The sequence below is a fragment of the Lynx canadensis genome, chromosome A1 (assembly GCF_007474595.2).
Source record: "Lynx canadensis isolate LIC74 chromosome A1, mLynCan4.pri.v2, whole genome shotgun sequence".
NCBI lineage: Eukaryota > Metazoa > Chordata > Mammalia > Carnivora > Felidae > Lynx > Lynx canadensis.
The window spans coordinates 93,750,247-93,822,335 of NC_044303.2; the positions used below are offsets into that span (position 1 = coordinate 93,750,247).

The 72,089-nt window shown below is 43.5% G+C and overlaps 1 protein-coding gene across 2 annotated transcripts; it reads right to left on the bottom strand.

Moving 5' to 3' along the window:
- Positions 1 to 9,509: 9,509 nt before the first annotated feature.
- Positions 9,510 to 55,055, bottom strand: TRIM36 (tripartite motif containing 36). 2 transcript variants are annotated; one of them, XM_030316761.1, is made up of 10 exons: positions 54,898 to 55,055; positions 41,532 to 41,766; positions 32,376 to 32,701; positions 27,834 to 27,980; positions 25,372 to 25,467; positions 21,320 to 21,573; positions 20,986 to 21,110; positions 16,581 to 16,871; positions 13,416 to 13,713; positions 9,510 to 11,664 (listed from the first exon to the last, which is right to left on the bottom strand). In XM_030316761.1, the coding sequence occupies exons 1-10, from the start codon at positions 54,958 to 54,960 to the stop codon at positions 11,313 to 11,315; spliced, it is 2,187 nt and encodes a 728-aa protein (XP_030172621.1). In that variant the 5' UTR covers positions 54,961 to 55,055; the 3' UTR covers positions 9,510 to 11,312. The 2 variants fall into 2 exon arrangements, with proteins under 2 accessions (XP_030172621.1, XP_030172624.1); XM_030316764.1 differs by lacking the exon at positions 54,898 to 55,055 and adding an exon at positions 43,832 to 44,060.
- Between the last annotated feature and the right edge of the window lie 17,034 nt (positions 55,056 to 72,089).

A 72,089-nucleotide genomic window follows, 5' to 3' on the forward strand; every position in this document is an offset into this window, starting at 1 on the left:
CTGATGCCAAGGACCCTCGTGTTTGGTCCGATGGGACCCTCCCCTGAGCTCACAGACCTGGCCTGCCTGCATCATATTCACACAGTGACATCTTTTTGAAAGGGGACTTGGACAACCTCCATTGTGACCTCAAAGCCAAAGTTGACCTCAAGTTCTTCTTCCCAGCTCATCTCTTAACTCAGACAGAAGACCCTAAGTGCAAAGCATCCCCTGATGGGAAGGAATCCACCTGCACAAGCAATGAGGGCTACCCTGAGCCACCAACTCCCCCTAGGGACTGACCCCAAGAGAATCATCGGGGTGACCTTCACTGCCCACTTGCATGTACTTGACCTTTGTCCCACATTTTCCTTATATAAACCTGGAAGTATTTTCAGTGCTATGGGGACAGTCTTTGAGATGCCAGTCCACTATCTTCCTGGTGTTGGCATCACTGAAATAAATTCCTTTCCTGTTTCACGTCCCTTCATCCCTCTGCCTTTAGGTTTTGTCAGCAGCAAGTGACTGAACCTAGTCTCTTTGGGACCCTGGAGCCAGGTGCCCTTGAACCCTGTGCTCTGGCTACATTTTCTTTTCTTTTTAGGGTAAGCTCTACACCCAACGTTGGGGCTCGAACTCACAACCCTGAGATCAAGAGTCACACACGCTATCCACTGAGCCAGCCAGGCACCACCCGCTCTAGTTTCTGAAGCAAGTTATATTTTAGGGTAAAGGAAAAACATGAAGGGTACTAGAGAGTATGGACCAAGACAGATCTGGGGGCACAGTCACCAAAGTACACACGTCTCTACTAATGACTGGACAAGACAGGAATGTAGATTATGGAATTTCCCCTAGGTAAAATCGAATACCCCATCCATTTTAGAAGCAATCATCTCTATCCGAAAATGGCCTATGAATATTTCTTACTGTTGCAGGATTTTACCACCTCAGTACCCAGGATTCATTGTCTTGCTGCTTCGAAGAATGAAGATGTGGACACAGAATGAGCAGTAGGCAAAAGTTTATTAGAATATAAGATCAGGAAGGAAGAGTAGTAGGAAAGCGCTCTTTACAGAGAGAGGACATTCCAAGGTGAATGCCCGAGGACTATAGGCAAGAGTCCTTGTTTTATAAGGTTCTTGATCAGCCCCCCTTCTTCCCTTCCCCCTCATTCCTTCTCAGGTTCTACTGTTAATGGCTTAATAGTTCTAGGTGCTGGGTTGTCCATTCCTGATTGGCTCATTTCCATTGTATGGGGAGTGGTCTGTGGCCATATCCTTTCTGGTAGGTCATACGCTTTATGGTCTACTACTTACTTTGACTGAAGACCTAATTCCTGAGGGGACCCTCGGGGGGAGTAGGTGGGGTCTGTTACATTCTTAAGAAGAACCTTAAGCCTGAGGGGGTTTGCCATGGTCAGACGCTCCCAGTACTGTTCCAAAATAGGTGTTTTTCCCCACCCAGGGACCTCAGGTCCTAACCTTTCCCCTCTCTGCCTAGTGAATCCTATCTTTTCCTATCATATTACCACCAAAATCCTCGACACATCATAGGCATTACCAACTTCACCAAGTTTCCTTGGAAGATACTTAGAGCAGAGTCTACTAAAGATAATGACAAGATTGACAATTTCACGTCTTCCCAATTCATGATACATCCCTTTCAAAACCACGAGCCTGGGTGGCTCAGTGGGTTGTGCTTGTGCAACCAACTTCGGCTCAGGTCATCATCTCACAGTCCATGAGTTCGAGCCCCGCTCGCCGCTGTCAGCACAGAGCCTACTTCAGATCCTCTGTCCCCCCTCTCTGCCCCTCCCCCACTCGTGTACTCCCAAAAATAAATAGTAAAAACAAACAAACGACGAGCCTTGGGGTGCCTGGCTGGCTCGGTAGGTAGAATATGTGACTCTTGACCTCAGGGCTGTGAGTTCAAACCCCACGTTAGGTATAGAGATTAAATAACAACAAAAAACAAAAAACAGAAAAACAAAAAAACCCACACTTGTGAACCTTGAAAACCTCAAAGGCTTTCGGGGGGAGGGAGGCGGCAAGTCACAATGGTGTGCAGTGACCCTGAAACGGAAGCCCACATGCCCTGCCCACCAGCAGAAAAGCATTCAAGCTTTTGGTTTTTTTGTTTTTTTTTTTTACAAGATTTATATGTTTCCCACCTACAGACAAGGACACAAAACATATAGACACATTCCTCCAAGAGTGGTCACTTTGAAACCACTGTACCAAGGACACTCTTTGAAACATTTCTCCTAAGAGCCAAGACTAAAAAATCCAACAAACACAAAACACAAAAATTTTTAAGACTTTATGAAAAAACAGTATTTTCAATTATTGTCATTCTCCGTGGCATACATGGCACGATAGTTAAATAGGTTTAAAACAAAGGGTGGATGATGGTTCGGCAGTTAGCCCTCGGAATCAGTTTGGAGTTTAAATCCCAACTCTGCCCTGAGCACGTTATTTCATTTTTTTTCCTAACGTTTATTTTTGAGAGACAGAGCATGAGTGGGGGAGGAGCAGAGAGAGAGAGGGAGACACAGAATCCGAGGCAGGCTCCAGGCTCTGAGCTGTCAGCACAGAGCCTGATGCAGGGCTCAAACCCACGAACCACGAGATCATGACCTGAGCCGAAATCGGACACTTACCCAACTGAGCCACCCAGCACCCCAGAATTAAAAAAAATTTTAATGTTTTAAATTTTTTTTGGAGACAGAGACACAGAGAAAGAGTGGGGGAGGGACAGAGAGAGGGAGAGAGATGGAATCTGAAGCAGGCTCCAGGCTCTGGGCTGTCAGCACAGAGCCCGATGTAGGACCCAACCCACAAACCGTGAGATCATGACCTGAGCCGAAGTCAGATGCTTAATCGACTAAGCCACCCAGGTGCCCCTTAACGTTTGATTCTATTTCCTCGCCTGTAAAATGGGTGAAATGTGCTTTAAAAAAAAAAAAAAAAAAAGTCACAGGTCCAAAACGGTGTCACTTAGACCTAGTTCTCAAGGGGCTTAATACCTAGTATAACTACAGTATCAGCCTCCCCTAGAAAGGTCTTACACCATCAGTCAGGAATCTTTTTTTTCTTTTTAAAAGAATTTTTTAAAAAATTTCTTTTAATGTTTATTTATTTTGAGAGAGAAAGACACAGAGTTCAAGCAGGGGAGGGGAAGAGAGAGAGGGAGACACAGAATCAGAAGCAGTCTCCAGGCCCTGAGCTGTCAGCACAGAACCCGACATGGGGCTCGAAATCAGGGACCGCGAGATCATAACCTGAGCCAGGGTCAGACGCTTAACTGACTGAGCCACCCAAGCGCCCCAGGAATTTTTCAATCAGTGCCTGTGAGTCTGATATTCAGGGGCCTCTCCATCTCCCCCCAAAAAGAAAGATGAGGTCATCTGCATGAGAAGACCCCTTGTTTTCCTTGATGGGAAAGCAGTCTTGCAGGGAAGAATCCTTTTCTTCTGCTAAAAACTTTCTTGTCCCGCCCTCCTCCTATAAAAGCCTTCTATTTTGTGTCTCTCCCTCTTCTTAATCCAAGAATTGTTTGATAAAGCCAATGATTCCCAAACGTCCTCGGCTGGATTTTGTTATTTTAACAAATGATGCACTCTCCTTAGCAATATTCTGAGAATTTAACATAAGGTCTACACTAAGCAATTAGCATAGTTTCTGGAACACAGCAGTCAACGCATGGCCAACTTTTGAAATAATAAATCCTTATCTAGGCAACTCTTGTGCAGGCAAACCGCCTGTGGGTATCTTGCGCAACTCACACATTCTAGTATCACCAAGGACCAAGGGTCAGGATCAGGCAAATTTTACTACGTTCTGAAAGATAACAGGCTGAGATCGGTTGGTTTGCTTTAAACGGCCGAAAACCCCCGCATTGTTTCGGAAGCCTCAACTCCTATACCATATGACACAGTAGCTGGGGAGTTTCAATTAAATGACTGCCCATATGGCCAAGCTGATTCAAAGCTGTATTGAAACAAAATTTGAGCCTTACCTGTAAATCTCAGGAGGTCTACCTCTCCGTCCAGTTGAGCCTGCTTTGTTTTCAGGGCAGACGAGTTCTGCTCTCATGCCTCCTCCCCCACACCCATTCGGGTTTTCTAAAGCCCAGCTAACGCCTACTGTGAGCCTACTGTGAGCCAGGGTCAGCAGCCTGGGCTTTTCCGGGAGCTGGTTAGAAACACGGACGCTTCAGTCCCCACTCAGACCTACTCAATTAAAATCACTTTAACAAGATCCCCAGGTGAACCACACGCATTTAACACCTGCTGCGGCTTGTTAATTAACAAGTCCATCCACAGACTCCTGGAGCAGGGAGAAATCTACCCCGAAGCTGGTAACTTGACACAAAGTCCTTTTCCTCTGCGTCTTCCAAGCCAGCGCTTGCTCATTGCTATATAATAGCAAAGAAACACACCTGGACCATATTGTCTTGGTCTTTCAAAAGCTAGATTTAATTCTTGTCTGTCTGAACCTCAAGTTATTCATGTTCACTTTTCCGTTTGGCTCTGGGTATTATAAGCAAATAATAGCACTTGAATACACTAGTACAATTTTGTACTCAAAAGACATTCTGATCATTCGTAAAAAGAGATCTATGGAGTTACATACTATGTTCAGAAATGCTATCGAAGGGGCGCCTGGGTGGCTCAGTCTGTAAGCGTCTGACTCTTGACCTCAGCTCAGGTCATGATCTTACAGTTCGTGAGCTTGAGCCCCACGTGGAGCCCTGCGCTGACAGGGCAGAGCCTGCTTGGGATTCTGTCTCTCCTTCTGTCTGCCCCTCCCCTGCTTGTGCTTGCTCTTTCTCTCAAACTAAATAAACTTAAAAAAAAAAAAAAAAAAACGCTATCGAAAAGCAGAATGTGTCTGTGAAGCCCCCATATAGTGGGTATTTGGTATACACCAGATGCTGTGTCAAACATTTTGTACACATGATCTGAATTACCTGGAGTATGTAGCCGTAGAGATATTTTACAGATGAGGCTCACCGTTAATCACTTGTCACAAATCCCACAGCTATAAATGACAAACCTCAGGAATCCAAAGCAAAAAACCCACACCAACCACTACTACTCCATCCACGTGTTCCAGAGAATCAAACAGGCAGTAAAAACTGAGAATCCCTGCAAATATAAGACAAGTATCTTTGCCCAACAGGGAAACACCCCAATTTAATATGCTCTCCTTTCCCCCAAACCTAGAAACGACTACTAGATCACTGTTCAGACATGTACTACAACGTACAACATTTTTAAAATGTTTTGGGGGGCGCCTGGGTGACTCAGTCGATAAAGTATCTCATGATCTCGTGGTTTATGAGTTCGAGCCCTGCGTCGGGCTCTGTGCTGACAGCTCGGAGCCTGGAGCCTGCTTCGGATTCTGTGTCTCCTTCTCTCTCTGCCCTTCCCCTGCTCACGCTCTGTCTCTGTCTGTCTCTCAAAAATAAATAAACGTTAAAAAAAAAAAGTGTTTTTTTTAATGTTTTGACATTTCCCTATCAACAATTTTAGGGCATGTCAGGTACACTTAAGAAGAAATCTAATGTCACATGTTAGGGGTGCCTTGCTGGCTCAGTAGGAACAGAGTCTTGATCTCAGGGTTGTGAGTTCGAACCCCACGTTGTGTGCAGGGATTACTAAAAAAATAAAAACTTTAAAAAAATAAGTCACATGTTAAAGTTATGAGCAGAACCGGCAACCCAAGAAGTTTTACCAGGAAAACCATTTCTGGGATTTTGCCCAGAATATTGCCATATAGTCAGATGAGCTTTGCTTAAAAATGGAGGGGCAAAAGAATCAAAAGGGGAGGGACCAGATTAAGGTATTACAAAGCCCCTTAAAACACTCATATTTTACCAAATATTGAATCCACTCACCATATATAATAAAAGTTCAATTCATAAGCGATTTTGCAAGAAAGTATCTTCTGCAAAGAATAAGGTACATCTACACCTTGTAACTCCATCATTAAAAAAAACAAAACCTTGCTTTGCTTAAGAGTCAAGGTGTTATAAAATGAACATCTGGAAAAGATACTAATTTTTATGGACATATCATTCCAAAAATAATACTTTTTCTAGTTTCAAGTTGGCAAAGTCCTATCTGCCTCTTTCTCTTGAAAAATCATCTCCCCCCACCAAAGAAAACACCCCAAAACAAAAATACATGGGAAGTGAGAAGCCAACTCCAATTTCAGTGCAACCAGGACACGTGTTAACTATTGTGGCGTATGAGCAAATAAAGAAATGGCAAGTAAATGACCCCATGGAGGAAGCTCAAATCTGAAAGCTTGCACAGGGAGAAGCCCATGACCTGCAAGCCAATTTGTCCACACAGATCCCCAGACAGGTTCTAGAACTGCAGAGACCGTGTGCATCAAGACGTAAGAGAATCACCAGGCTGGAAACCAGATTTTCAAGGTGCTGGGATCCAGCAGTGATAAAAACTGGATAGTTTCATGAGCTCGATCCAGGTTCATGAGTTCAAGCCCCGCATAGGGCTCTGTGCTGACAGCTCAGAGCCTGGAGCCTGCTTTGGATTCTGTGTCTCCCTCTCTCTTTGCCCCTCCCCGGCTCGCACTGTCTCTCTCCCCCTCAAAATAAATATGAAAAAAAATTTTTTTTAATTAAAAAAAAAAGCAACTGGATACAGGGGCACCTGTGTAGCTCAGTTGGTTAAACTTGTGACTACAGCTCAGGTCATGGTATCAAGGTTCCTGAGTTGGAGCCCTGCCATCGGGCTCTGTGCTGACAGCTCGGAGCCTGGAGCCTGCTTCTGATTCTGTATCTCCCTCTCTCTCTGCCTCTCTCCTGCTCAAGCCCAGTCTTTCTCAAAATAAAATAAACATTAAAAGAATTAAAATTAAAGAGCAGTTAGGGTGACATCTGAAGAAAAGACAAAGGTGAAGGACTGTGTGGATATCTGGAACAGCAGGAATTAGCAAAAAGCTCACGCTTATTTTGCAACGAGAAAAAGTAACAGCGGAAAGGCTTGAGATGGACATTATCAGTGCTTGCCCACATCTGCTGGTCTCCCCACCTGGGCACTTGGAGAAAACAATTTTCTCACCCCCATGACTGCCAGCACCACGCGATCCATTCTATCTAATGAAACATGAATGCAGCAAACGACGTGCTGGGGACATTAATGGCTTTAAGCTCTTTTTCTAGAAACTATGTAAACTAGCAATGTTAGAAATGATGTGCTAACAAGGTGGCATCATAAAGCATAGGGAGCCTGATCCCTGTATCGCTGGTGGATGGAAGCCATTGGTGACCTAGAAGAGATTTGGGGAGAGCAAAAAATGAATTTTGGTTAGCTCAGGGTTTATTAGAACTTAGCTATTCAACTCCTATGCGGCTGAAAGGGAGGTCTGACAGGCAGTTATTATAGTGATCAGGTGAGGTTGTGGGTGGTGGGGGAAGGTGGGAGAAAGTGGACTTTGGGTAAATTCTCAAAGTTGAGCCAAAGGGACTGCTTAAAGGTTAGTGTAGGGAATAGTTCACCCCCACCCCCACCCACTTCCAGACATAGGAGGCGGGGCTTCTAAAGAAAACTGAAGAAGTAACTCAGGGACAGGAAGTACGTGCAGGAGACCTCCCAGGTACATGGCTTTCTAAGCCTTCGTTTTTGTATGTTGTATTATTTCAGAACATTATAAACACCCTTATTTAAGCACTCAGCACAACAGCCAAATAGCCTTTTTCCCCTCAAATACATGCAGCTTCTTCCCATTTGTGCCAGCTGTTCTCCATTTAAGCCACCCCCAGAACTACCACCAGATGCCTGCTTTCCCTTCTCCGCCCCAGGAAGGTGATCCCCACTGCCTGCATCCCTAGAGAGCCCTTGCTGGGTGGCTTCCAGTAGGCTATTCTGGTGGTCAATAGGCAGTACCAACAGATCCAGTGAAGGAGATTTCTGACTCCCTCCCCGTCCTGGCGCCACGTCTCAGGGATCTGCTGCCTCCCATGGTGAGCCCAACTCCCACCAAGCAACCCTTCCTTAATGTCTCACTCTCCCTGACATCTAGGAACACACTTTCCCCTTGCCCTCCTTGCTCTGGAAGCACTAATGGCTTCTGGCTGTCGCTCGTCTTTCCAGGGTCTCACCATTGCTTGTTTCTTCAAGGTCACTCACATCTCAAAGTACCCCTTTCATTCACTTTCCAGCTGAACCATCCAGGGTTATTGCTGTTTCCTGCCAAAACTCTGAGCAGGTCACGATCCCAAAGCCTTCTTGTGCTCCTTGTCCTCTCTACCCAGCATGCACCTCACTCGGCTCTTTGTACGGCCAGCTCCTTAGCAGTCAGGGGTCCATCTTGTGCTGCCCCCTCAGAGGGGCCTCCCTCAGCACGGGGTCTAGCAGAGCCTCCTCCTCAAACACTCTCTAGCGCCTTCCATTTCTATCACCTCCCCCCTCCAGCAAACAGAGCTCCTAAGAGGAGGAACCTGGCTGGGTGGTCTGGTTCACCTGAAACCCAGTAAGCACACAGCACGATGTCTCAGAAAGCACAACTTAAAAACTTGTCCATCAGTGAAGTGGGTTCCAAATCAAACTTAACTAACTTCCGTCGGGTTTGTTAAAGCAGAAGAGTCCCAAGGAGAACTTCAATTCTCAGCGTGTTAATCCCCATAAACAAGCACGTGAAAATCCTCTAAAATGAATGCACATCTGTGGCACCTGGGTGGCTCAGTGGGTCAAGCGTCTGACTCTTGATTTCGGCTCAGGTCACGATCTCACGGTTCGGGAGTTCAAGCCCTGCGTCGGGCTGTGCGCTGGCAGCGGGGAGCCTGCTTGGGTTGCTCTCTCTCCCTCCCTCTCTCTGCCCCTACCCTGCCTGCTCTCTCACAAAATAAAAACATTGAAAAAAAAATAAAACGGATGCACATCTGATAGAAAATAATTTCTTACGAGTATTCTTGGCTAGAACACTTCTCCATTTTGTGTAGCAATAGCACGATTGATCATATTCCCACGTGGGACATGCTCCCGGGATCTAATCAGATGATGGACCATGGCAAAAATTTCACAGACCCAGACTGTGTTCAGTGCCCAGGAGATCGCTCCGACTCCTACTCCTTTCCCCAGAATGCAACTGTGAATATGAGGCTAAGTTATTATACACTATCATGGGACAACACGGAATTGACTTTTTTTTTAAATTAAAACCCATGAAGCATAAATAACAATTCATTGTGATGCACGACTATCAGAGCCCCAAGGCCTGAGAGTATGAATGTGAACTGAAAGAACACACATATAATCAATATCTGATCTATTATGGACCAGAAAAGCAACATCAGAGAATCTGATCAGTTAGCCCAAGAAAACCAGCTTCACGTCAAACTTTTCTAATGATCCCTTCGGCAAGAATCAGGCTAGTAAGGACATGCCCAGAATAACTTTATGTAAAACCTTTGCTCTTAAGCTAATATACTCGGCAAAACATCTCTTCGTGAAAGGTTTCCATTTTCCACAGAAACATAACTGAGAATTCCCAGAATGCAGTTCAATAATTACACTTATTTTAATTTTTATTCAAAATGAAAGAAAACACGGAGAACAATTTCTATACAACTATACAACGTTTTAAGTGGCTTCCCTATCCTATTAAAGCTTTATATTTAAAATGCTTACATTACATGATATGTGCTTACACAAGCTTGAGGCTCAAACTTGACCACACACGTGACTCTAGCAGTCTTACTGCACAATGATCCACATAATACTGCATATTTGTTTAGTTCAGCCTATGTCATAAAGTGCTTATTCATCGGTAGGAAGGTACAAACCTACTAAACACTCAACTTCTCCATGATATTTCCTACTCCGGGTAGGGGGGGAAAAGGCGAATTTGATGCTACCAGCCTGAATAACAGATTTCCACTTAAAATATATATATTAAAAACAAGCAAACAACAAGGAAACCAAATCAGGCCTAAGATTTTGGTGGGTCTATTAAGAGAGATCAAAAGCATTTCAAAATCATTAGCGCTACAATGTGTAACAGCTTAGTTTCTGAACATTCTGACTTCTAAAAAATAAGCAGTTTAAGTAAAAACCCTTTAGAGGACATCTTTCAAAAATGAATGTAAAATGTCAAAGTATTAATTCTTCAAATTAGAAGAACTTTTAAAAGGGTACACACAAAGTCAATATGATTTTCATTATTATTCCTAAACTAGACTTGTAGTTTTACTGACTTTTACAGATGCTTATTGCCAAACAACAGGCCATAGAAAATATCATCCAACTAACCAGTAAGTTACTCTACATTTTAGAACATATTTAATGACATTAAAAATATTTCATGAACTTTCCAAACATGTAAACATAAACCAGGGCAATGTGATATGTAATATTGGTGCCAAAAAATGAAAATCACAGGACACAATAAGAGGGCAAAGAACAAATATGTTAAATATCAGTGCAGCTTCTCTAATATTTGTGAAAAATAAATTATTTGATACAGATGCAGGTATTTTCAGAGTAAGAAAAACTGAAGACAAATTTTCTAAAAAAAAAAAAAAAATTACACCAAGTGAAAAGCTGCTTGTGCTAGCCAAGAACTTAGTGTTTCCTGCAAAAACAAGAAACAAAAAACAAAAATGTTTACACACGATCAGGTATGGGCATTACAGGTAAGCGAACTCTTAAAAATATCCTTAAAAATACAATTTGCCGTCTCAAAAGAAAAAAAAGCAGTATTCATTTTCTGGGGAATATACTCTGAATATTAGTTACACACTTCAAAATACATAATTTCCCATTTAAATATACTACCATTTCTCTGGCCTTTATACTAACTATACCTTTGTTTTCTTGTGAAAAACATACACAAGACACAATGCTAAGTACTAATTTCTATCCATGAGGCATCTAAAAAATAGCTTCTCTTAAGACATAAACATGATACCAAATGAAAAACCAAACACAAAAGAAACATAACAATAAATAGTTTTGTATCCCTTCCCCCTCAAAAAAGAAGTATCAGTATCAGCAACACTGACTGACATAAATACATTAGATTTCCTGTTCATAAGAAAAGAAAGACAATCCAGTTACAGTGTTTCACCATTTCAGGGTTAACCAGGAGAGAGCGTCTTTACTCCCGCAGTTTGTGAAAGGCAGGATGAAGACACGAAAGAGGCAAGACTGTTTAGGTTTTTCCGATTTAAGAAGAAACACACACAAAATACAAGTGTGGCCACAGACTACTTAGATGATGTGTAATTAGTTACGAAGGTTAACACAGAGCCGTCGTTTTGCTCCCCTTTTTCACCCTAAGTCACATCACGTGCTTCAACTACATGTCCTCTTGGTATTCTAGATATTTTGCTGTGATGGGTTCCTCAAGCTGAATTCCTCCACTGCCCATTAATGCAAATGCTGGGTACATCGTGTGCGAACAGTCCACCTGGCGCTCGTAAAGGGATTTCATGTGATCCATGTCATAGAAAGCCACTCTGCCTTTGTCATAGTCAAGGAAAATCCCTATACTTGTTGGCATCGGAAGAACTCTATTCTCAGGTTCATTGGCGGAAGTGGCTGACTTGGGTATGAAAAACTTCTTCATGCCTATGGTGACTAACGTGAAGGGCTGTGAATCAAAGCAGGCATCTTCACTTCCGCTGTCATGGCCGCTGTCTTGCTCGTATCTAGAACACAATACACGCACAAAGCAGTCTTAGCTGTGGCACCATCCACAGGCCATCAACTATCCTCAGAACATTTTCACAAGATAATATATGTTGCTTTATTTTTTTAAGCTTACATATTTTAAGAGAGAGAGAAAGCACAAGCAGCAGAGGGGCAGAGAGAGAGGGAGAAAGAGAATCCCAAGCAGGCTCTGTGCTCAGCATAGCGTGGAGCCTGACACAGGGCTCGAACTCATGAACCAAGAGATCATGACCTGAGCCGAAACCAAGTGTCAGACGCTTAACTGACTGAGCCACCCAAATGCCCCGACATATGTTGCTTTAAAATGAAGTTGTGGCTCAGTGGGTTAAGCGTCCGACTCTTGATTTCAGCTCTGGTCATGATGTCATGGTTCGTGGGACTGAGCCCCGTGTCAGGGGCTCTGTGCTGACAGTGAGGAGCTAGCATAAAACAGCAGCTTATAGAGATTTTTGATACAAACGTCCTTCCTTCATTTTCCGATGCATACTTCACTTTTTATGTATTTGTGATCATACTATATTGACGCTTTTAATCAGGTCTCACTGATATTTCTGATGTCACAAGCCTTTTAAACATTATTAATATCAATATTCTATCAAGTGGTCATGGCACCATGTTTAATTAACCATTTCCCGATTACCACAGTCACTGTTTTGTTAATTTCTCACCCTTGTGCACCCTTTCCTGTCACTCAGATTACCAATTTGGGGTTCTGTTCACACAAGAGGTCATAAATTATTTGTGTGGGCTAGTATACATAATACCACATAAAACGACAAAACCACACAATCCCCATTAAATAATCAATCTCTTTACAAACTGGAATTCTTTGATGTGGAAACCTGTTTACCGTGACCCAATTTTGTAAAGTACCTCCAGGGGAGTTTAAAGAAATTATGTCCCATTACAAAAGAACGATTTCATACCAATTATGAGGTATGGCAGTTGGAAGCATTTCACTATACGTGTGAGTAATTTTTATCACAGAATTAAGGAAATGGATATGAAAGATGTTCAAAATTTAAAACTGTGGGGAGCTTGGGTGGCTCAGTCAGTTGAACTTTCGACTCTTGATTTCGGATCGGTCATGATCTCACAGTCGTGAGACTGAGCCCCACATCAGGCTCTGTGCTGACACTGTGCAGCCTGCTTGGGATTCTCTCTCTTTTCTCTCTCTCTCTGCCTCATCTCCCCTCTCCCTCCCCCCACCCCCGCACTGCTCTCTCTCTAGGAGAAAAAAGGTTTAAGAAATTTTTAAATTAAAAAAACCTTTTTTCATGTTTATTTTTGAGAGAGAAACAGAGTGTGAGCAGGGGAGTGGCAGAGAGAGAGGGAATCACAGAATCTGAAGCAGGCTCCAGGCTGAGCTGTCAGCACAGAGCCTGAGTTGGGGCTCGAACCCACAAACCATGAGATTATAACCTGAGCCAAAGTTGGATACTTAACCAACTGAGCCACCCAGGTGCCCCTAAATTTTTTTTTTACTTGCAAAGCTACAGGATAGTCGAGAAGTACCCAAAACAGGCTTAGATACTTGAGATTTGTATCCCAAGACCTCCTGACTCCTTTCTGGAGCCAGCCACATCCGCACAGCCAGAACACCTGAATCTAAGGAATGTATTCCAGATGTAATAAGCAAACCCACATCAGTTTCCAGTCTTACCTGGGCAAACAACGATGTGTACCTTTAACAGAATCACCAAGTTCTAGATCAATAAAAAGAGCCTACCTTGGACTAACTGCATCCCGGGGAGAATGGAGCCATTCTTGTAGTTTATCACTGGAAGCGACTCCCACTTTTACCAGGTATGAATATGGTTCCACGCGGAAGGCCCAGAAGTGCTTCCCCTTGGTAATTCCAACGTCTCCAATGATGTAGTCTAAACTGGTGTAATAACCCACTTGGATACGCTCCGCAGCAAGCAGAAGATTAAACCCAGCTCTACTCTCAACACGGTCTCTCTTCAAGTTCAGCAAGAGGCGTTCATTATTATAGCCACATTTTTCATCAAAGAGGAAACTAAAAACTGTAAAGAGAGCTTAAGATTAGTCTCATCATTATCGGTGAGCACTTCTATAACTGACGGTTAAATAGGATCTGTTTTTGAACTAGAACTTAGTGAAAACTGACTTGAAGAGGAATGTGTCACATGACCCTAGACAAAGTATTACAAACCGAATCCCCAATTGGGAAATCACTTCCAGTAGAGTCTCTATGCCTGAAAATCTCTAGGAATGTCAAACAGCAGAAAAAGTATTTCAAGTGTACGAGAAAACTCAACAAACGTGGTTCCTGGGAAGAGACACAGCGGATCTCTTCTATTTTACACTACTGGATCTGTCCCTTTTCCCTTTAATATAAGGGGATGTACTTTCTCATAATTACCTGTACAGTTTTCTAAATATTTATTCTAAATATTAGCAATTTCAGTAGGGGCTTTTCCTTATCAATCCATAGGGCAGACATGAAAAACTGTACAGTAGTTTAAAAAAAAAAAAAAAAGGCACACGTTTTGGGTTTAGAGAGACCAGAGTTTTAATCCCTGGTGAGGCATTTTTGTTTGGTTTTGAGTGGGGTGGAGGGGCAGAGAGAGAGGAGGACAGAGGATCTGAAGCGGACTCTGTGTTGACAGTAGAGAGCCCAATGCGGGGTCTGGCTTGAACTCCCGAACTCACAAACTCAGGAACCAAACCATGAGATCATGACCCGACCCTTAACCAACTAAGCCACCCAGGCACCCTCCAGCTGAGGCATTTAAATGGAGTTTAACTTAACCTTTGATTTCCTGACTACAGAATGGACAGAATACCACTCTCTTAAGTCTCTATCAACTCAGATCCATTAAGCAGAACATTGGCTCAAAAGTGGAAATGACCCAAATGGTCATCAACAGATGTACAGATAAAGAAAACGTGGTCTATCCATACAGTGGCATATTATTCACCCTAAATAAGCAAGGAGATTCTGGTACATGCTACATCGAGGATGAAACCCCAAAGAAGCCAGGCACAGGATTATATCCATCCACTTATATGAGGTACAGGCAATTCATAGAAGCAGAACATAGAATCGAGGCTCCCAGGCTCTGTGGGGAGGGGGGATTTGTGTTTAATGGGCACAGAGTTTCAGTCTGGAAAAAATGAAAATGTTGTAGAAATATGAGTGGTAGTGGTGGTACAAAAATAGGAACGTACTTAATGCCACTGTCCACTGATGTGCACACTTAAACGTGGTTAAGACAGTAATTTTTGACTATACTATATACCATGATAAAGAAGAAATTGTGTACTAGTAAGCTAAAGCCGTTCTCCATATGTAGGCGGACCATCTTCTCTGGGAATGCCTATCGCCCTGGCCTGGTATCTTCCCATCAATCTCAAAAGTCTCCCCATTTGCAAAATAAAAATTGTAACGGTCACCCTGGTCACCTTATTCCTAGAGGAGAGAAAGCCAACTCTGGGGATGCGTGGCTGACTCAGCTGGTGGAGCACACAACTCTTTATCTCGGGGTTGTGAGTTCGAGCCCCCACTGGGTATAGAGATTACTTAAAAATAAAATCTTAAAAAAAAAAGAAAAGAAAGTAAGAACTTTGAATGTGTCCTTTCTTCCTTCCCCCTCCACCAAGTCACTGAAAACCCAGCAGCTACTTCCAGATTTCTTTTTAATTCCACTTTCAGTCAGACAAGAAAAGAAAGGGGAAACTGCCTTAAATGTACAAATATTTATTTCATACTTGCAAATCCACCCTAAAACTATCAGATTTTATTCAAATTGAAGATAACCAATTTTCGCCAACCCTACTTTATTTGTATTCTACTTTTTTTTTTTTTTTTTTAATTAGCCACAATGTGCATGAAAAACAAGTAGTGGCTAGTACACTTTGGACAAAAAGGGAAGGAAGGACAGACTGTACAAAATATGGACACACAAGCCACTAAAAACAGGCAGGGGCTGTGGGGTCTAAAAACCAACTGCAGGAACCTCAAAGGGAGGGAGCAACAGGGCACAATGTGTGCCCGCTATAACCAGAATGAACCCAGCACTGGTTCTCAGCGTCCCTGGTCTGTGGAGACACTGCAGGGAAACCGCTCACCTGCAGATGATTCTTTCTACAAAAATCTATGGGCACTCTGTAAGTAGCACCAGTGGTTTCAGACTTGGGAGGTGGGGGGTGCCTGGGCAAGATGAGCTTTTAATATTGAGGGGGGCAGGAATCACCAAGTTCGAGAGAACATCCAGACACATCAGAATGAGGTTAATCAAAATATTTCATATTATGCCAATATTTTTTTTTAAATCTCCCAAGATCTATGTTACAGGGAGTTCTATAAACCTATCAAAAATACAGAATTATACCATGTAAAAATTGTACGGTAGCATATTTATGCTATTTTTCATTTCAAATTAATAGCCCTCACTCAAATGTCTTCATGTTTTTCTCCATCTGATGTCAGTCCACATTCTAATCCTGTTCCCAGCCTACATGGTGAAATTCAAGTATTCGTCTACTTCCAAAACCTAGCTGGGGATGGAATGGGTTTTCCAGAAAACTTTTTTTCAAACCAATGAAAACTGGTTTCAATGTAGAGCTATATAAAAACAGTGCCTAATTCATTTATTATTTTTTAAAGTCTATTTTGAGAGAGACAGTATGTAAAAGAGCAGAGGAGGGGCAGAGAGAGAGAGAGGGCGAGAGAGAATCCCAAGCAGGCTCCGCATGGTCAGCACAGAGCCCGACTTGGGGCTCGAACTCCTGAACCGTGAGGTTATGACCTGAGCCGAAATCAAGAGCTGGATGCTTAACCGACTGAGCCACCCAGGCGCCCCTAGTTTATTTTTTATCAAGGTCTCTTCCAACTCTGTGGTTTTTTTATTCCCAGTCTTCCCAATACCTGGAGCTGGAGGGGTGTGAAGAATCAGCTCCCTGCTGCAAGGACTACAGATCGAGCCCTTGTAGGCTCTTACTCTGAAAGCATAGTTACAATTGCTTTCCAGATCGGAAACGACTTTACTCGTGCCACACACTTCTATCTCGTTCCAAGACAGCATCTCTTCATCTCTGTTAACCTTCCGATATTCAAGGACATAGCTGTCAGCTTTGTCCTTTTCTGGATGGTGCCAGTTGATCAGAGCATTGTTATACATCTTGCTCTGCTCCTCATTGATCTCTGGCACATCTACACCTGTAAGAAAGAAGAAACCAAACAGAGTTAAAATACTGTTATTTCAGAACCTTTATGTTCCTCGATAAAAATCATGTATTGAAAATACTTACATCATTTCTATTTTTTTTTTTAATGTTTATTCAGTTTTGAGAAAGAGACAGACCATGTGTGGGGGAGGAGCAGAGAGAGAGACACACACACACAGAATCCGAAGCAGGCTCCAAGCTCTGAGCCATCAGCACAGAGCCCGACATGGGGCCCGAACCCAAGAACCATGAGATCATGACCTGAGCCGAAGTCAGAAGCTTAACCAAATGAGCCACCCAGGTGCCCCTTAAATCATTTCTGTACTAAGAGTTTTCTAAATTTGTAACACTACGTATAAGAGAAAGAATAACTCCTGTAATGTACAACAACATGGGTGGACCTTGTGGACATGCAAACTGAAATAAACCAGACACAGAAAGGCAAATACTGACGCATGATTCCACTTATGTGAGGAATCTAGAAGAGTCGAATTCATAAAATCAAAGACTGAGATTCTGGCTCCAGGGGCGGGGGAGGGACAAATGGGCAGTTATTAATCAAGAGGCATAAAGTATCAGTTACCTCAAGTATCAGTTAAGCAAGACATATAAGCTCTAAAGATCTCAGTACAACACTGTACCCAGAGTCAGCAACACTGTATTTCCACACTTAGAATTTGTTAGAACAGATCTCAAGGTAAGTGCTCTCACCACAAAATTTAAAATGAGAAAGAGGAGCGCCTAGGGTTGAGCGTCCGACTTTGGCTCAGGTCATGATCTCACGGTTCACGAGTTCGAGCCCCGCGTCTAGCTCTGTGCTGACAGCTCAGAGCCTGGAGCCTGCTTCTGTGTCTCCCTCTCTCTGCCCCTAACCCACTCGCATTCTGTCTCTGTCTCTCTCAAAAATAAATAAACATTAAAAAAAATTTTTTTTAATGAGAAAGAGTAAGCAATGAAGACTTTCAAAGGTATATTTAGGTGTGTAACTAAAAGGGAGAAGAACAAAAAAATAAGACAGACCAAAAAAAGACTTTAGCTTTAAGCATTATATTAATTCTGAAACACCATAAAGTTTTTTAACAATATGCCTTTCAATTTCCACCTACTAAATAGTAATGCTGGGGCTCAAAATATTTAATGTGCCCTCCTGTAATTATATTTTAAAATCAGGGGTGCCTGGGTAGCTCAGTTGGTTGAGTGTCCAACTCTTGATTTTGGCCCAGGGTCGTGGGATCAAGCCCCACGATCTTAAGCATGCAGCCTGATTAAAAGTGTGTGTGTGTGTGTGTGTGTGTGTGTGTGTGTGTGTCTCCCTCCCTCCACCCCCCACCTTTGCCTCTCCCCAACTCACGCTCTCTCTCTCTAAACTAAAACAAAATAAAAATAAATAAATTTTATTAAAAAAAATTTTTTTTAACGTTTATTTTTGAGAGACAGAGGGACAGAGTGCAAGCTGGGGAGGAGCAGAGAGAGAGGGAGATACAGAAGCAGGCTCCAGGCTCTGAGCTGTCAGCATGGAGCCTGATGCAAGACTCGAACCCACAAACTGAGATCATGACCTGAGCCAAAGTCAGATGCTTAGCTGACTGAGTCACCTAGGCGCCCAAAATAAATAAATTTTAAAATCTAAGTTTGGTGACTATAACAAAATTCAATGAAACATCACACAATTTTCTTTCATATTTTCCTCCACAGAGTTGCAAGGCAATTTAAATGAATTTTTCTTGGTATAAACATGATACTAAAATTTCTTTTTTTTTAATTAAAAAGAATTTTTTTTTAATTTTTATCTATTTTTGAGAGAGAGAGAGACACAGAAGCGGAAGTGGGGCAGAGAGAGAGGGAGACACAGAATCCAAAGCAGGCTCCAGGCTCTGAGCCATCAGTACAGAGCCCGATGCGGGGCTGGAACTCACGAATGGTAAGATCAGACCTGAGCCTAAGTAAGACGCTTAACCGATTGAGCCACCCAGGTGCCCCAATACATAATATTTTCTGTAAGAACATCAGAAACTACACAAAACACACTTCAAGCAACTCCAAGATAAGCACTACAACAATTTTTTATAGATCCTGCCAGTATTTTTCTCCCACTGGCAATTCCACTGCATGGTCATGGCAACATTTAACTGTTTTCAGAAACTCAGAAACAGGTTTCTAGTTTTTCATGAAAAACACAACACAAAAGTATCTCAGCTAAATCTCTGTGCATATGCATAATCCTTTCCATACAAGGAACTCCCACAAGCTTAACTGCCCAGGGGTAAGCTATACAAGTCACACACACATACCACACATTCGTCAGAGAAGTATATGAATTGAAAATAAAAGTCTCCCTCTTGTCCTTCTCCCCACGTATATATAAGCAATGTGTAAGCATGTCTGTATAGAGTACATTTATGCAACTGTTATGTTCTACAGCCATGATGAGATCTGGAAAGTCATTCAAAATACATTTGGGGGAGAAAAAAAAAAGCTAGTTATAAAATAACATGACTAGTATACTCCACCCCCCCACACACACCCTTTTTTTTTTTTTTTAAAGCAAAACAGGTGCATGCAGAGGCGCCTGGGGGGCTCAGTCAGTCAAGCATCCAAATTTGGCTCAGGTCATGATCTCACGGTTTGTGGGTTCGAGCCCCGTGTTGGGCTCTGTGCTGACAACTCGGAGCCTGGAGCCTGCTTCAGATTCTGTGTCTCCCTCTCTTTCTGCCCCTGCCCTGTTCATGCTCTGTCTCTCTGTCTCAAAAATTGACATTAAAAATTTTAAAAAGAAGAAGAAGAAACCAACTCTGTCAACACCTTGATCTTAGACTTTTAGCCTCCAGAACTGTAAGAAAATACATTTCTGTTGTCTAAGGCATGCAGTCTATGGTATATTGTCTCAGCAGTCCTAACAAACTAACATAGCAAAGTAAAGATGAAAACATCTTAGAGTCAGTTGTAGCCTGGAGACATCATTTCTAGGTTTCTGCCCTAGAGAAACTCACACACATGTGCACAAAGAACACTGATGAAGATGTTCAATATGGCACTGTTTACAACAGAGAAAAAACAAAAACAAATTGTCTCTCAGTAGGGAAATGACTTATAAAATGAAATACTATAAGCAGTTAAAATAGCTTTTTTCAATGTTTACTTATTTTGAGAGACAGAATGAGCAGGGGAGTTCATTTATTTTGAGAGACAGAGAGTGAGCAGGGGAGAGGCAGAGAGAGAGAGAGGGAGATAGAGAATGTCAAGCAGCTTCTATACTACCAGTACAGAGCCCGACATGGGGCTTGAACTCACGAACCATGAGATCATGACCTGAACCCATATCAAGAGTCAGATGCTTAACCGACTGAGCCATCGAGGCAGCCCTAAAATATAGCTTTAAACCAGAACTTTGTGTGATAATATCTTAAACTTCACGTGTTTAAAAAAGCAATTTACAAAAAGGATACATATACAATGTAATGGCATTTATACAATGTTTAAATTTTTTTTAATGTTTCTTCATTTTTGAGTGAGAGAGAGAGAGAGAGAGAGAGAGAGAACACCTGAGCAGGGGAGAAGCAGAGAGAGAGGGAGACACAGAATTCCAAGCAGGCTCTAAGCTCTGAACTGTTAGCACAGAGCCCAATGTGGGGCTTGCACTCAGGAACGGTGAGATCATGACCTGAGTCAAAGTTGGATGCTTAACCAACTGAGCCACCCAGGCACCCCTATTTCTACAATGCTTAAAAAACACATGAACCAGAGCACCTGGGTGGCTTAGTCGGTTGAGCATCCAACTTTAGCTCAGGTCATGATCTCACGGTTGGTGGGTTTGAGCCCCACACAAGGCTCGCTGCTGTCAGGGTGGAGCCTGTTTCAGATCCTCTGTCCCCCTCTCTCTCTGCCCCTCTCCTGTTCACGCTCTCTCTCTCAAAAATGGATAAACTTTAAAAAAAAAATCTTTAAAAATAAATAAATAAAATAAAAAATAAAACACACAAACTAACAGAATATACTTTTTGTACATAAAAACCTAGTTTTCATAACGGCAAACCGAAGCATTTGTCGTTCCCATACCTTCTGAATTCCGACTACAAGAGTAAGGCTCTGTCATCAGTAAAACTTACCACTAGAGAAGAAGGACAATTCCCCAAGAAGTTCTGTTTGTTTAGATGTATTAACAACATAGTCTTCAAAAGAAGTCTGAGCCGCAGGTCTAAAGCTCTTCAAAGATTCCGTAGCCTTCTGTATTCTGCAGACAGAGATTATTTTATATAAAAACGATTTTTTAAAAGGCCAATCAGACTACATATCTGCCATGTGATTAAAAAAAAAAAAATACTTCCGTCAACTTTCAGGTGAGGAGTGTGGCCGTGCCTTGCACAAAACACAGCACCAGGAGCCACTCGGAGCTCAAGTTGAAAGATACTGCCAAGGAGATCTAAATTCAAAGCAACACACCTGAGGTGGAGTTGTTTCGCCGTCTGTACAAAACAAGACTGGTCCGTCTCCTTAAGCACTTCTTGGGCATATCCCACAAGCCCGTTGTTCTCTAGAAGCCCCTGATACTCTTCCACTTGGGTCTGAAATTTGTCTAATCGCAGTTTCTTAGAAGTGTCAATTGCTTTCAAAACAGATGATTTCCTCTCTTCTAGAATCTCATAGAGCTTTTCAAAATGTGTGATTGCTTCTTCTTTAGCTCTCTCTCCATTACACTATTATAAAACAAGCAACACGTTACCTCATCTGCTAAATCCAAATGTCTTTCCTCAAAATAACCAAAATTCAATTTTGAATGACTCTGACATTTTCAGAACAGTAATTTGGCACTGAATACACTTAGCAAGGAACGATGGCCAATTTTTATTTAGACGTACTTTGTAATTTTATAATACTGTGTTTTCCTTAAGCTTTAATCTCCAAAGCTCAGCAATAAATAATTAAATAGGGAAACAACCTTCAACTTATATACAAAGGAACTTGAGGAAGAAATTAACTGATTTAACTAAAGACACAGGATAATATAATCCTGGAGTTTTTTTTTTTTTTAATTTTTTTAACGTTGATTTATTTTTGAGAGAGAGAGAGAGACAGAGCATGAGTGGGGGAGGGTAAAAAGAGAGGGAGACACAGAATCCAAAGCAGGCTCCAGGCTCTGAGCTGTCAGCACAGAGCCCAACGCGGGGCTTGAACCCACACAAACCACAAGGTCATGCACTGAACCAAAGTCGGATGCTTACCAACTGAGCCACCCAGGCACCCCTTTTTTTTTTAATTTTTAATGTCTATTTATTTTTGAGAGAGAGAGAGAGAGACAGAGCATGGGGGGAAGGGGAATACAATCCCAGAGCTTTTAGTTCATTTCTAATTCAGGCAACTTTTGACCCCTTCTATCCTATTCCAATTTTTTACGAGATGTTAAAACAGTTAAAACTCAGGAAGATGACATCCTTTACTAAGGTATCAGAATGTAACTCTTCTCTTCAAATTTATGTACTTTAATTAGAATTAAATTTTACATGACTTTATGCAAATTATTTAACTTCCGAACCCCTGAGTTTTTCTCTTCTGAAAACTGGGGATAAGAGAAATAATTTGGGGTTTTTTTGAAGATGGGAAAAGATTATTTACATAAAATGCCCACCACAATGGTACATAGTCTGTACACACAGAGATTATATTCCCTGTACATGCAGCTCTTCCCCTACTTGGCTATAAAATGATCCTGTCTGCAGTACTGACTGAACATTTTGAATGTCTGTAACATCAGAGACCAACTAGATTCTGAAAACAAAACCAGCAGAGCCCACGTATGCAGCCATCATTATAGACCCATAAGCAGCAGCCATCAGAAAAAATGCTTCAAACACATTCTTAAAAGCTGACATGTGGAAGAACTACACTGTGCATTTCCCAGTGTCTTCTGGCCAACATTTCTAATGAAAGGAAATTTTTTTCCAGATTCCTTTCTCTGTTTCCTAAACCCAACAGGCAAAAAAAATTTTTAAAGGATAGGGCGCCTGGGTGGCTCAGTCGGTTGAGCGTCTGACTTTGGTCATGATCAGTCAGGTCACGATCTCACGGTCCATGAGTTCAAGCCCCGCGTCAGGCTCTGTGTCGACAGCTCACAGCGTGGAGCCTGCTTCAGATTCTGTGTCTCCCTCTCTCTGCCCCTCCCCAAATCATGCTCTGTCTCTCTCTCTCTCTGTCAAAAATAAACTGTAAAAAAAAAATTTTTTTTAATAAAAATTTTTAAATGATAGGCAGGAGGGAAGGAAGGAAGGGGGACAGAGGGTGGTGACATTTTGGTAGTAGTTCAATGAGAGATCACAACATTGAACTCAAAAGATCATTACGCATAGGTAAAAAGGGGGATTTTTTTTTTCCAGCTAAGTGTAATTATAGAAAAAAAGACCGTGTCACAGTCCTCACTGAGCAAAAGTCAAGAATGCAGACAAATTGTCCAATGGGAAAGATTCTTAACTGACGAGCTGACCAATGCAGCTTAGGTCAAAGGTATAAGAAGCTAGGTAATTTCTCCAGGATCCCAAGGAATGAGCATCTGCATGAACAGGTGACCTGAGAGTTCCTCCATTTTCAGCCTACTGAATCACAAACTCAGCAACGGGTCCTGGGTCTCCCTTATTTCAGAAATAAGGCCAGGGGCGCCTGGGTGGCTCAGTCAGGTAAGCGTCTGACTCTTGGTTTCAGCTCAGATCATAACCTCACGGTTCATGAGATGAGGCCCCATGTCAGTCTCTGCACTGACAACACAGAGCCTGCTTGGGATTCTCTCTCTCTCCGTATCTCTCTGCTCTTCCTTCCTACATGTGCTCGCTCTTTCTCTCTCTCTCTCAAAATAAATAAACATCAAAAAGTAACAAGAAGTAAGGGCAGCATGACTGAGGACCAGTAATAAAACAAACCTAAAATGACCAAAGATACAATCCCTGAAGCAACCTACCAGGTAGGTGATAATTTACCAAGGATTGGGGGATTATATGAAACACAGAGAGTTTTCAATCAGACAAAAATAGGAGACACAAAATCACACTTTTTTTTTTTTTTTTTTTTTTTTTTTTTTAAATTTTTTTTTTTCAACGTTTATTTATTTTTGGGACAGAGAGAGACAGAGCATGAATGGGGGAGGGGCAGAGAGAGAGGGACACACAGAATCGGAAACAGGCTCCAGGCTCTGAGCCATCAGCCCAGAGCCCGATGCGGGGCTCGAACTCCCGGACCGCGAGATCGTGACCTGGCTGAAGTCGGACGCTTAACCGACTGCGCCACCCAGGCGCCCCAAAATCACACTTTTCAAGTACATGGAAAAACAACTTACTTAGGGTGGGGAATGCAATCAGTGAATATCAGGGGAAAAAAATTAGAAACAAAGGCAGTGATGGCGATAATGCTGCTCATTTGCATAATTTCTCAATTTTCGAGCCCATTTTGGGAAATAAAATCTCAAGAAGTAACAGTCTCACACTAGCTAGGATATTGTTATATTGAATCACAGCTTCTACAGTGATCAGGAGTAATGGCCCTTCAGTTTATTTTAAATAGAGGAAAAGAAACACACATCAAGATCGGTGAACATTTGGAATTTTAAAAGAACCCAGTCCTATCTTTATTTTTTACATGCTACCAATTCTCTTCACTTGTTTTACTGAAGTGTAATATACAAGCAGAAAATGGTCTACGTAAGCGTGGAGATCGATGAACCTTTGTAAACACGTCCATGTAACCCGCATCCGGATTAAATGGAGGAATGCTACCGGATCCCAGACACCATCCCTATAACCTTTCCAGGCACCCATCCTTCCCCTCCCCACCCTTCAACCATGCCTATCCTGAATTCTAACCAGAGGATCCAGCTTCCCTTTTGTTGGTACTTTTTACAAAAGGAATGGGTTAGTTTGTACCCCTTTGTCTCTGGCATCTTCCTTTCAATACTATTGCAAGATTCAGCTACATTGTTGCATATAGTTGTAGATACTCACTCTACCTCTGCTTAACTTCCACTGTTGATGGATGTGTGGGTAGTTTCCACTTTGTGGCTGTTCCAAACAACACAGAGATGGAACATTCTGATACGTATGTTTTGGTGAACGTATGTCAGGTATATATACTTAGGGATAGCCGGCATTTTAAATCAACCTGGTCCCAAGCACACACAGTATGTATTTCAGATGCATTCTGTTCATTTTGTAAAATGCCGATAATTGGCAAAGCGATCATTTACCTCACGTGACTACTTCTGACACCGTAACTGCCACGTGAAGGGGGAGTCATCCTCTGCCCTGTGCTTCAATATAATTTAATCACCGCCCCTATCAGGAGCTGATCACACATTGTAACTTAGCTCTCATACGTGTTTTCCTAGTCCCAGAAAAGCAGGGGTGAAATCCAACACAATCCTGTAAGCCCAGCGCGTCCACTCCCCTCAGGGTTTTGTGAAGGAACACATTCTCTAGATGGATAAATAAAAACATGCAAACCAGGTTAGCACTTACCTCGGTTTCTTTCATTAACAAGTTGAGTTCAGAAATTTGACTCTTCACCTGGCTCTCCTTGCCAATAAGGTAATCAATATCCTTTGAAAGCTTTTCCTGTTAGAGCATATCAGAAACACAAATAAACAGAAGCAGGAGTTTAACAAAGGCCTCGCAGGTTTTTCCTGCTTTTATTTATTTATTTTTTTCACACAATACCCATCTTCTTCTTTAGCCTATGATGAGAACTGGAGACTGTCATTATATATATATTTTTTAATGTTTATCTATTCTCGAGAGAGAGAGAGAGAGAGTGAGAGAGAGGGTGAGTGAGGGGCAGGAAGAGAGGGAGACACAGAATCTGAGGCAGGCTCCAGGCTCAGCTGTCAGCACAGAGCCTGACACGGGGCTTGAACTCATGAACTGTGAGATCATGACCTGACCCAAAGTCAGATGCCTGACCGACTGAGCCACCCAGGCGCTCCTGGAGACTGTCATTATTTTTTTTTATTTTTTTTTTTCAACGTTTATTTATTTTTGGGACAGAGAGAGACAGAGCATGAAAGGGGGAGGGGCAGAGAGAGAGGGAGACACAGAATCGGAAACAGGCTCCAGGCTCTGAGCCATCAGCCCAGAGCCTGACGCGGGGCTCGAACTCACGGACCGCGAGATCGTGACCTGGCTGAAGTCGGACGCTTAACTGACTGCGCCACCCAGGCGCCCCGAGACTGTCATTATTAACTCGGGGTAAACAGTTACTGGCCTTGAACACTGAGGTCCAAGGACATAGGAGACATTAGAAGCAGGCTGGATAAGAGAACAAGGCAGTGATGCTCAGACTGGTATTCAAAAACCTGGAATATATATATATATATGTAATACATTTTTGTTGTCTCCTCATCGCTCCCAAAGGTCTTCCTCCTCAGGCTTCTGAGTAAATGGAAGAATAGCAAACGGGAGTGTGTCCTCCATCAGATTTTATAATTCATTCCCTCGCTCTCTCGTTCTCTCTCTCTCTCTCTCTCTCTCTCACACACACACACACACACACACACACACACACACGACCCAAACAGCAACAAAGACCCTTCTAAAATAAACTTCACAGCCTAGCCCAGGTGAGCTATTCATTATATAATTACACATACGCGAAAATGAAAATATAGATGTGTAAGAATAGAGCTCATTAGGGGCACCTGGGTGGCTCAGTCAGTAAGTGTCCAACTTCGGCTCAGGTCATGATCTCACAGTTCATGGGTTCGAGCCCTGTGTCAGGCTCTGTGCTGACAGCTTGGAGCCTGGAGCCTGCTTCAGATTCTGTGTCTCCCTCTCTCTCTGCCCCTCCCCCTCTCACACTCTAGGTCTCTCTCTCTCTCTCTCTCTCTCTCTCTCTCAGAAATAAACAGTAAAAAAAATTTTTTTTTAAATAGAGCTCATTAAGCTACCAGAGCTCATTAAAGAACTTCTTTATAAAGGAGTGATTCTGAAATTAGCATGCTTATTGCAGAGAGAATATAATAGGTGTTCGTGAGATCCCTCATTTAGCCCAGAAAAAATAACACGTAATATGACTGAAGTATATTAAAACACAAACAAAAAAGCCTTGAGGCACCATGGGGTTCAAAGTTATGAGAGACAAGTGTACTCAGAGTCTAAATATGCATAAGAATATCCTGAGCTGTCACCCTAACGAGAGGATCTGAGGATTTCTCAGTCACTGCTGCTGACCTGAGGGGCTCAACAAGGAACAATTCCAGGAGCTAACTCGAGGCTGGGAGAACCCTGTGCGTCACCAGCCAACTAAACAAACATAAAACAAATTTAAAAACCCTCAACATTCATGGGGCATCCAGAAGAGTAAACCACGTAAGGTTTTGCTTCAACGGTCTGGTAAAACTAGTCCCAGAACTAACTGCCGCTCTGTCCTGGCAACCGAAGCTTAAAAGCAAGTCAAAGAAGGAGCAAACTGTGTCGAAGTAACTTACTCACACGCTAGAAGAAAACTCAAGAACATCTGTAGGATACAGATACAGTGCTCAACAAGGTAAAATTTACAATACCATACAAATCACACTGAAAAGAAAAATCAGCCACAACTGAGCTTGTGAGGTGCCTGGGTGACCCAGTGGCTTAAGCGTCTGACTCTCGGTTTTGGCTCGGGTCCTAATCTCAAGGTTTGTGAGTTCGAGTCCCATATCGGGCTCTGCGCTGACAGTGCCTGCTTGGGATTCTCTCTCTCTCTCTCTCTCTCTCTCTCTCTCTCTCTGTGCCCCTCCCCATCAGTACCACAAAGAACTACCTGGTTAAAAACACTAACAACCTAATGTTAGTAGAACACTGAGTGACTCTTTACATTGTTAACTCATTTCAGTCAAACAAGACCACAAAGGAAGCTAGGATCTTATGAAGACAAAGCTAAAGGCACAAAGTAAAACAAAGTTATAAAGACCCAGAGTCGAGTTCCAAAACCACACAAATCCTACCTTTAAGGTCTTGTAGGCACTGCTCATAGTGGTTACTCGGTGATTGGAATGATTGCCGCCCAGCTTACAGAGGTGACAAACCGGTCTCCGACACAACTCACAGTACATGTTAATTCTCTCAGTTTCATGTTCTGGGCACATTAAAATCTACGGAATGAAGAACCAAAGTGCAATTAAGGGTCAGCAGAGTTTGCCGGATACTCACAAAGTCCCTAAGGTACAAAGACGCGCTTTACAAAATCACCAAATAAAGCCACTGAAATACATAAAAGTGTAAAAAGAAGAAGCGTAAAAGCATTTGGTATATCGTATGAAAATTTTCTGTATTACAATTACTATTTTTCAGTTTGAGAGTTCAAATGGTCAGTTAAATATATAGATGTTATCGCCCTTAAACTTGGTGGCAAGAAGATGAAAATTTCATTCCTATCAGACTTGCATGCTTAACCAGGCCAGAAAGGCCCTCTGGCCACACTGAGTAGGCAATTCTTAAGGACCATGACCCATATTTTTGTAAGGCCCAATAGCAAATGGCTGATGGGAACCCATGGCTTCACCATCCTCATAAGCAATCTGCACCTGGCTGACTCAGTCGGTGGAGCAGGTGACTCCTGATCTCAGGGTTGTGGGTTCAAGCCCCACGTTGGGTGTAGAGATTACTTAAAAATAAAAATTAAAAAAAAAAAAGGGACGGGGCACTTGGGTGGCTCAGTCACTTGGGTGTCCAACTTCAGCTCAGGTCATGATCTCACAGTTTGTGAGTTTAAGCCCCACGTCAGGCTCTGTGCTGACAGCTCAGAGCCTGGAGCCTGTTTCAGATTCTGTGTCTCCCTCTCTCTCTGCCCCGCCCCCACTCATACTCTGTCTCTCTCTCTCTCTCTCAAAAATAAACATTTAATTAATTAATTAAAAAAAGAAAGAAAGAAAAAGAAATCTGTTACTGAGGAGTCTTAGAACACTTTATGATACGAGCCTCCAGATATTGCTTTTACATATTAATCATGCACACAATTACCAAACTTAGAATTGTTTTTTTTGTTTTGTTTTTTTAAGATGTAAGTTTCTACCTTCTTTTTTACTCTGAAAACTATCATCACAGGTATGTCTGAAACTGTACATGAGATAACTGCGTTCATTTGCAAGAAAGCGGAGATTCCTTTAGACTAGTGTGTCAATGAAATTAAACAGTTATCGGGGGCTCTGACAGTTCAGATTTTGTGCCACTACAACTGGTTTGGTAACACTGAGACAAAAAGTAACATCCGATATGAAAAGTCTTAATACTAATGTGCAGGTCCAGGAGAAAAATAGAGGAAAAAATTTCAAATTCAAATGTAGGTCCGACTGCCTACATTCTCAAAGCCATTACATGTATTTATTTAATCATTATCTTAATTCCAGCATAGTTAGCATACAGCATTATATTACTTTTCAGAGCCATTACATTTATTATTTGTATCTTTTAAATGTTTCTTTTTTTTTTTTTTTAATATTTATTTATTTTTGGGACAGAGAGAGACCAAGCATGAACGGGGGAGGGTCAGAGAGAGAGGGAGACACAGAATCCGGAGCAGGCTCCAGGCTCTGAGCTGTCAGCACAGAGCCCGACGCGGGGCTCGAACCCACGAACCGTGAGATCATGACCTGAGCTGAAGTCAGATGCTTAACCGACTGAGCCACCCAGGCGCCCCTAAATATGTTTCTTAAGTAATCCCAATGTAGGGCTCGAACCTACAACCCCAAGATCAAGAGTCGCACGCTCTACTGTCTGAGCCAGCCAGGCCCCCCAAAAGCCATCACCTTTAAGATAAGTTATAAAATTTGGCTTTCTGCAAGGAATGATGACAAGAACTCAAAGTTACTGACAAATACTTTACCTTCGTAAAATTTTTGTAAAATCTGTAAAATTTTGCTATATTGAGGAACACTAATGACTTGAAGGGAAACAGTTCTTCCTCAATATAACTTACCCCTATATCTTCAGCTTCTTTCTTACCAACCTTTCATTATATTTGTAAACAGAATTAAGTCTGCAATACTCTGAAAATGTTACTCAAGATTTCATGAGTTTGTAAGTCATAAAAACCCAAACCTAATAGAATTCATTTAATAATCAGGTTCTTTCATAATGGAACAGTATTAATCAACTTAATTAATCTGTGTTTAATTAAAACACAAAGCTTATGGCCTGCATACGTATATATGTGTATATATACAATTTTTTAAGTAGGCTCCATGCCCACTGTAGGGCTTGAACTCATGACCCCAAGATCCAGAGTCGTGTGCTCTACCAATAGAGCCGCCAGGCATCCCTGAAGGCATGAATTTTTCTAAAAGTATACAACCTGGAGCACTTAAAATGAGATAAGGAACATAACAGGGGGTTAAAAATCATTTGATAAATCTGGGGCGCCTGGGTGGCTCAGTCGGTTAAAGCGTCCGACTTCAGCTCAGGTCACGATCTCGCATCTGTGAGTTTGAGCCCCGCGTCGGGCTCTGGGCTGATGGCTCAGAGCCTGGAGCCTGTTTCGGATTCTGTGTCTCCCTCTCTCTCTGCCCCTGCCCCGTTCATGCTCTGTCTCTCTCTGTCTCAAAAATAAAATAAAACGTTAAAAAAAAAAAAAATAAAAAAAAATCATTTGATAAATCTATTGCCACAACGACATAGTTTGAAAAACAAGCACATAAGTTTAAAAAGCATACAAGCACAGACTGTTTTTGTTTTAATCTACCAGCCCTGCACTTAATAGGATGTAAGAGGGGGCGCCCGGCTAGCTCAGTCAGTAGAGCACGTGACTTAGGATCTTGGGAGTCCTGAGTTCAAGCCCCACACTAGGTGTAGAACTTACTTTAAAAAAAAAAAAAAATGATGGGAGCACCTAGGTGGTTTGGTCAGTTAAGCATCGGACTTTGGCTAGGTCATGATCTCATGGTTCATGAGCTCGAGCCCTGCGTCTGGCATTGTGCTGACAGCTTGGAGCCTGGAGCCTGCTTTGGATTCTGTGCACCCCACCTTCCTCTCTCTCTGCCCCTCCCCCATTCCCTCCCTCCCTCCCTCCCTCTCTCTCTGCGCCCCCACTTCCTGTCTCTAAAACAAAACAAAACAAAACAAAACAAAACAAAACAAAACAAAACAATGATGGGGGCACCCGGCTGGCTCAGTCAGTTAAGCTAGTCTGACTTCAGCTCAGGTCATGATCTCCTGGTTCGTGGGTTCGAGCCCTGCATCAGGCTTTCTGCTGTCAGCAGAGCCCGCTTCGGATCCTCTGTTTCCTGCTCGTGCACACACACTCTCTCTCAAAAATAAATAAACATTTAAAAAAAAAAATGATACAACAAATACTCAGCTCATAGTTTCAAGATAACTTTGGGGATTTTTTTTCCCATTTTTTTATTACAAATTAAAGAGAAAAGTTTTGGGCTCAAGAATGCAAATAAATTTTCATACACAAGTTACTAAGTTGTAATGAATAAGAACTTTAACCAAAAGAATCAACTAGCTTTTCTAAATCTGCATAAATCAGAAAGCAGTATTAGTGAAGCTATCCAAACATTCTTCTTGTCAGTCACAAAGCAGGGCAAACAACAATGCATAAAGTTCTTTTGAGCATGACCATAGAAATTACCCAGAAAGGTTAAGAAATATGACTTCCACTTCAGATATTACATTAACATTATACCACAAGCTTCAAAATATTAGGCTGTACTTACTCTTACTTACTTAGAGCACAACTGTAGCTAACTAAAAATGTCAAAAAAAAATGTTTCCCAATCAAAATCTTTTACACAAGTGTGACCCTAACACATTAAAGCACAAAGCTTTTTAACTTGATAATCATTTCAATCTTGGAGAGAACTCAACCTTTCCCCTATTTGCAGAGCTTTCGTTAAGAACCTTCACCTTCGTGCATTGTGCTGCATTACACTGTTGTAACCCGGTGAACCAGAATATTGCCTTTAGGCTGCGGGGATGTTTAACAACAGACTAAATTAACTCCAAACACCAGGCCTTGGTTTCTGGTACAGGCTTTTTTTTTTTTATGTGCTCATTTTAACATACACGTTTCTATGTGCATGTACCATCCATTTTACCTACGGATTTATTTTTAAATAAGCTCTATGCCCAACGCGTCGCTTGAACTCTAGATCCCGAGATCAGGAGTCACACGCTCCACTGACTGAGCCAGCCAGGTGCCCTGCACCCACCCCCCCATACAGGCTTTTCAAGTTATTTCCATTCTTGCTGTCAAGTTCTTTTTTTTTTTTTTTTTAATGTTTATTTATTTTGACAGAGAGAAAGAGAGTGCACAAGCAGGGTAGGGGCGGAGAGAGAGAGAAAACCCCAAGCAGGCTCTGCACTGTCATTGCAGAGCCTGACCCGGGACTCGAACTCAAGAACCATGAGATCATGACCTGAGCCGAAATCAAGAGTTGGACACTGAATTGAATGAGCCACCCAGGCGTCCCTTCCTGTCAAGTTCTAGTCTTGTAATAATTCCTTTTGTAATACTGATATTCTAACTAAATCAGAACTTCTCTTACCTTGGGCCTGAAATTCGTGGTTGGGCCCACGTACTCATGCTGAGCTTTCACGGTACCCCACGGGTGGTAAATTTTGAAGCACTCATTGCAATAGCTCGCGCTACAGTCCATGCAACTTTTTGTGGACTCCTGCGGTGGGGGTTTGCAGAGGTCACACATGATGGCCGTGGCTGCCCTGGCTGCCTGCCGGTACCTCTCGACAATGGTCTCCAAAGTGAAATTGCGAAACAGACCATTGATTCCTCGTTCTCCAAGATCCACGTCATGCTCACAGCCAGGGCAAGGAAAAGTGGTGGTCCTAGGGGTCAGGGAGCTGCGCTTCCAGCCTGTGTAATTGGAAGTCCTTGTTTAGTTACGGCAGTAGGAAAACCAACAGAATGAAGACAAAAGAAGAGAGATTTTGGAAAGAGAAATCTACAAATATATACCCACTCCCAAACTAATACTCAAAGTGGCTCTGCTTGAATTGGTCTGTATTCTGAAAATGCTTCACGCTTGTTTTTCCTTGGTATGCAAAAGACAAGCCCAAATTGTTAAATAGGTATTAAATCAAAGCAGAAAGGAAAACCCTCTATAGTAAACCCCTCACAAAACCACATCAAATCAAACAGATATAAGGAAAAAACATGTAATACAATACTACACGGGGTCAGGATTTTTTTGAAATCATATAATTATAAATAATGACTTTTATATGTCACCTCCAAAGTAATTTCATTTTCATTTAAATGAAGACAGCCTTGGCTGATGACTAGGAAATGAATTCAGACATAAATGAACAAGAGTCCCTAACCAGTGCTCCATGGATAGGCTCCAGAAGGATCCAAATCGTTTGGCAAACTCTTCGAAATTGTACGCAAGATTTTGCATCAATATACCTATGCTTATTTTCTGGTTCAACAATCCATAGCTATGATCAGATTCTCAGACATACGTAACCACAAAATGGTTAAGGACCACTGCAAAAGAGAGTTTCCCACGGTAGTATTGTTTTATCTGGGTAGGCAAAATCATTAGTTAATGGAGTGCAATCTATAAAAGAGTGAAAAGCCCATCCATAGACCTAGAATCTAGTGACTTTAAGAGAGACCAACCATTTAGAATCTTCTTATGACCTGAAAAAAAGAATCATTAAAATTACTTAACTCGTTAAGTCAAAAGCTACCCAAAAAGTATTACAAATAACTTTCCAATCTATACATAATACACTGAATGACCTTAAATAGCATGCTTTGGTTCAATATTATCTGGATTTTAACAAATCAAGAAACCAAGACACGACCGTCCTTACCCACAGGTTCACGAGAATCCGGGGGGGGGGGGGGTTGTCTCTTTAACACAGGTGTATGCATGCCATTAATTCCCCGCTCTCATTTATAAATCTACCCTTAGAGTATGTAGTCTTGATTGCCCACAAAATCACCTAAATATAAACACAAACTCCTTAACCTACAGCCTTCCTTCACTCTGCCGTGTATCCAGTATGGAAAATGAATGGTGCAACTCATTTAGAAAAGGTCTTTCCACAGCTACATTAATAATGTCTTGGCATATTTAATTCTCCACTGGAAGTGACTTTACAACATGCTAAGAGTGCACTGGGTCCCAAAAACTACTTACTTAACAAACATGCAGAATACTTGTATTATCTTCTTTCAAGGATATTTTAACCTTTACATTTCTAAACATACAAAAAAACCACATACCAAAAAAAAAAAAAAAAGTTTCCCCATAACAGTTTGAAAAGTCTATTTAAAGTATATTCTAATAATTCTCAAAACATGCAACACAGTCCAAGCGAGATATTTCACAACACAGCAGGCACAGAACGAAATAAGCAGCAAAGCCACTTTTAAGACACATGCCAATGAAAAATCTCAGTCAGTGAAACAAAACAAGCCACATAATTTTGGAAGTGATCTAGTGCAGTGGTCAAGTTGAAAGTAATGGAAAGTCACATTTAACTGCATGCTTCCACATGTGAACCAGGTGACAGAAATTAAAATGGAGAATCCCAACAGACAATGTTTAACGAAAATGGGTTATTTATCACTGGTTTTATGAATTGAAGGTTGCTATCAGTTTAAGTGACAGGATCAAACCAAATTAAATCACGACAACAAAGTCATGCTTTAACCTGTATACTGGTGACACCCAGATTGTGGTCTTCAAGTTCAGAAATTTCAAAAAAGATGTTGTGTCCCTTTTCTGTAAACCTCTTTTAACTTTTAACAAAAATAAGGTATCAAGCATCACACTAATTTTCATAAATCAGGCAAAATATTAAATCAATAAATCTTAGCTGTTTTCCTAACAGATCTTTAAAAAATTCTCATATTTTTTGGCAAAAGCGAAGACATTTATCTTTTATTTCATCTGTCATGGACTTTTACCACTGTTTTCAAAAACAAACAATAGAACATATGTTCGGGGCAACAAAGAAACAGAACACATCTAAAGATATTCTGGGAAGTAAATCTAGTGGAAAAAAAAAAAACCAAGACAGGGGAACTAAGAATAAAATGTAATAGAGTCAACTTTTTCCTCTCTAGAACTGTGCTGTCTACCATAGTAATAATTTAGCCAAATAACACTATTTAAATTTAAATCAAAGATTCAGTTTCTAGGGCACCTGGGTGGCTCAGTCGGTTAAGTGTCTGCCTTCAGCTCCGGTCATGATCTTGCAGTTCGAGCCCCTATCAGGCTCTGTGCTGACAGCTAAGAGCCTGGAGCCTGCTTCAGATTCTGTGTCTCCCTCTCTCTCTGCCCTCCCCCACTCCCTCCCTCCCTCTCTCTCTCTCAAATAAACACTAAAAAAAAAAAAATTCAGTTCCTCGGCTGCACTAGCCACATTTCAAATTCTCAAGAGCCACATGTGACTGCTGGCTCCCATACTGTACAGAGCTGGGTCAAACAAACATTCCCTTGAACTTAGAATGTTCCATTGGATAATACTCCTCAACAGCATGACTTAATGAAAAAGAAAAAGTAATGATGGCTTTGAAAGGTAAGAAAGCAATGCAGGCCAAGCAATGCAATTATATATGTCGAACTGTATTTATGGGGCCAATCGTTCAGGATTATGTGAACATTGTCACTTTGCAGAATCCATTCTTTTCCCCGTATACCTTTATTTCAAAAACATATTAAATGAGTATGAATCATGACACAGTTTTAAAATGAAGACTCCAAAAAAACGTCTTCAAATTGATTTAGAGCAAATCTTCCCCCAAAATCAGCTTTTGGTCACTATGATTTCTCATTTAAACATCAAAGAGAAAATGAAGTATTTCAAAACCGAGTCGATTTCATGACAGGTTCAAAACCTCTGCGAGCTGCATCCTGTCCCATATTCTGGCTACAGACAACTTCCCCACTGTTACCTGCTAGCCAGGTAGTGGACAACCTCCCACTATCCCGCTGGACTTCTATGCTTGAAAATGGGCTGACGGATGGTACTGCCACCTTAATGTTTCTTGTAGCACATTGTAACCAATCTGACGGCCAGGCGTTACCATTACCCTTTGAGTATTATAGACACTTTCGACCTGCAGAATCTTTTTCTCAATGGCTGCCTGGGTAAAAAACAGGAAGTAAGCAGTGAACTTTTTTTAAACAAACTGCTCCTACCTTTCCTCCTATTTACTAAATCTCAAAATGCTTAAAATTCTCGGGGACTCACTAAAGCCTGTAAGAGAAAGGATTACATGTGGCTTTTAGAAGTAACGAGAAGGTCTGTAAATGGAGGCATGCAGACAGGAAGGTAAGGAAGACAGAAAAGGGATAACATTCCAGATGTTTATTTTCTCCAATAAGATATATGGTATCACCAGCATTCTATAAGAAAAGTAGCCAATTTTACTTTAAAGGTCAACTGGAATAAAAACACGTGTTTTTTAATAAGGTAGGTTGGCCTTTCATTCGGAGTCAGATACTTTGGAAAGCCTAAAAAAGCAGTTTATGTTATTTACCCACAAGTGGGTAAGACCTCAATGTTAAAACGCAAATACTTTGAAACATTAATAAAAGAAAGGCACCATGGGCATAAAACAAGCTAAGCCTATATAGGTACAAAAAAATTTAGGTACAAAAAAAATTACCGATACCTTTAAGCAAATTTTTAAATACAAAGGCACTGGCTGATTTAAGATCTTCACGGTAGCAACATGGCCGTGAATACAAGCTTTGTTCCACTAACCAAACTACACGTAAAGGATTTTTAAGGTGATCCACAAGAGTATGTCATTTTCTTCAAAAGTATCTTGTCACGCGGATTGACAAAACGGAAGCGCTAATCATCAGTGCTCCCTTTAAAAACACCAGACCTCGCGTGGAAATTTAGTCCTGTTGACCTTTAAGTCACTCAGCCCAAATGTGTTCACGTTCTACAGAATTTTGAACACTTGACCACTGATGTTTAACAACTTTACGTATACACGGTTACTCAATTTAAATCTAACACTATACTGCCTGCGGCCACACAAGCAATAAAAGCATTTTCTACCTCTCCACCCCAAAGATCTCCGTTGTGATGCTGTGAACAATGAACAGAAAGCTGGATTTAGGATTTAATTTCAAAGAGAAGATTCACAACTTGTTAACAAAAGATAAAGCAGCAACTGTGTCCTGCACATAACACAATTCTTGAATTAACACTAAGAAAATGTGTTTCTCCTTGGCACACGTGGTATTTATGAAACCATCATTGTAAAAACATTCATCAGGCTGATCCTGGAGCCCAGAATTAAATCATTGTTGGTGCAACACTTAAGAGGCCTAAACTTTATCTTATAGATTTGCGTTTTTAAGCAATCATATTTCTGGTAACTGTTGAAAATACACAGCAATATCAAGCATCTTTTGTTTGATCTTTTTTTTTTTTTTCAACGTTTATTTATTTTTGGGACAGAGACAGAGCATGAACGGGGGAGGGGCAGAGAGAGAGGGAGACACAGAATCGGAAACAGGCTCCAGGCTCTGAGCCATCAGCCCAGAGCCCGACGCGGGGCTCGAACTCACGGACCGCGAGATCGTGACCTGGCTGAAGTCGGACGCTTAACCGACTGCGCCACCCAGGCGCCCCGTTTGATTTTTTTTTTTAACCGATGTATTATCAACACTGCATATAAACATTGTTAAAGCGGATTTTATCCTCCTGACAAAAGGAAATACAAAATGCAGGAAAAGCCTTGCATACGTGTGACCCAAAATGTAGAGTAAAATGGCTATTTTTACATCACTGAATGTGTTACTGTGTTATACACACAAACCTTACTCTCCTTTCAGGGCACCCTTTTAAAAATCTGTCCAATCTCCAATGCAACAATATCCAAAAGGGATATGTGAGCCCAAAAGCATCAGCCACATATGCCATTTTAAATGTTCTAGTGGCCAGATTAAAAAGAAACAAGTGAAATTAATTTTAATCATACATGCTATTTATTTCACCCAATATATCCAAAATACTATCCCATCAAAATGCAAACAGAGATAAAAATCATTAGAGACATTTTATATCTTTTTTCATTCTAAGTGTGTGACATTCAGAGTATATTTTATACTTCCAGCAATCTCAGTTCCAGCTGGCACATTTCAAGTGCTCAATAGCCACATGTGGCTTATGGCTACTATACAGGACAGTACTGGTCTAATTAATCCCTTTGGCAAACCAAGAGCAAAACCAATTTTTAGAAATCTGCTCCTCCCACACCAATTGCTCAGAATAGGATTTCCTCCCCGAGTATGTCCAAATGATGAAAACCTTTTTAAAAATCTGCCAGAAGGGAAAGGGGGGGGGGTGCATTACTTCCCTATAAATTTCTCTTTCAATCTCTCCAAAGAGGAATTAGAGCCAAAGGCCCCATAAATGGAGGATAGCATTATATGTGTGATACAGTAACTTCTATTAATTTAAAACTGGTATCATGAAAAGGAGGACAATCCTAAAATCTGCATTCATTTGAGAAGTGACTACTATACTTGGAGCCTCCCCACCCTGAGTTCTTCATCTGTATTTGTTAATTTGCTCTGTACGCTCTTCTTGATGGAGGACTGTGTTCTCCATGTGTACATGAAGACTCTGTACAATGCTGGACTATATGCTTCTTAAAAAGGAGCGGTGGATCTATCTTGTTCATGCCTCTCCAGCATTGGGCCATGTCTGGCAACCAGCAGGTAAATTAAGTATTTGTTGAGCGAATGAATGAAATGCAGAAGTTCTCTGTACTGGCTGCTCACGTACAACGGGCTCAACCCAGCACCCAAGGCAGAAATCCCCTCTACAGGGGGTCAAATGGTGGTCACACAACCAGTGTTTAAAATAAAGACTCCAGGGGCACCTGGGTGGCTCAGTCGGTTAAGCATCCGGCTTCGGCTGAGGTCATGATCTCATGGTTCATGAGTTTGAGCCCCACGTTGGGCTCTGTGCTGATGGCTCAGAGCCTGGAGTCTGCTTTGGATTCTGTTTCCCTCTCTCTCTGCCCCTCCCCCACCCATGTGTGCTCTCTCTCTCTCTCTCTCTCTCAATAATAAATAAGCATTAAAAATAAAAAAATAAAAAAGACTCCAAATACTGATGGCCCAAACACTGGATGGGTCACAGTCAAAGATGTGTTTTGGCTGCCCTATCCTGTTGAGTTGGCGTGGTTTTTAAATGATTTGAATTAACTACCCACATGTAAAAGATCACATGTCAAACCCACCATCAGGCTCTTGTGCGGGGGGAGGGGGAATGTCTGGCACCCCCAAGCCCACTAGTGCCAAGTGGCTACTGCCCCATTAGACAAGGCGTCCATTCTAGTCTAAGGTCCGGAACCATGCGCCACTGTCTCTAACAGGGGAGGCCTGGAAGACAGCTGGCTGCTGATACCTAGGCTGCTGGTTTTCCTATGGTAGCTGAGTTAACGGGAAAATGAAATCTCGTCTATCTCCATATCAAGTAAGATGAAAGGCGTTCCTGTATTTATTATGCCGGGGGCCTGCCTCGCTAATGTGTTTACTGGGCCCTGCAGCATCTAAATCTGATCTCTTCCAGTGACAGGGATCTGACAATCTCATTTTGGGAAAGCCTGTGGGGTGTGTTTTCTTACACACCGAGCTGAAATCTGCATTCCTCTTTCACCATTCACTGATCGGGAACCTCTGTGTGAAGATCCCCAGCTTACTGTTCTCTTCCGCAAGACCACCATCATATCCTGCGCTCTCCCCCTCTCCAAGTTAAATACTCTGACTTCCTGTAATTGCTCCTCCCAGAAGAGTTTTCTCGCTTCCCCCCCCCCCCCCGGGACATGATCCAAACTGTAAGTTCTTCCTAAAGAGGGAGGAACATGTCACTAAGTCTATTTCTCATCTGGACACCATCAAGTATGATGGAATGGATCTCTTGTTCTGGACAAAAACACCACTATTACAGAATAAAAGCCACTATGGCATGCTTTGTAGAAATCCCACAACATTCAACAACCACTCCACAAGTATTTATTAAACATCCACCAAGTACTGTCAGATGAGCTCTTAAAAACAGCCATATCTCATCTTGCTAGACACATACTTCATCTGTATTTCATTCATTCTCCATATGAATCACATATAAAAACCAACCAAGTACTAAGATTAAAAACCCGCAACAGATACAGGATTTCGTAAAATATGTACATAAGCTCAATCTAATTACAGAAATATTAGTACGTGACTAAAATTCCTCTGAATGTTAAGTACTAATATTTAATAAATACCTGCTATATATTAATATACAAAAAGTGAATCTCTCTTGGTCAGTAAGGGATCCCTAATTAGCCAGGGAGGATCTACCAACAGAATATCTTCATTTTATCTGGTAGGGGATTTCAAGCTATTGAAATGTCTCTCCTCCCTCCTCCGTGTGACAGCTAGCTCCTAGCAGGGAGGGAAACATACAAGTGATGACTTCACAAAAGGCAGGACCCTCTCTGACCTCATACTCCCTACATCCCCACCTACTTCATGCTCCTCTTTTTATATAGGCTTCTAATTTTTTTATGTGTGCAAAATAATCTTCCGAGAAATTCGTGATTACCATTTAAAGTAAAATACATGTTTTTAAAACAGCCTAATATGACTCTTAGAACAAATCCCCTCTTATCCAGTGTCTGATGGAGCACAAGGACACCAACATTGCTCCAAGAGATTCCCCATCCCAGTGTGGACCAAAAGGGACAGCATTTGCTAAATGCAAGTAAGGAGGAGGAGACTCTCTTCTGATATGTTTTTTTTAACACATAAGATTAAAAAATTATTCCTACACTGTAAGAGGGAGAAATAAACACAGTGGCTTAAAGGATCAAAACTAAAACCTCGAAGTCCAACAGTCTGGTGTCCAGAGCCACTCAAGGACTCTCCTCCAAACAAAGGGCGAACCTAACGTGACACTGCGGTATTTCTATCCAAAGCTCTGCCTCCCCTTGGTCTTTCCTCACTGCTGATTTTGGCCCTGAAATTCTCAGTGGCCCTGTTCCCAATGATTTCAAATTAGTTTTGATCTACCTTAATCCTGCAATGGATGTCCAGAAGAAAGCAACACCATCCCAAAGGGAAACAATTTACACTCTGGCTGCATAATAAGGGCTCTGGCTGTATAGACAGATGTGCCACACATCTAGATCTACTTCTGTCATTTCGACAGAGTTCCGCCACTATTTAGTTGATATTCAAAATTCTTCTTCTAAAACATGGATTAAGAATGGCCGAAGAAAACAGAATCCTCAGGTAGAACAAAACGATACCAAATAACGCATCTAAAAAGTCTTTTAGGAGTAGTCACTGTGGAGTCTCATCCTTTAATCGGCATATTTATTTACATATTACCAGAGACAGATGTTTCCCTAGTAAGTACTTCTGTGGTCCATTACTCCATCCCTCGTATAAAGGACACCACAGGGTCAGAACATCCCCTAAATACAGTTAATGAGGGGTCTAACACAAAGCTGGTGTTCAATCCCCGACTTTCAGTGTGTACCAGGACAGTGAGGAGTTCATTTTGACATTTTCAAAGAGGGAACGGTTCCTTTACAACTAATTTTAATTAATTCACCTGGAAAGATCAACCCTCAAAATGGCAACAGTAACTTCCCTTCCATAGACACAACGGAAACTCCCAGACCCCAAGCTTCTGGCACATACCTGGTCTGCTAATTCTGTCAATTTTGTCCATGCTAGGAGAGGGGAGCCGGAGTCGAGGACTGCTCTGATTGGAATTGTCCGATCCCACATCGTTGAAGGAATCGTCGAGTGTCAGCAAGAGTTCTTTTACACACTTATGACAGATACTGTGTTGACAAGGGAGAATCAACGGATGGGTAAAAAGCTCCTTGCATGCGGGGCAAATGAGCTCTCTTTCGATATTCTTAATGGTAACCTGGAGTTGAGGAAAAGAAATCAGAATCAAAATAAGTGCCTGGACCCCATTAAACTCACCCTTCCAAAAGAATTAAGAATTCAGGTGTTTAATCTGAAGTCCCTTTTTGGCAACGGAATTCCGTACCATCAACCCTCACCCCCCACCTCCTAGAACAGAAGGGACACTTGACATGGTTAAAACTGAAGTATGAGAAAAATCAGCACAAAATATGAGGGGCCCATAATATTTCATCTGTTATGAAGTTACTCAAATCATCATGAATTCACTGATTTAGGACATCTGAGAAATCCTACAAGTAGATCACTACAGTAAAAGGGAAGAACATGGCATACTGAGAATGAAACCATGTTCCTCCTGGGCACACTAACTCTGTGGCAAATAACAGGAGCCGGCAAAAGCTGGGTTCGCCAGTATGTTCGTGGAAGCTTCCTTGAAATCTATTTACGAGCTGTACCATCAGCAATTTTCTACATTAAATGTGACCAATTTTCATAGGCTGCAACTATAATGTAGCTAAAATGCTTCATCTCCTGGCGTTGGGTATCGAAGCGGTTCTCTTAAAAGCACTTTATGAATATTGAAAGGGTGGGGAGGACTACAAAGCACCATTATTTAAGTGCTCTCCATACTACAGGCGTGCATTATTTTCCACGAGAAACACGGAGTCTCAAAGGTTAAATGACCTCATACCAGTTTTCGCAACCTTTCATATGTAGTTCCTGCGTGCGCGCGCACACACACGCGCGCACACACACACGCACACACACACACACGCACACACACACCCCTCCCAAACTGCAGGTGCTATGAATCTATATTCAGCCTCCCTGCCATTTTACAGTCAAATCTGAAAGTACTCCTAGACCTCGTGCAATCATTTCAACTACTGGAAACACACAGAACGTCAACATCGAGTTAATTCATTTAGTTTAACTAAATAAAAACGCATTCCCCCTAAAGCGACACTGAGTGCTTTAACAGTCCGTGACAACAGCACCACATTGAAATGCCTTTATCACCGTGGATGGGTCTTTGAAGTGTTTCTTGCTGCATCATTCAATAAATATTTAATAAAAGCCCACATCATGTCACGATTTTTTCAAACTTGGAAGACAGCCACACTTCATGGCAAAGAAAATAGAATATTCACGTCCTATGTCATTTCACCAAGAACGTGACACCCAACTGAGCGTCCAAAATAGATTCAAAGGGGATTATTCTGAGTGTCCAAAATAGGCTCTCATTTGATGGGAGGTTTACCTCCCGCTGGAAGATCTAAAATCATTTCCATCTTCCTGGTCCATAAAGCGGTACGTAAGCTTTTTACCCACGACAGATACAAGACAATTCTTATCCAAAAGAAAAAATGAGTTTTCCGTTTTTACATCCACCGAGGGAAACACCCTGATTAAGAGAAATGGGATGTGGCGGCTCCCACAAAGAAGCTGTCTGAAAATCACTGGGGGTTCGACCGGAAACTAACAAGTTGGAAAGAACTGCCGATCCGACCCTTTCAGACAAAAACACTTTGCACCCCGACAGCTGCCAGGGCAAGCCCGCCCCCCGCGCGCAAGCTGGCGAAGCCGGGGAGGAGCCTCTCCGCGCGCCGCGACCGCGAGCCGGGTGGGCCGCGCCCGCGGGGGTCCGGGCGCCGGCTCCGCGACGCTCCGGGACAAAGGACGGCCCGACACGGGCGGGGTATGCGCCCCGCGCCGCGACGGGCACCCGACTCCCGGAGGCTAATGAAGTCTACAGCCTGGACCCCATTAAAGAGCCCCTCCGGGATTGTCCGAGGTGCTCAGGTGGGCGATCGCCGCTCCCGAGCGGCGCCCCCTCGCGGGCCCAGGAGACCCGGGATCCGACCCTCCGAGGCGTAGAAAGGGGGCGCCCCGGATTGCGGAACCCGGGGCGCGGAAGGCGAAGAGGAAGCGGGGCCACCACACGCCCGCCCTCGCTCCTCGTGAGGCGAGGCTCCCTCTGGCTCAGGGCGGAGGAGAGAGACCCGGGGGTCCCGGCGAGCCGCCAGGGAAGCGTGAGGTGGCGGCCCCTGTCGCCCACTCACCAGCGTTTCGGAACCATCCCCTTCCATAGTAGCCTTCTGCCAGGTGTCATCAACGGCAGGGTCCAAACAGGCAGGCGGCCCCGGCAGGGTCTGGTGGGCGGGTCCCTGCGGCGGCCGGGAAGCCTGGGTTCGGAGCCAGAGGGCGAGCTGGTCGGCCGGACCCGGCCAGCGGACCGACGCGGCGAGGAGCGGGGCGGGAGAAAGCACACGCGCGGAGAGCCGAGCTGCGCTCCCTGCGACGGCCCGGGAATCCCGCCCCGCGGCCGGCTGCGGCGGCGGCTCCTGCAGACTGCGGCTGGGCTGGCGGCCGCGCGGAGACCGGGGCGCGGACGCCGCCGAGGGGCGGGACCGGGGCGGGGCGGCGCCGTCGCCCGGGCAACAGCGCCCACCGCACAAAGGGGGCGGGGCCGCGGGCGGCGGCGGGGCGGGGCCGCGGGCGGCGGCGGGGCGGGAGTGCGGCGCGCGCCGAGGTCCGGGCTCCCTCCGCCGTCGCCACCGCCTGGGCCCCGCCCCCTCGGCCGCTCGCCCCTTCCCGGGCGGCCGCCGCCTACGCGGCCAGACGCTGTAGGAAGCCTCGGAGGGGCGGAAGTGAGGGGGCTAGGGAGGCGGAGGGCGGGGCCGGGGCGGGGCCGGGGTGGAGCGGTCGGCAGAGTATCCGCGGACTGCAGCTCTGGCTGCAGGCCGGGCACCGCCCCTCTGCCCTTCATTTTGCTTTCCCTGCGCTTTGGTGAAGCGCGATGTGAGGCATCACCTACAAGCCCCGTTTCCCGACTCTGGACGGCCGGCGGGGGCGAGGGCGGGCCCGGGCCGCCTTCCCGGTGCCATAGCACCGAGCGCCGCAGAACAGAGCGCCGGGGGAGACGACCGGAGCGAGACCCGCCCGTCCCACCCCTTCCCGGGCCGGGGGTTCCCCTAGCGGGTCCCCGTCCCCGCCCGGCTCTTCCTCCTTCTCTTCCGGCCCAATTCGTCGGGTGAACTTCACGTCCCCCAACTGGTCACGAATCACTCATATTCTCCTTCTGCTTTGGCTCCCCTGGGCGCGGCGCTGGCACGCACAACACGTTGTCGCCAAGTGGCGCGGGGTAGGGGTCCAGAGCCGGCGACGCGGGAGCGCCCCTCCCCCGCCCCGGCAGCCGCCCTGCGGCTCCCCCTTGGGGACGCGGGGCGCCGCGGGTCCGGGGCGGCTCCGGCACCTGCGCACCCTCGCGGCGCCTCGCCTGCTCAGGGACCAGCAGCGCGGGTTTCACCTTCCACGGCTCTCCAGCGCGTTTCTTCTGTCTCGTTTCACGGCGAACCGAAAACGGGTTAACCTGGGGTGGTTGGAAGCCGTGTTACTGGATCACGCCACTGCCTTCCCAGCCGGCTATTTCCATCCTTACGTAGAGACAGGGAAAACGGGCGCCCTAAACAGCTGGGTGAAGGGACCTCGGAGCTGCAGCAGAGGAATCCCGTTTAGGCTTTGAAATGCTTCCCACGTATTTTCTATTTGGGAGAAGTCTCTCCGTGTGAAAAGTTCCGCCGTCTTCCCACGGCACGGTCAGCAGTGGTAGGTAGCCTCTTCTCCAACCCGGCGATTAAATACTGGGGTGGCAGTGTAGACTTAAGAACAGCAAGGGGCTAGAGCAGTTGTCTTTAGTGGAAAACCCTCAGTTTACAGATGAGGAGGTGTAGAGAGGATGAACGCCTTGCCAAGCAATGCCTGGACTCGTCTGATCCGGTTTAATGCCCTCTCTGTGGCCCCGCGTGCTTGAGTTGAGACTGCTTCGTTCCCCCAGGTTGTGAAGCGTCCTAATCAGGAGGGAAATGAGGAAAATAACAAATACCCGCGTAATTTGGTTACCTACATCATGTACCACACCATGTCCCCATATACTTTTTAAAGACTCAGCCATTAAAAAGCATAAATCAGTGTTTGTTTTTAATACTGTTCTTTGCGTTAAATTATTCTCCTCTAGCTGTAAGCTGTAACCTCACATCAGCCCACTTGAATAGCCCTTTGGTCCAAAACGAACTAGTTAACTGAGTAAAAGAGATAAGAAGACTTCATTAACATGAGCTAAAGATTAAACTTGTATAGACAGTATTTGGCCACAAATAAATTTGAAAGCTCTCCATTATGCAAATCAGACTTCAATGACATAGCATTTTCCACCTGATTCTCAAAGTTCAAATATAATCTTTTTAAAAAATTTTACTGTTTATTTTTATTTATTTATTTATTTATTGACAGAGAGAGAGCACGAGCAGGGGAGGGGCAGAGAGAGAGAGACGGAGACACAGAATCCTAAGCAGACTCCAGGCTCTGAGCTGTCAGCACAGAGCCGGTCGTGGGGCTTGAACCCAGGGTTGGGAGATCATGACCTGAACTGAAGTTGGGCTTAACCGACTGAGCCAACCAAGGTGCTCCAAAGTTCAAATATAATCTTAATACACTTGGCAAGAATGTGGGGAAGTAGGTACATTCAAGCTTTTTGTGTGTGACGCTGTAGAGTGGTACAGCTTATTGGAAGGGAAATTTTGCACATCCTATCAAAAATGTCAAATGCGTGTACCTTTGACTAAGCAATTCCACCTTTAAGAATTGTCCTACTGGGGGCTCAGTCGGTTGAGCATCCATCTCTTGGACTCTTGATTTCGGCTCAGGTTATGGTCTCAAGCTTGATGGCATCGAGCCAGAGTCAGATTCTGCTTGGGATTCTCTCCTCTCTTTCTGCCCCTCACCTGCTTGTGCACGCTGTCTCTTTCAAAATAAGTAAACTTAAAAAAAATTCCTACTGAAAGACTTGCATGTGTGCACAAAAACATGTACAAAGTCCTTGTTCGGACCTTATTTAAAGAAATATGTATATTATCTATCATCTATGATGTACAACCATACCATAGAATACTGCGCAGCAGCTGAAATGAACGTACTGATGAGGAAGGATTTCTAAAAATTGTATTACAAAAGTAAAAAGCAGGGGTGCCTGGGTGCCTCAGTTGCTGGCTCAGTCGAAGTCGTCTGACTTCTGCTCAGATCATGATCTCACAGTTCGTGGGTTCAAATCCAGCTTCAGGCTCTGTGCTGACAGCTCAGAGACTGGAGCCTGCTTCGGATTCTGTGTTTCCCTCGCTCTCTCTGCCCCTCCCTGGCTCATTCTCTCTCCCCCCGACCCCCTCTCTCTCTGAATCCACAGCAGGCTCCAGGCTCTGAGCTGTCAGTACAGAGCCCGACCTGGGGCTCAAACCCACAAGCTATGAGATCATGACCTGAGCCGAAGTCAGACACCCAACCGACTGAGCCACCCAGGAGCCCCTAATTCTGGAAACTTTTTAATGCAATTTACATAATTAATCCATAGAGGTTTTGATCCATACTCATTTAAACCATTAACCCATAAATTTTGAAAAGCTTAAGGGGGGAGGGGGTGTATTGGTAGGAAGATAGCCAAATATGAAAACCACCATTCTAAACCATTCTACCCACTTTTCTAGTCATTTGTACCCCACCTTACCCACCCCGCCTTGGCCCATACATTCTAGCTTCCCACTTATCGAACATACCAAGATCTCTCCCAGTTCCTCAAGTTAAAATTCTGTGGGTTTGGTTGGTTTTTTGTTGTTGTTGTTGTTGTTGTTGTTGTCGTTGTTGTTTAAAGCCTCCTCTCTCCTTCCCCTCTACCTCTGGTCAGGCTTCAAATCCTCTGGTTTCTTCTCAGATCCCTGTCCTTTCTCATCCTTACAGCCAATTCCCCTGCCCACCCTGAGTCTCTGCTACCAGTGCCTAGATTACAGAAACAGCCTATCCATTAGGTACTTACAGATGACTTTCCATTCAGGTCTCTCTGTCCTTATTCCTCCATTTGCCACAGGGACAGCGTAAAGCTGTGGTCCTAGACCCCGAGAAGCGTAGTGTAGGACCATAACAGGAGGGGTATATGTGCATGCGAGTGGATTTAAATGTTTGTGTGTTGGGGGACAAGGGTTACAGGAGGGGTGATAAACTTGCAATAATACAAAAGGAGTCTAGTATACCTGAATGCCGTGCGTCTTTTCTGCAGACTTTGGGAAGCTTTTGAAGGCTTTTAAGTGGGAAGGACACAAGTGATCTGTATTGTTTTGTTTTTTAAATCATTATTCTCCCGATTTGCATTGCACATACTGTCCTGTGGGGACCTACCCCTTCCTAGTTTGGAGTATCCTAGCACCTCCTTTTCCAACACTTTATCTTTTAAATTAATTAATTTTCAAGAGAGAACACAAGTGGAGGAGAGGCAGAGAGAGAAGGATTGAGATAGAATCCCAAGCAGCTCCACTCAGCACAGAGCCCAATGCGGGGCTTGAACTCTCGAACCCTGAGATCATGACCTGAGCCAAAACCAAGAGTCAGGCTCTCAATGACTGAGCCACGCAGGCACCTCTCCAATACTTTCTTTCAAAATATAGGTCAGGGGCGCCTGGTGACTCAGTTGGTTAAGCAACCAACTCTTGGCTTTGGCTCAGGTCGTGATCTGACAGTTGGTGGGACTGAGCCCCGCATTGGGCTCTGCACTGACGGCGCAGAGCCTGCTTGCGATTCTCTGTCTCCCTCTCTCTGCCCCTCCTCCCACTCTCTCTCTCTCAAAATAAATAAACACCAAAAAATTAAAATAAAATACAGGTCAAAGTTCAACACAAGAAAGCCTACTCCATACCTATCACCGCCTCCACCAAATTCACAGACCTTCAGCACTCTTGCATACATTATCTCATCCGGTGTTGCTTAATGGCTCTTCTATCACAGAGGCATGAGCTGTCTTGCATCTATGTATTTCATCAAGCCCAAAAGGTCAGGGAAGGATGTTGTCAATTTTCCCCTAGTTCAGCTACCAGCAGTTGCCACTCCCCAAACACACACACACACACACACACACACACACACAACCACCACCACCACCACCACCATTCAGGTTTGGTAAAGGAGAGAGGCTCAGTAAGTGTTCATTACCTGACATTTAAAATGTAAACCTGTTACCTTTTGGGCTATCCACTACACTTGACCTGGTTGGTCTCTTTCCATACCGACTCCTAATACCCAACAGGAGATTAAGTTCCTGGCACAGTCAGGTCCTAATGACCATGGTGCATATTTCAGTCAGTGCCATGCAACACCACTGGCTCTTAATCTGTTTGGTCTGAGATCAAACAGCCAGGGTGCCATTCCATTAACATGTGCTGAACAAGAAGTCGCAACTAGGCGATACGGCCACCTCCTCCTCCACCTTGCCCCTTACTGGGGACTCCTAGTCAATGGACAACCTGGGTACAAAATGAAGAGTCCCTAGGAACAAGACAGCAATGACGTAAATCACAGGGCTTCCCAGGAGATTGGCACATGCACTATCTATGCCATTGGGCATCAAGAGGTTACAGGCAAAGGACAATGAATGGCAGTTATCAATCATTGACCCAAGCCTGTGACAGGCCAAGCTTACCTGTCAGAAAGTGTTTCTATGGGAACAACCTCAGGGGAGAGGAGCCAGGGAGGCCGGAAGTTCAGATGTCCATTGCCCAGCCAACTCCTCCTCATCTTTCAAGCTGCAGATCTACAGCCTTCTCCCTCCTTGGTCTCGTTTTCATTGATCAGCTCCTGACTCTGAACTCCTTTGGCACTTACAGTCTTTCCGCTCAGTTTAACACGATTACATACTCTCATTTCGTACATGAGTGTTTGATGTCTTGTAAGCCTTATCTTCCCTCCCTTTTAAGCTTTTGTCTATTTGAGAGAAAATCCAATAGACACTTCCCTACTAAACAGCACCAGCCCAGTAATTTGAAATTTGATGAGAAAAACACAGCATCTCTCTGGCAGACATTTTTCCATTAATGGCAGGAGTGAACTGGCTGGTCACCCTTGGCCAACTTGAGGTGAACAACAATATTTAGACATTGTTAGCAGGTCCCCTTGGACTACACGTTATTCCTACACTTGGGGTTGCTAGGTTTAGCAAAAACACAGGGCACCCAGGTAAGTTTGAATTTCAGACACATAATTTTTTTTAGTGTAAGTATGCTCCATAAACAGCAAGGGACCTACTTCTATTAAAACAATCATTTGTTGGAGCACCTGGGTGGCTCAGTGGGTTAAGCATCTGACTTTGGCTCAGATCATGATCTCACAGTTTGTGGGTTCGAGCCACATGTCAGGCTCTGTGCTGACAGCTGGGAGCCTGGAGCCTGATTCGGATTCTGTGTCTCCCTCTCTCTCTGCCCCTCCCCCACTTGTGTACTCTATCTCTCAAAAATAAATGTTTAAAAAATTTTTTAAACCAATTATTTGTTGTTTATCGGCAATTCAAATGTGATTCTATATCCTGTATTTTACCTGGCTGGCAACTCCCCATCTCCACTTGTTAGTAATCACAGTTTGGATAAAGGTGTCTCAAAACCAAACTCTGCTGTCATGGCAGCTAGAGGTAATAACTTTCACTTAACAGCCTACTGTGTGCCAAGAACAGTATTAGGAACTTTCTGTAAAATACTCATTTAATCCTGGCAATAACACTGTGAATAGGTATGATTCCCTTCAGACAGGACAGGGCTCTCCACCTTCAACCAGAGATTAAGTAATACCCTCAAGGTCACATGACCAGATACCAAAGAACCCTGAGATTCAAATTTGAGTCTCCCTCCAGCATCCCTATTGCACTGCCCACAGATAAATATGCAACATGTAATTCACAGTTGCACAAAAAAATACGATTTAAGCATTATATGACAAAGTAGTTTAAGATCCTTTTTTTTCAAATTATCTATTGAACAAAGTAAAAAAAAAAAACAGAGGAAAATTATATTTGTGAAATTGGCTACTTTGCAAATATATTGCTAAAGTCTGAATTTTCTGTTTGCCTTTCCAACCCCCCACAACGCACACATTTCACCCTATCCCAGGATATAAAAAAATATTTTAAAGAATACTTTGCAGTGGACCCAACCTTAGCATTATCACCCAGTTTAGATTTTGGTTGTGTGAGCAAGTACCTATTGAGCCTTCTGAAACAGATCATTTGGTGGTATTTTTGTTTTGGTCCCAGGAGAGGTTTTAAGACTTTCCATTAGTCTAGATTTGAGGATTTTCTAAACCTAATTCTTTCTGAATACAAGTATCTTCTTGTTTCACGGTAAATTTTGTGCTTATGAAAGTTCTTGTAGTTTTTATGCTTCAGAGATGTTCAAAATTAAAAGTAATAATTCACCAGATAATGGAATCATCGCCTGTTTCTCTATCAAAGTTAAATAGTAAGCTTTCCAAAGCTGCTTTTATTCTGCTCAAACTATTATACTCCTTGGAGGTGTCTGAACAGGAACTATTGAACTATAGGAAAAACAAGTAGCATTTTCTAGGGGCACCTGGATGGCTCAGTTGGTTAAGCATCCAACTTTGGCTGAGGTCATGATCTCGCGGTTCCTGAGTTCGAACCCCACGCCCACGTCGGGCTCTGTGCTGACAGCTCAGAGACTGGAGCCTGCTTCGGATTCTGTTCTCTCTCTCTCTCTCTCTGCCCCTCCCCTGCTTATGCTCTGCCTCTCTCAAATCTCAAAAATGAATAAACTTTAAAAAAACAAAAACCAAATAGTACTTTCTGACTATTTATACATAAATATAAATGTGTTAAATTGTCTAAATATAAAGAGGTACCCTAAATATAAATTCTTCCATTTGTATGGACAATTCTTCCACTGTCATCAAGTCTTCATTATATGGTTCCAGAGTGTGTGATGGTGTGAGGGGAAAAGGTGAATGAGGATGATAAAAAAAATTAATAAGCCAAACCCTTCTAGAGCCCAAAAGTTTTGAAAATACTGCTTTGAGTAATCCTTGACGTGGACCACAGATTTGGAAAGGTCTATTTTAGTCCAAAGGGATGAGATACAAAAGAGACAAAAACAAACAAACAAAAGCCCAAAAAGCATCTCCCAGAAGTGGCACAAATGTCTCTGAGAGTGAAATATAAGGCGGTCCATGTACGTTGATTTTTAAACCTCCTGAGAATTATCACAGGCATCAACTATACTTCCAGGTCATGGTTTGCTGAGCAGAAAGACCACAATGGTAGAGAATCCTGTGTCCATTAAATATTAAAGTCATCATCACAAGAGAGTGAAATAAGCTGATCAAAATAGGTTGATCAAGTTTGTGATGCAGGTTTTAGGTTACCCTCAGATGAATGTGGCCTCACCGCCCACCCCCCCCCCCACACACACACATTCAGAGAACACACAATAAGCTAATTTAATTGGAAAGAGACACACAAGACGCTGCAGCTCCCAGGAGGAGGGGGGCAGGGTTTTGGAGGTGGGAGTGAAGTGCCATTTTTTTTACTCTGTAAAACTTTGTGTAAAGTCTGTTACACGCGAACAAGCACGTATTAATGTCGTAAAGCTGTAAAGCCATCAGAGAAAAGCAAAAGCAATTAGGATGACGGTCAAGCTGTTGGTCTCAACTTTGAAGGAAAGGAAGGGAAGGGAAGGGAAGCGTGGTGGGGAGGGCAGTGGAGGAGAGTGATGGGGAGGGGAGGGAAGGGGGCAGGAAAATAATGGGCCTCTGCTCTCCTTTAACTCGGGAGACTTGGTGTCATTAGCGCCATTTCATAGTATCCTTTACACTATAAGTCTGAACTCCAAAGTGGGGTCTAACTTCCCAAAGGAAAAGAAAGCAAGTGAATCTCAACGGTCTGCTATTCATTGGCTCGTGCTCGAAGAGGTATTCAGTGTCCCAATCCTGTGTAATCACACACATAAGTGGGGGCGGGAAGTATGAGGAGAGTGGGCAGAGAATAAGCTTGAGGGGAAATGGGTAGGAGGCTGCTCCTAATCCCCCACCCCCACCCCATCAAAAAAAAAAAAAAAAAAAAAAGGCCCAGGGCGGAACTGTCCTGAGTTCTTACAGCAAGAGCCTGCTTCCCAACCTCAGAGGTTTTCAGAGAGACACCCACGCCTCTAACCTTGGAAGTCGGTGGAGAACGCTGCTCGTGTGCTTGCTGCAGGTGCTTGGCGGGAAGCCTGGTGTAGAGGGTCGGCCTAGCGAGCGAGTGAGTGGCTACTGAGCGATGCAGACCCCGTGGATGAAGCCAGGTTCTTCTGCTCTCTCCGTTTCATTTCAGAAAGAACAGTGTGAACACGTGGCTCACTCTGAGCGGTTTGGTTTTGGTTTTATTGTAAGTGTTAAGGGTTCACTAATGGCGCTGCCTTAGTTGCCCATTTGGTGTTTATGGGAAGTTCATCCGTCTGCTTCATAATCACCTGGGGTGTCGACACGCAGATCCCTGGGGCCCGCCCCAGAGCTATTCTCTCAGAACTGCAAGTTTGGGCCTGTACTGAAGGAAAGTATTAGCCAATGAATACAATTCTGATTCCCTCTGAAGAACTCACCTCTCAATCACCCCACTCCTCCCCATCAAGAGCGATCCATTTATTTTGCAATCAGCAAAAGGCATCCTGTTTCCTCCGCACCCCCAGCCCCCAGAGATCATGGACAGCCTGGATCCTGCGGTGCGCTTAAGAAAGCAGGGTTCTGACCCCCTGGCTGCAAGTCTTCTCCTTCCAAGCGGCGCTTCCTCCTTTCTGGCCCTCTCCTTTCCTCCCAGGGTGGGCCCTCCAAAGGGTGGGGCGGGCTGTGGTACGCACCCTAGGCCCAGCGGGTGGCCAAGGTTGAAGCTTCTTGGGCGACAGAAGCTTGGATGTGGTGGCCCGGGTGGCCCACGCACGCGCCGGAGGCCCCTTCCAGGTGCAGGCTAGAGCTCAGGGTAGAAAGAAAAGTGGAAAGCGGGTCCTCCACGTGTACTTCTGGGCCCCGGGTGTCAACGGTGGGGGGCGGGGGGCGGTCCGAAGCATAGCTTCTATCTTGGAGATGTTAACCAGCATTCTATTTCAGATGAGTGTATTCCGTGTTTGCAAAACGGGAGAAAGAATCCCGGGAGGCGCGCGGTTCCCCGGGGACGCTTTCATCTAGGAGTGCGGGGACCCGCGCCGGCGGGGAGCCTTGGGACTGCCTGCTCTGAAAGCTAAAACCTGGCGCAGTTGGGGCTGGTGAGGTGTGAGCCCGAAGTTTCAGATGCTCACAGCAGGGCTGCGGGATCATCCTCCTTTCTGAAGACTGCGCGCAGGAAGTCCTTCTCTCCCTCATGCCAGCACCTATCGAAACTCCAGGTGCAGAGGGCAAAGGCAGGCGCGGTTTCTTGCTCTCTCTCTCTCCTGCTGCGACTCCCGGCTGAGCGCGCCTGGCTCAGCTTTGCATTTCCCGACACCGCCGGCCGACAAAGCACTCAGGTGCCTCCCTGGACAGTTTCTCGGCTGCAGCGCGGAGGCCAGCCTGCCGCCAAGCTTTCTGCCTAGGCTGGGCGCCACCGGGGCCGGCCGAGGGCGTGGTCGCGAGGCAACACCGACGGCGCCAGCCCGGGTTTCGAACGGGCTCCCGGACAGGTGCCTCCCTGAAATCCGGCTCCTTGGCATCCCCCTCAGCCTCCCCTGCAAAAGCAGACTGCTTGAAATGTTCTCGGCCTCGGACAGCGGCTACGGACCTGGAAAGAGGGCTGACAACGCCAAGGGCCTGCGAACTGGGGTTCTGCCTTTTACCCGCCTCACGGTCGCACTGCGCGCTGAACCCGATCCCGCCTCCCGACTGTTCACCCGCTGGTCCGACCCTCCGCTCCGCTCCGCGCTGCGCGCCTGGACGCTCGAGGTCACCTACTCGAAGTCACCACGATTGGGCAGTCCTGGGGGCGTCGAGGAGTGTCCCCGAAGGCCAACGCCCCGCCCTCCTTTCCATCTCCCGGAGCTGAGCTCGCGCCCCTCGCCGTCCCAGGAGCCCCCGCCGTCGCCCAGCTGGCCAAGTCCCCTTGGCTCATTTCAGAGATGCGGCGCGATAAAGAAAAGGCGGCTACTTTGCATTCTGCAGCTGCTGGGACGCCCTGGCTGGGAGCGCGGACCCGGGGTTCCGGCCCCCGCCCTCCGCGGGCGCTGGAAGGCACCGGGACGCCCACAGTGACAGGCCAGGTAGTGGCCGGGGTGGGGGCCCAGGCCGCGACACCGCGCGCCCCAGCACTTACCTTGCCTCTGGCTAGCAATTCCATGATGTAGCCAAACTCACTTATCTCCCCCGACTCGGTCATGGTTACGACCCTTCACAAACTCTGGAGGACCCGGACGGGTGCATCGAATTTGTTCTCCCCCCACCCTCTCTTTTTAGTCTGAGTTTTGCCAAGCGCCGCTCTAGGATGCGGTTAACGAGGCAAAGCCAGCAAGCTCGGGGAAAAGCCCAAAGCGGGGTTGGGCGGGCTCGAGGCCCGAGAGGGATCCGGGCGGCAGCGTCCTGGGCTCTGGGTGCAGCGGCAGGGGCAGGGCGGAGTATCTGAACAAACCAGGGCGGCGGCGGCGGCAGTGAAATGCACACCAGGCGGAGCCCCGCGCCGAGGCCCCGCCTCCTCGGGGGTCGCGGCCCGCGCGCCTCCAGCCCGGGGTCGAGCGGCTGCGGAGACAAACAGCGACACAAAAGCGGGTCCGCTCCCGGCGTGGCGCGGTCCCAGCCCAACGACACCCCCCCCCCTCCGCCCCCGGGATGGTGAGAGCGGTGCCTCCTCGGATGCCGGGGAAGGTGGCCTTCCGGAGCTCCCGGCGCGAGGACTGGGGGAAAAAAAAAAAAAAAACCATCACACTGTCTGGAGGTGCGAGGGCAGAGAGGATGAATGCAGAGGAGGCAACAACAAAGGATCAGGCTGCCAGCGCCGGAAAAAAAAAAAAAAAAAAAAAATTAGTGAGAGCCCAGAAAATGGCAACGCCGCATCTCAAGTCAGCCTTCCTGAAACCCAATAGGTAACAAAGACCAAGCCCAGCGCTTCCGAGATGAGAACAAATACAAGGATTGTATTTTAAACACTCTAAGTGTGCAAGGGCGATTGTATCTCTATATCCTCCTGATACTCGACTTTCCCATAAAAAAAAAAGCATCATTTCTGCCAGCACTGCATGAACACCCTTAGTTACGACTCACTCACTTTTCCAACAATTCGTTTCATTACCCGAGTTAAGCATTCAGCGCATGTTTCTCACATTTTATACTTCTTTTTAAAATAGCAGCTCCCCCAGGAAGCGGGGGCTGAAATGGCCTCCCGGTCTCCTCCCTGCTTCATTCATACCTGACAATCTTTGCTTCCCTTGAAAAGAATACTTGGCTTAACAAGTCTGCCCTGGTCTATTACTCCCCTGTGGGCTGTCTCTTATCTTCCTCGGAAAGGAGGAAAGCGATAAGGGCTTGAGTTTTCCCCCAAAAACAAAATCAGCCAGCGATAATTGGATTAGACACAAATAGAAGATTTACTACAGGAGTGAAGCCACTTTCCTTAAGCAGGTTGGCATCGTGCTGAGCTTGGGCTCAGCACCACTGGGCAGGGTGGTGTATGGAAAGGACCCATTTTGCAGGCACAGGGCAGCTTTCGAGGCTCCATAATACACAGGGGGGGTTTCCTCTTGGGTTCTTCTGTTGTTGGTCATGTTCTGACTTCTCTCCTCTGGCCCAGAGAGCTGTGTTTCTTCCCCCACCCACCCCCCACCCCGGTCCCTACACATCTCTCCTTAAAGCTTCAATAATGTTGCTCCTTAACTGTTCTAATCATAACTTTCCTACTTCTTCAATGTGTTACATTCCTCTATGAGCTGATGCTGATACTTGATTGGAGCAAAGCAGCAAAAGATAAGGCGCTAGGTGTTTGGGGCTGAGTAGGAGGTCAGACACAATCATAATACTTCTTGCTTGGAAGCTTCTTGTCCTCAAGTTCTGGAGAACCTCCTGTGTTCTCTTTGCTTCTATAATAAAACTAGCAGGATTCTTTAAAAAAATTTTTAATGTTTATTTTTATTTTTGAGAGAGAGAGAGAGGGCACAAACGGGGAAGGGCAGAGACAGAGGGAGACACAGGATCCAAAGCAGGCTCCAGGCTCTGAGCTGTCAGCACAGAGCCTAATGCAGGTCTTGAACCCATGAACCGTGAGATCATGACCTGAGCCAAAGTTGGATGCTTAATGGACTGAGCCACCCAGGTGCCCCAAAATACTAGCAGAATTCTAATACATCCATAGCATTTATGAACAGATTCTTCCCTAACATTAGCAATAGCCAACAGATTACCAGAAAGAGGCACTGCTCTAAAAGTGAGTTTTTCATGCCCCAGAATGGAATCTGGCACATAATAAAAACCACAGTGTTAGAACTGAACTAGTCTTCCGTCTGCATGAAAAGCAAGAGGGAGGAAAGTTGAGACAAAGGGGCATACAAGCCAAATGTTTCCTTTTAAAAAGCTTTCCCCCAAACCCCATCCAATGACTTCCACTTACATATCCCTTGTGAGAACTGGGTCATACGTCCACCCCTAGCTTCAAGGAAGGCTGGGAAGGTGATTATTTTACTCTGGGAGCATTGCCACTGTAAACAAAATCAAGGACTTGCTAGTAACGAAGAAGAAGAAACAGATATTGGATAGGAAATTGTTAGTTTCTGCTATCCCTTGGGTAAGTCCATTCAATTTTCTGAGTTTCAGCTTTCCCTTCTGTAAAATGACCAGTTTGGAACTAAACAGTCTCTAACCCTCCCTGATCTTAACGCTAAGATCTCTGATCTAAGGATCCCTTTGCCATCTGGCAGCACCAGCATTTTTCCCTGAAAAAAAAGTTGCTGTTAGCAAAGGTCTGTCCACCTGACCGCAGAAACACCCCAGGCAAAATATCGTTCTCAGTTGCCTGGATTCCTACCCAAGACCAAGATAGTGGTGGAGGCAAGGGTCTTAGAATCAGTTGCTCAGCGACAAGGAGAAGAAGTGCCCGTGAGAGTCCAGATCAGTGTTCAGAAATTACAACCTGGGTTAGATCCTGGAGTTTACGCAGACGCCTGGTGGTATTTACCACTCTTTGTGGTTGGCAGTGTGTGAGGCACTATGGAGCATTCAAAACCTTTCAAAGTGGGACGCCTGGCTAGCTCGGTTGGTAGAGCACGTGACTCTTAATCTCAGTGTCGTGAGTTTGAGCCCCACGTTGGGTGTGGAGCGAAGACCTTTCAAAGATGACAGGCATACAAAATAAAGACCACAAAAATCTCTCCTGAAATTCTAAGCATGAACCTCAAAGACACAGGGACAGTCAACAGGTACCAAAGTGTGGTTTATCATTGCTTTTCTAAGAACAAATGAAGATTAATATGATAAACACTGATATCAATTAAACTTCATTCCCCAAAGGAACCAAAATTAAGAAGAAGATTAACTGGGGTGCTTGGGTGGCTCAGCCTATTAAAGTGAACGACTCTTGATCTCAGGTCATGACCTCAGGGTTCACGAGTTCAAGCCCCACATCCAGTTCTACGCTGGCTGTTGGCTCAGAGCCCGCTTGGGATTCTGTCTCTCCTTCTCTCTGCCCCTCCCTCACTTGTGCACCCACACACTGCACTTTCACTCGCAAAATAAATGAATTAATTAAAAAAAAAGTGAATTCACATTTCTTAAATATCACGAAATTAAGATGACAGATGCCGCTTCACAGGGAGCTTTCCTACCTAAGAGAAAGGTATTTAACAGTGGGATTATGTAATGTGTGAATTTTTCACACAGAGAGGACTAGCGATGCTAAATGGGTCACTTGCTGTGGGAAACCCTCTAATTGCCAACCTCCATCTAACAGAGAAGGACTTCAATGCAACTGCTCCAACACCGTGCCAATTACTGAAGTAAGCATAACGCATACGCAATCTTGACTTCATTTTCACCCCTAACACCCTACTTTCTCCATCTGAGGGTAAACAACATGATACATTAAGAGTTTTAACAAATACTGACAGAAAACATATTTCAAGTTTTTCTTAAACTGTGGACACAAATAGGTGTGGAGGTTTAGAAGGTTGAAATCTATGATGATGAATACGTAGCAGTTTAAGAGTTAGAGGCTGGAATAAGAAATCTAAAAAGATCTCGGTTTTGGTAAACCCTTGGTTTTTATTTCAAAAGTACAAGCAGAAAAATGTGGCTTTCTGACAAAAATGCATCCTAGCACCTGTAGCCAGAAAGGTCATTTTAAAAACCCAAATCTTTTTTTTTTTTAATTTTTTAATGTTTTGTTTCTTTTTGAGAGAGCAAGAGAGACAGAGAGTGAGCAAGAGAGGGGCAGAGAGCAAGGGAGACACAGAATCTGAAGCAGGCTCCAGGCTCTGAGCTGTCAACACAGAGCCTGATGTGGGGCTTGAACTCACAAGACGTGAGATCATGACCCAAGCTGAAGTTGGATGCTTAACTGACTGAGCCACCCAGGTGCCCTGAAATTGTTTTTTTTTAAACAGCTTTGTTGAAGTATGATTTACATTCTGTAAAATCCACCAATGTAAGTGTCCAATGTAAGTGGACAGTTTTTTTAATTAAATTATAGAATTATGCAAGCATCCCATAATCCAGGTTGTTGGTTTTTTTTGACAATTATTTATTCATTTATTTTGAGAGAGAGAGAGAGAGATGAAGCGCTTGATCCCATGAACCATGAGATCAAGACCTGAGCCAAAATCAAAAGTCGGATGGTTAACTGACTGAGCCATCCAGGCACCCCCCACAATCCAGTTTTAAAACACTGGAATATCTCTCCATTTATTGAGATTGTCTTTAACGTCTCTTAGCTATGCTTAATAGCTTTGGGCGTTGGAAGCACTGTACTCCTTTTGGTACATGATTTCTTAATTTCATTTTTGGGTTGCTCATTGCTTGCATATAGAAATACAACTAATAATTGCATAATGAACTTGTATCTTGCAATGTTACCAAAGTCATTTATTAATTCTAATAGGTTTTATTTGTAGATTCCTTCTCATACTATGTATAATTAAACAAGTTTTACTTTTCCCTTTCCAAACTTTATACCTTTAATTTATTTTTCTTGCCTTATTACTCTGAATAGCACCTTCAGCACAATATTAAGTCAACATGACAACAGTGGACACCCTTGCCTTATTCCCAATCACAGGAGAGAAGCATTCTGTCTTTAACCATCAAGTACTGATTTACCTATATTTCACACATTTTCATATGTTGTGTTTTTGTTTTCCTTCAGTGAGAAATATTTTTTAAATTACCCATGTGGTTTCTTCACAAATTCCAAACTCCTAAATATTTTAGATTTCTCATGTTTCTATACTGACTTCCAATCTAACGCTGTTTTGAACAAAAACCATCCTTTAAATGATTTCTGTTTTTAAAATATATTGAGGCTTGGGGTGCCTGGGTGGGTCAGTCGGTTAAGCATCCGACTCTTGTTTCAGCTCAGGTCGTGATCTCATGGTTTTGTGAATTCAAGCCCCACATCAGGGTCTGCGCTGGCAGCTGGGAGCCTGCTTAGGATTCTCTCTCTCCCTCTCTCTCTCTGCCCTTCCCCCACTCACACTGTCTCTGTCTCTCTCAAAATAAATAAATAAACTTAAAAAGACTTTTTTAATATATTGAAGCCTTTTTGTGATCTAATATGTGAGTTAGCAATTTTTTTCTTAATGGGTGAGATATAATTAAACATTTTATACTTGTAGCCATACAGTCTTTGTGAATACTGCAGTTACAGGATACGAGCCACCATCAACAATATTAAACAAGTGGGTAATGTTATGTTCTAATAAATATTTATTTAAAAAAATAGGCAGTGGAATAACCACATGAAAAGATGTTCATCAGTGGGGCACCTGGGTGGCTCAGTTGGTTAAGTGGGTCTTCTCTTGATTTTGGCTCAGGTCATGATCTTGGGGTTTGTGGGATCAAGCCTCACGTCGGGCTCCAAGTTGACAGCATGAAGCCTGCTTGGGATTCTCTCTCTCCCCCTCTCTCTCTCCCCCTCCCCCACTCATTTCTCTCCCCCCACCCAAAATAAATAAACTTAAAAATAAGATGTTGAACATCACCAGTCATTAGAGAAATACAAATCAAAACCACAATTGATTCTACTTCATATACCTCTTAGGAGAGCTATAATTAAAACAAACAAACAAACAAAACTGGAAAATAAGTGCCAGTGACAATATGGAGAAATTGGAACCCATGGCTGCTGCAAATGTAAAATGGTGGAGTCATTTGAGAAACAGTTTGATGATCCTGCCAAAAGTTAAACAAAAAATTACCAAAGAACCCAGCAATTCCAATTCTAGTGGTAGACCCCAAAGTACTGAAAACAGAGACATAAACAGATACTTATTCACAAATGTTCACTGTCATACTCTGTACAATAATCAAAAGATAGAGGGTCGCCCGGTGGCTCAGTGAGTTGAGTATCAGACTCTTGGTTTCTGCTCAGGTCATGACCTCACTGTTCATGAGTTCGAGCCCCATGTCAGGCTCTGCGCTGACAGCATGGAGCCTGCTTTCTATTCTCTCTCTCTCCCTCTCTCTCTGCCCCTCCCCTGCTGACACTTTCTCTCTCTCTCTCTCAAAATAAATAAATAAACTTAAAAAAAAAAAAAGATAGATAGAAACAAGCCAAGTGTTGATCCATAGATGAAAGGCAAACAAGTGTGGTATATACATATAATGGATTATTACTTGGCGATAAAGTGGAATGAACTTCTGATATATGCTACAATATGTCCAATGCTACAATGGACCTTGAAAACATGCTAAGTGAAATAAGCCAGATATAGAAGGTCAAATATGATTTCACATATATGAGATATCTAGAATAAGCCAATTCGTAGGGATAGAACGTAGATGAGAGGGGCTGGGGGCAGGGTAAGGAATGGGGAGTTAACTCTTTAACGGATACAGAGTTTATGTCGGGGAGGATGAAAAGGTTTTGGATGTAGTTAATGGTGATGGGTGCACATCATGAATGTAATTAATGCCGCTGAATTGCACACTTAAAAATGGTTTAAGGGGCGCCTGGGTGGCTCAGTCAGTTAAGCGTCTGACTTTGGCTCAGGTCATGATCTCATAGTTCATGGGTTTGAGCCCCACATCAGGCTCTGCGCTAACAGCTTGGAGCCTGGAGCCTGCTTCGGATTCTGTGTTTCCCTCTCTCTCTGCCCTTCTCCCACTCACACTCTGTCTCTGTCTCTCTCTCTCTCTCTCAAAAATGAATTAAAAATTTTTTTCTTTAATGGTTTAAAAAATTTAGGTGGCTGGCTCTTGGGCTGTAGCTTATTGACCCCAGTCTAGACTATCATCTATGTGAGGCAATATTCCATGTGTGCTTCAAAAGAGCGTGTGTTCTGCTGCTGGTAGAGTGTTCTACAAATCAGTTAGGTAAGGCTGGTTTCTTATGTCTTTGTTCTACTGCTGCTCCTCCTCCTCCTTCTTCTTCTTTTTATTTATTTTATTCTTCTATTTATTTTATTTTTGAGAGAGAGACAGAGACAGAGACAGGGAATTTCAAGCAGGTTGTACACTAGTCAGTGCAGAGCCTGATGCAGGGCTTGAACTCATGAACTGTGAGATCATGACCTGAGCCAAAAGCAAGAGTTGGATGCTCAACCCACTGAGCCACCTAGGCACCCCTCTCTTTTTCTGTCTTCTTTTGTGTTAAATATTTTTTAGTATACCTGCCCCCTTCTTCCATTGATTTTTAACAAAACTGTTATTTCGTAGGAGTTATTGCAGGAATTATAATGTAAATATTAACTGGTCACAATCTATAATAGGTTAATACTGACTTAAATTCTGGTAAAACATGGCAACTTTACAATACAGTTCCAATCCTCCTTCCTTTATTGTCTATTACATATCCCATCTATACATGTTATAAACCCAGCAATAGTGTTATGATTATCACTTTACACAATCTAACAAAAGACTATGTGTTCTTTAAAGAAATTAAGGGAAAAGGAAAAACTGATTTACTCACATGTTTATAATATCTGGTGTTCAACATTTCTTGTTATTTGTAAGCATCTCCTTTCATCCTGAAGACTCCCTGTAGGGTACCTTGTAAGACAACCTATCAGCCATGAACTCCTTCAATCTTTTAATTAATCTGTAAATCCAAACCAATCACAATAAAAATCTCAGTCATTGTTCAGGAACTGGTCACATTAATTCTAAAGTTAATTCAAAAGAGAAATGCATGGGGAGCCTGGGTGGCTCAGTCGGTTAAGCATTTGAGGACTTGGGCTCAGGTCATGATCTCATGGCTCCTGAGTTCGAGCCCCACATCCAGATCTGCACTGTCTAGATTAAAAACCCATGATCAGGGGCGCCTGGGTGGCGCAGTCGGTTAAACGTCCGACTTCAGCCAGGTCACGATCTCGCGGTCCGTGAGTTCGAGCCCGCGTCGGGCTCTGGGCTGATGGCTCGGAGCCTGGAGCCTGTTTCCGATTCTGTGTCTCCCTCTCTCTCTGCCCCTCCCCCGTTCATGCTCTGTCTCTCTCTGTCCCAAAAATAAAAAATAAAAAACGTTGAAAAAAAATTTAAAAAATAAAAAATAAAAAAAAATAAAAACCCATGATCAGATTGTACGTGATTTATACTTATTTGCTAAATCATACAGGTGACATTTAGAATTAGGAGTGAAAGGACAGACCGATCAAATACTGATGAGAAAAGTCTGTACAACAAAAGATACCAAGATAAAAGACATGAGACAGACTGGAAGAAAATATTTGCAATATACACAACAGATAAAAGGGCACATTGAAGAATACTTAAATAATGTCCTATAAATCAATAAGCAAAAAACAAGTAGCCCAGAAGAAAAATGGGTAAGGGATATGGACAGATTATCTGTAAATGAGGGAAAACAAATGACTGGTAAACATAAAAAGATGCAGAGCCACAAAAGCCATCAGGGAAACAGAAATAAAAACAATGACACGTCACCATTCATTCATTAGATTATCAGAAATTAAAAGGAATTGAAAATACAAATTTTTGTACGAGTGTAAGGAAAGATGTACCTTTAAGAACTTTCGGCATTGGGTATTGAAACAGCCATTTTGGAGGGCAATTTGGCAACAGAGATCACAGTGTTAAATGAACCAGAAATTCCACTTTTCAGTATCTCTTCAGAGAAGCATCTAGCAAGGAGGCATGTATAAATATGTTCATTGCAACATTGTCTATAATGGTAAATCACTGGAAGAAATTTACTTTTCACTCATGAAGGAGTGTTTGGATAATTTATGCTATACCCAATCTCCAGATTCTGTATAGCATACAAATTTTATATATATAAAGTATAAAATAATGGAAGCAACCCAAGTGCCCATCAATTGATGAATGGATAAAGAAGATGTGGTATGTATTTATACAATGGAATATAATTCAGCCATATAAAAGAACAAAATCTTGTCACTTGCAACGACATGGATGGAGCTAAATGAACTAAGTCAGAGAAAGACAGATTCCATATGATTTCACTCATATGTGGAATCTAATAAAATACAGGAGCAAAGCGGGGAACGGGGAAAGAGAGAATGAAAGAGAGACAAACCAAGAAACAAACTTTTTTTTTAAGAAGTTTTTTTCTAACGTTTATTTATTTTTGAGAGAGAAAGAATGCGTGCAAGTGGGGGAGGAGCAGAGAGAGAGAGTGAGACATAGAATCCGAAGCTGGTTCCAGGCTCTGAGCTGTCAGCACAGAGCCTGATGTGGGGCCCGAACCCACGAACGACAAGATCATGACCTGAGCCAAAGTCAGACGCCTAACCAACTGAGCCATCCGGGAGCCCCAAGAAACAAATTCTTGTCATAAAGAACAAACTGATGGTTACCAGAGGGCAGGTGGGTGGGGAGATGGGTACAATAGGTGATGATGTCGTGATGAGGGTAACACAAGTGATAACAGCCATTCTTGTCTTATTTCTGACTTTAATGGAGACAGTCTTCTGTAGCTGAAGATTTGTTGGCTTAAGGACTTTGGTTTAATATGCTATATTTGGTTAGGAGGGTTTTTTCTTTTCCTACTATGCCAAGAAAGTCTTCTGTATGTTGAATTTTATCAAACGTTTTCTGGGACATCTACTTACATGACTAAAGGGTTTCCATTTTTAATCTAGCAGTAGAGTTCATTGCATTAGTATAGTTTTTCAATATTGAACCTCTCCTGGTGTAGATTCTGCTTGGTTATCATATATAATCCTATTAACACATTACTGAATCTGATATGTTAACGTGTTCTTCAGCATTTTGCTCTAATGTTCACATCCGTCCCATCTGATCACTCTCTGGTGGTCTAAGGCTCTGCCTGTTCCCTGTCTCTGACCTTTCTGAGCCAGTAGCGCATTTGAAGTCATCTCATTTTCAGGAAGCGGATTTTTTCTGTTAATAAGATTGCATCTGTTTTGCATATTTTAGGGATTCCTTCTAATAATTTCTGGCCTACCCAGTGCACCTGTTTCTGTTTTCTAGTACTATAATGAATTAAAAAAAAAAAATCTGCCATTTCCAGGAATTTGGGATGGGAGGGACAGCAGCCTTTGAATAGGCTGTACTTTCCATCTTCTCCCAAATCTAAGACTGATGCCGTTTGTAGGTTCTTGTTGGAACCTGATTATTTCTAGTACTCTCTGGTTGATTTAAATATCACCAGAAAACTAGGCACACGTACTTAACATTTTCTTCTCTTTTAATAATGTGCTTTTTGATTTAATCCCATAAAATCTTGACTGTCAGGAAGAAAGGTAGTAAGTACCTTGACCAAAGTTACCTGTAATGGAGATATGTCACAATCTGCCTTTCTTACATGGCTTTTAATACCCACTTGGGACAAATTCTTAGATTATACCTTCTAATATTTTCTTTCTTTCTTCTTTCTTTCTTTCTTTCTTTCTTTCTTTCTTTCTTTCTTTCTTTCTTTCTTTTTCAGAAGTTTACCACACCTCATCTTTGGCCCAAAGAGGGGAGGCAAATTGCCTTGGGATCGTTTAAGGACAAAGCACTGAGCCTTGCCTTAGAGTTGCCCAAATGACAAAGCTTGGAACTGTGTGCACATATCCTCAATTCAGCCTCAATGTGAGATGACAGTAAATAAGACCTTGCCCAAGAGGAAGCCTAGAATGTTCAACCCAGGCCAGCTGGGGAGCCAGAGACTCCTTAAGACATGCTGCTGCACACACAGCCTTCATTGCCCAAATCCCAATATACCAACAATATCCACCACTAACTACGACTGACCACCTACTGTGTGCCTGGAGGTGTTGTGGCCATGTAGATTCAGCATCGAACAAGATAAACAAGGTTCTTAAAATATAAATGTCCTCTTAATACCATAATGTCTTTCAACAGCTTCAATTTTGTATTAGGCTTTTGGATACTGAGGTAATGCGATCCTGACAGAGAGGGCAGAACCTTTTTTTCCTGCAGGGTACACTGTGAAACAATATACCATTTCTTTCCTAGGAAATGAGATATGCAAACAGATCATGGGTTTGTTTGTCATTAGATATGGCGGAACCATATTGGATGACCAGCCTTCTCTTAACCAAGGTCCTGACCAGTAACCCACCCCTCACCACCACACTAGGCACATAATGGCATAATTCCTTCGGTAGTGGGGAAGAGGGGGGCAGGTGGGGAGGGGGCGTGGGTAAGGGGTGCAGGTGGCAGCTTCTGTAGGTAGAGGGAAGGGAAGGTTAAGAGAGAAAACTGCCTCTGATCAATACAGCTGCGGTATCATCATAAATAATTTAAGCACATCCTCCATTTTTAGTTCTTTGATCTGCTTCTCTCACCATGTGGTGTTACTGCCACAAAAGTTTACTCTTTGTGAGACTGAAGAAATGCTCCCGGCACCTCAGTCCTCTTCCGGGGGCAAAGGTCCGCTTTGTTTCCATCCATCTGCCTCATCACTAAGCATTCTGAAGGATCTCAAACGCATTGCTGCCTTTGAGATGTCACAAGCCAGAGATAAAGGAAGTCACTTACTAGTACTGGTAATAAGCTAAATGGAGTGGCTCCAAGAGCCGTCTTCTATTCCTTATTTATTTTATTTTATTTTTTTTAATGTTTATTTATTTTTGAGACAGAGAGAGACAGAGCATGAATGGGGGAGGGTCAGAGAGAGAGGGAGACACAGAATCCAAAGCAGGCTCCAGGCTCTGAGCTGTCAGCACAGAGCCCGACGTGGGGCTCGAACTCACGGACCGTGAGATCATGACCTGAGTCGAAGTCAGAAGCTCAACTGACTGAGCCACCCAGGCGCCCCACCTTATTTATTTTAGAAGTTTGTTTTGTGAGTGTTGGAAGAAGGGAGATAGGGGGAGGAAGATGGGGGGACAATTTACAGGATCTCAGATTCAGATCTAGTATTGTTTTTTGGTGGCGGTAAATGAGGAGATAGGGTATATTAAGAGGAATCGATTAGTATAGGATTGGCTGCTAATTATCTAAACAAGGAGCTGGTTGGCTCTGGCAAAAATGATAAACTGTGTCTCGTGTTCTATTTTGCCACCAAGGCATATCTTAAAAATCTCCTTGTTGTGCTGGGGTTCCTCAACAAAGTTCATATCTCCATTAATTTGAAGTTAAGAATATTAATAACACCAATATAGGATACTGATTTATTTATTGATGAAAGTACTTGCTAAGGCTTGAGCTCATTGTTCTCTTATAGGGGAGGGAAACACCCAGGAAGAAATTTGCAGAGTAGAAATAAATGCCAAGAAAGGGATTCTATAAGCATTCTACTATAAAAATAACATTGACTTTGAAAAGCAGGAAGGACAATCTCTTGGCCAGGAGGTAGGCATTTTCACCTGTCCCAGACTACAAGCCAAGGCAAGGAGAGGAGCTATGCTATATATTTAAAATAATAGATCACCTTTTTATGAATAAGACCGAGGGCACAATACGGAAAGCATGTTGAGAATTGTATTTATTAAATTATTCTCTGCCTTTTTGTCTCTGCCATATTTGTTCGCTTTCTACAGAACATTCTCCTCCAGAGTCTTGCTATTCTAGCTGCCTCCTTTCTCATTGACTCTAATTTACTTCATCTGCTTCTTATCTGGATCCCCAGTTGAGTGGAGGGGGTCTGTGTTTATTGTAATTTGAAGTAATTATACTCCATTTCAAGGCCTCAAACCTCTTTTGTGGTGCCTTCCCCCAGGGCTCACACATGTATTAGACGGTCTCTCGCTGGTGTACCAAAGCTTCTAGGTGCTCTGAGGTTCCTGGCCATGGGCTGCGTGTTGGCCAACAGAAGGTGAAGAATTTAATGGTTTGAATGGCTTGTCTAGTGTTGGGAGATAGTGAGAATTAGTAAGGAACTGAAGACAAACCACACACCCCAGCCATAGTCATAGGCTCTGCCTCTGAATTCATGTCTCTTAATTCACTGTGACATGCACAATTTTGAATTCTATCAGGGGGAACATTTTTATAAATCTTCCATTGTAGAGGAGTCTTCTCCTCTGATTTGCTTCCTAACGTTTCTGGAACACAGTAGTAATATTTATAAATATTTCCTTAGAAAAGCAATATGGATGGCCACATTAACACAAATAAGAAGAATTATTTTCTGCAAATACATGCATTTTAGAGTTACATCAGCTTGCTAGGGGGAAAGTATTGTATTTCACAGAGGCACTTCACTGCATGTTGTTTACGCTTAAAAGGGAAAATTATTAATATTTATCTTTCAGCATCCTTACATACAAAAATGCCTAATGTGTTTTGTTATGTGTAATGTGTACTTTGTCGAAATATTTGCACTTCATAATTCCAAAGAAGAGTTTTAAGTTTCTTTTTGCAATGTAGAAATTTGGTTTATCTGTATGAAAAGGCATACTTTTTATTTAACCGTAAAAGTATTCATTGAGTAACAAACTTTAATCAGTTACACATGAGCCCATTATTTTGTTAGCAACTAGATGAAAATGACTATCACATATAGAGCATCCAACACCTATTAAGCCCACTAAAGTATTTATTGAAGGAACGAATGAATATATCTACTTTACAACTGGAGAAACTGAGGTCAGATGAAAGGTTTCGGCCATTATCAAGTATAATATATAACCCAGTTAAGAAATTCTCTAAACAGCTAATTCAAATATTCTTTTCCTTTCTTTCATTAAAAGGCAAATGAAAGCTTTGGTATTGGACATTTACTGTTAGGAAGGGAACTCTGAGAGTAATGTCTTGGAAACAAACAAAAGCCTTCAAATTACAGTTTGAGAATAAAAATATGGAAGGAAATTGTTTTACCTAAAAACTACTTCTGGGGCCCTCACTGGCTCAGTCAGTGGAGTGTGTGGCTCTTGATCTCAGGGTTGCAGTTTCGAGCCCCACGCTGGGTGTAGGGATTACTTAAAAACAAAATCTTTTGGGGCACCTGGATGGCTTAGTTGGTTCAAGTGTCCGACTCTTGATTTCCTCTCAGGTCATGATCTCACCGTTTGTGAGTTTGAGCCCTGCATCGGGCTCTGTGCTGGCATCATGAAGCCTGCTTGGGATTCTCTCTCCCTCTCTCTCTCTCTCTCTCTCTGTCTCTCTCTCCCTCTTTCTCTGTCCCTTCCCTGCTCTCACTCTCTCTCTCTCAAATAAATAAATAAATAAGTTAACTAATTAATTAATTAAAAACCATAGGTAAACTATTGCAAGTACATCAAAATAAAAGGCTTTGGCACAGCAAAAAAAAAAAAAAAAAATCAACAAAGACAACCTACTGAATGGGAGAAGATATTTGGAAATGATATCCAAAGCACTTATACAACTCAACACCAAAAAACAAACAAACAAACAAAAAAAAACAACCCACAAAAAAATCCAATTAAAAAATGGGCAGAAGGGGGCGCCTGGGTGGCGCAGCCGGTTAAGCGTCCGACTTCAGCCAGGTCACGATCTCGCGGTCCGTGAGTTTGAGCCCCGCGTCAGGCTCTGGGCTGATGGCTCAGAGCCTGGAGCCTGTTTCCGATTCTGTGTCTCCCTCTCTCTCTGCCCCTCCCCCGTTCATGCTCTGTCTCTCTCTGTCTTAAAAATAAATAAACGTTGGAAAAAAAAAAATTTAAAAAAAAAAAAATGGGCAGAAGACATGAACAGACATTTCTCCAAAGAAGACACCCAGATGCCCAACAGACTCATGAAAAGAATCAACATCACTCATCATCAGGGAAATACAAATCAAAACCACAGTGAGATACCACCTCACACCTGTCATCGTGGCTAAAACAAAAAACACATGAAACAAGTGTGGGCAGGGATGCAGAGAAAGGGGAACCCTCCTGTGCTGTTGGTGGGAATGTAAACTGGTGCGGCCGCTCTGAAAACCAGTGTGGAGGTTCCTCAAAAAGTTGACAGTAGAATTATCACATGATCCAGGAATTCCACTACTGGGTATCTACCCAAAGAATATGAAAACACCAATTCTAAAGGATATATGCAGCCCTATTTGTATTGTGGCACTATTTACAATAACCAAAATACGGAAGCAACTCAAGCGTCCATCAACAGAAGAATGGATCAAGATGTGGTTTATACCTACAATGGAATATCGCTCATCCATAAACAGAATGAAATCTTGCCATCTGCCGCAACATGGATAGATCTAGGGCATATAATGCTAAGTGAAATAAGTCAGAGAAAGACACCATATGACTTCACTCACATGTGGGATTTAAGAAACAAAACAAACGAACAAAGCAAAAAAGAGACAAAAAGCAGACCCGTAAATGTAGAGAACAAACTGGTGGTTGCCAGAAGGGGAGGTGGATGGGGCGGCGGAGGGGGCGGGGGTGCGGTGGGTGAAATTGGTGAAGGAGATTATGAGCACACTTCTCTCGCCATGAGCTCTGAGTAACATATAGAATTGTTGAATCACACTGCATCATACGCCTGAAATTGTAGAACACTGTGAATTAATCATGTTAACTAATAATGTCAAGTACATTGGAGTTAAAAAAAAACTAGAAAATTATATACCATAAATACATGAATGGATAAACGAACAAGCAAACAAATAAATGAATGAATAACTAAAACGCTCTTTACAGATTACACGAAGCGCTTTGGGATACCTGAGTTCCTCTAGTCCTTCCCAGGGCTCTGAGGCAAAGAGAAGGCTGCAGCTTGTTTGTACTGGCTGGTCATCAGCTTGCCGGCTCAGTGACTGATATCCAAGTTCACTGTTCTGATGAGGGCCAGCTGGCTTGGTTCCATTTCACGGCCCTAGACGGCGCAGCAGACGCAGCCCTGGTGAACTGCTCTCTGAACATAATTCCAAGTTTAAATCAAGTGGGAAAGGACATGAGGAAGTAGAACTTAGCCATGCTCTGGAGAAACCCTAACCCTCTGCTTTCTCCACCTGCCAGCAAGGGCAGGGAGATGGGTTGTAATAAGAGCTTTTTTTTTTTTTTTTTTTAGAAAGTAACGTCCTGAATTTTTATCCAGAAATCTGAAAAAAGAATTTCATTCAGAAATTTCATTCATTCATTCATTCAGAAGCCTTCTGGGTTTTGACTTTAGGATGGTTGTCAGATTATTTCCACGCCAATCTTAATTGAATAAGAATGATCATAGTATGTTTTGAGCGCTCACTATGGGTCAGGCACTGTTGTAAGAAATTACTGACGGAAGAAATGTAGCTAAAATGAAATTTCCTTTACAACTTGCAGCCCAGGGACAAGTCCTGGAGACAGGCAGAGTGACATTCCTCGAGAAGTTTCCAACTGCCTTACTGTTAATGTTTTGCTAGGAGGAAAAAAGCAGCCTTAGCTCAGCAATAGCCAGAGAGAGAGAGAGAGAGAGAGAGAGAGAGGGAGAGAGAATCCTGAGTAGGCTCCTGACTCTCAGCACAGAACCAGACACAGGGCTCGATTTCAAGAACCTTGAGATCACGACCTGAGCTAAAACCAAGAGTCGGACACTTAACTGACTGAGCCCCCCAGGGGACCCAGTACAGCTCTTTCTACCCATAAGTCCTATCCCCGGGCTTTAACAAAAACCCCTTTTTGCACTGAAAACGTCTCAAGAACTCATTCCTTGACCATTTGCTCCCAGCCTCCATATCACATCAATTACACCGTCCCATTTGGTTTCCAAGAGATTCTATAAGGCGGGGGGGGGGGGGGTACTATTAGACCCACCTTTCAGAGACAGTCATCTTGAGTCACTCACAGTGGAATGACTTGGCTCAAAGGCACTGAGAGAGACAGCAGCAGAGCCAGGAGAAAGCCCAGGCTCTTAGTCACCACTGGGGATCTGTCAGAGTCATAAAGCCTCCACTTCGAGCCTCCGGCACTCCCCAGGAGTGGGCATGTTTCTTGGACAAGGCGCCTCCAACCGTAGCCATATTCGTATCACTGGTTCTGC

Coding starts and splice junctions, on each gene's coding strand:
- TRIM36 (XM_030316761.1), bottom strand. CDS start 54,960: ATGACCGAGTCGGGGGAGATAAGTGAGTTTGGCTACATCATGGAATTG. Junction 13,714..16,580: donor TCACACCCCTCCAGCTCCAG/GTATTGGGAAGA, acceptor CTCTCTTTACAG/TTTTTAGTTTCCTCTTTGAT. Junction 11,665..13,415: donor CGGGATGCAGTTAGTCCAAG/GTAGGCTCTTTT, acceptor ATTGTGTTCTAG/ATACGAGCAAGACAGCGGCC.